The 72,089-nt window shown below is 38.5% G+C and overlaps 2 protein-coding genes across 2 annotated transcripts; both read left to right on the top strand.

The window, feature by feature from the left end:
* The first annotated feature begins 18,116 nt into the window (after positions 1 to 18,116).
* EPYC (epiphycan) lies at positions 18,117 to 50,281 on the top strand. Its single transcript, XM_004583091.4, has 7 exons — positions 18,117 to 18,206; positions 20,497 to 20,674; positions 41,695 to 41,866; positions 45,943 to 46,101; positions 47,159 to 47,361; positions 49,069 to 49,164; positions 49,669 to 50,281. Exons 2-7 carry the CDS (start codon positions 20,510 to 20,512, stop codon positions 49,837 to 49,839), a joined length of 966 nt encoding a protein of 321 aa, XP_004583148.2. The 5' UTR covers positions 18,117 to 18,206; positions 20,497 to 20,509; the 3' UTR covers positions 49,840 to 50,281.
* A 7,800-nt stretch (positions 50,282 to 58,081) lies between these two features.
* CCER1 (coiled-coil glutamate rich protein 1) lies at positions 58,082 to 59,965 on the top strand. Its single transcript, XM_004583257.3, has 2 exons — positions 58,082 to 58,227; positions 58,358 to 59,965. The coding sequence occupies exon 2, from the start codon at positions 58,617 to 58,619 to the stop codon at positions 59,814 to 59,816; it is 1,200 nt and encodes a 399-aa protein (XP_004583314.2). The 5' UTR covers positions 58,082 to 58,227; positions 58,358 to 58,616; the 3' UTR covers positions 59,817 to 59,965.
* The last annotated feature ends 12,124 nt before the right edge of the window (positions 59,966 to 72,089 follow it).

Raw genomic sequence — 72,089 nt, 5'->3', positions numbered from 1 at the left:
TGGCCACAATGGCTAGAGGTAAATCATACAAAGCCAGGAGCCTGGAGTTGCTTCTGGATCTTCTATATGGGTGAATGGCCCAAGGGAGTGAGCCATCCTCTGTTGCCTTCCTATGCCATAAACAGGGTGCTGGATCTAAAGTGGAGCAGTGAGACACAAACCAGTGCCCATATGGGATATCAATGCCACAGGTAGAAAATCAACCTGCAATGCCACTACAACAGCCCCCAAATACTAAATATTATTTGCCTAAAATATTTAATTTCCAATATTTACTGTATTTGAAACTAATTATTTTCTTAATTTTATTCAATTCTTCTTTTTAAATTTTTAAACTTTATAATTTCATGAAATAGTTCCATATGCTGTGGGATTTCCCTTCTTCCCTCCCGAAATCCTATCCCCTCACTGATTTCCCCTATAACAGTATAGTCTTTCATAAACAATCCTAAGTCTGTCATTCTGCTGTTAAGTATATCGTGACATTGCAGGTATGGACAAAGGCAGAGAGCAGTTTCATTGGGAATCCATCTTTGATCTGGAATTCGAGATGCATACTGCATGTATCTGCACATCTAGATATGATGGTCTCCATTATACAGTTACCATACACCCACTTAAATGAAAAGCCAAAAACAAAATCACCAACAGGAAGAAAACTAGAAAATTTACAACATGAAGTTAAATAACTGAAGAGATGTGTCACTGAAGAGACGAAAAAAAATAAAAAAAAAATAAAAAACCTTCTTGAAGAAAATGCTACTGATTGACTTATGAGTCAGTGAAAAAATTAATAAGAAAAAAAGTGTTTATAAAAATGAAAATAGGGCCCAGCGCGATAGCGTAATGGTTAAAGTCCTCACCTTGCACATGCCAGCATCCCATACGGGCACAGGTTCTAATCCCGGTAGCCTCGCTTTCCATCCAGCTCCCTGCCTGTGGCAGTCGAGGACGGTCCAAGGCCTTGGGACCCTGCACCTGTGTGGGAGATCCAGAAGAGCTCCTGGATCCTGGTTTCGAATTGGCTCAGCTCCAGCTGTTATTCATCAGATGGAAGATCTTGCTCTCTGCCTCTCCTCTTCTCTGTATCTCTGCCTTTCCAATAAAAATAAATAAATAAAAAAAGAAATGAAAATAAAAACAAAAATGTCAAAGTTTATGAGATGTAACAAAAACAGTATCACAACGGCTACTGATCTTGTATTTTGCATGAAGGCTGCCTTATATCAGAGAGAACATATGATATTTGTCCTTTTGGATTGTATAGTCAATTTTTCCTTATTATGTATTGCTTTTCATTGCATTGTAGGTATTGTGAATGACACAATGCAGAAATTATGTTCTACCTGGAATTCAGGATTCCCTGAAGTGGGTATCAGTTGCAACTGCAGTTGTCTCATTTTTCCAGGTGTTGTTTTAATATCAGATATAGAAATTTCCTTTTCATGTGTGTAGCTCCGTGATTACCAGGTTTGGGGCTCTCCCCTCTACTACAGTATGCTTTATGAGATTTTCCTCCTTGCTTTTTGCAGGCCATTACAATTTTCCCCTACAAGTCTTCACGATACATCTCATTTTAGTGACTTCATTGGGATGGAATGTGTAATCTAACATGTTCAACATATGCATCTCATGTGCCCATTTTGGAAACAACTTCTGTGTTACATATGTACTGTTGGGAGTTGGGGTGGTACGATCCTTAAGAGCCATGTCCAAGAGGTTTCTCCAAAGCCTGATTACTCTGTTCTCAGAGGAAAAGTGAAAAGAAATACCACTTAACACATACAAAAAGAAGGGAATCAAATGCTGTACCTCCTAATTCAAGGCTGAAAATAAGTTAGAGCATTTGTATTGGTTGTCCTTAAAATCTGGCATGGACACATTTTTCCAAGTAGGAGATTATGAGTGATCCCACACTGTGAAAGTAGACACGGGACAATCCTGCCAAAAAGATGACACTGAAATGATTCCCCTTAGATGTGGCTTTGGGCTCAGCAGGCATCACGGCTGTCATATCCAGTTAAGTAACTACAGTTTTAAATGAGGGAAATCTGTTGATTGTATTTTAATCAGCTTGAAGATTGCCCTTATTTTTTAACTTGCTATCTAATATGTTTATCAGTGTATTAATTAATCCTAAAATGACAGTATTATAAAATATTGGCATTTTATGGACATCTCCATCTGATGAGAAATGAATGATATTCAGGCAGCCTGGATAGTTAAAAAGAAAGTTATAACCAACTTATTTTTCTCTTCAGGATCTAGATAAAGACCTAGATTAATTATCACTTAGTGAATAAAACTAAACTATTCCAGAGTTAGCAATTCTACTGAACCAAAAGATGAAAATGAAAAAAAAATGATTACATGGTCTTGGGAAGGGGTAGGATAAATTTCATACATAACAGTGTTGATTTAGGTGTTACTATTATGAATAAACGTCAGTATGTATTTAAATTATGAATGCCCTTGTACTTTTAGAGTTGGAATTAAAATCTGTCAATATGAACATTTAAAATGAATCAGTTAGGATTTGGGGGCATAGTGCAGAGCACCATGGCACAGTATGAGAATGCATGCAGCAATTAAATAAGGAGAAAGCATAATGTTTAATTGTCTGGTTTTAATATAAAGCTGGGTATCAACTGGTACAATTGTTTTTCACTCTTTATATATTTTAGTATGATTGAATGCCTAGCCATATAAATAATAATTTTTATTCAGAAAACAAAATATGAAACAGAATAAAATATTTTTCTTTGTATCTCTAAACCTAGGAAAGGCTCAACTTTGAAATCTAAATTCTACATCAACTATTCAATAATCCCAAATCTTTTTCTGTATGATTAAAAGCAAATTCTCTTTCCTCAAGAAGAATTCTTCATGCATTCCTGAAAATAAGATACAGGCTGATCCATCATAAACACTTGTGTAAACACCGTTTGTTTTTCAAGTTCATGAAGAGTTCATTGTACTTCTAGTCTTTCTCCACATGTTTGAAATGTTCCACAGTCTCTAGCTTCACTGAGCAACAGCAGCAGGGGAAACAAACTGCTACTACAAACCTCTTTTACGGTGTTTTTCAACTTTGTTGTGTTCATTTCAACTCTTTGGAAGCAGCCTTTTGGAAGTGCTATTTGGATTCTTAGTTATAATATGTCTTCAGTTATAATATTTGCAAACCAATCATCTGAGTTTTCCAAATTCTTCCCCCCCCCCACCCAAGGAAAAACAAAGTGATTAGCAGCTACACCACAAGTCTCCTGCTTTATCAGGAAACTGGAGTCAAGAGCGCAGCCTTTGGGGCCCATGCAATGACATGAACTTGAAGCCTAAAGCTTTGATAACAACTCCTGCTGGTTAAATTAGAAACACTTCTATGCAGCTTTACAAAGGCAGATTTAATTTTCTTAAACGTGATTCACACATGCAAATAACAACCCTTATGATTTCATAGAAATTAAAAGATATATAGGGCTGGAGCTGGCGTGGTGGCAAGGTGGGCCAATCTTCCTCTGGTGCTTCTGACATCCCATATGGGCACCTTCTGATCCAGCTCTCTGCTTATGGCTTAGGGAAGCGGTGGAAGATGATTCAATACATGGGAACTTGCACCCACTTGGGAGACCTGGAGGAGGTCTTGGCTGCTGGCTTCAGGTTGGCTCAGCTCCTGCATTTGTGAACGTTTGGGGAGTGAAATTGTAGATGGAAGATCTTTCTCTCTTTTTGTGTCTCTTTCACTCTCTGTAAACCTGCCTCCTAAATAAAAGCAAATAAATATTTTTTAAAGACATATATAGGGCTAAATTTGTGAAGGAATCAACTTTGACAGCATACATTTTTAAGTAATGCAATGGGCTAATATGGATATGAAAGGAAACAGCCAAAATGGTCTGGCGATGATGGAAGCTTGAAAAATACTACACTGATTTATAAGCTTAAACAAGATATAAGTAGGTCACAAGAATCTGGGCCATAAAATTAATTTTAAAAATATAACCTTTATTTAATATTCAAATTGCTCCAATCTCCTGTAAGTCCATAAAGCATTTTCCTATGGCTCTTTGGGAATTTTGTTGTAGCAAAGGTTATTTTGCTGTTCAGCTACTGTCCTGCCTCAGGAAAATAGATACAGCTTGGCCTCTGTCCCGGCATCCTGCAACTGGTAACCTGAAATTGGTTATGCAGGAGCAAATAGACTGATGCTGTGTTCTAACAAGCTTAGTACCTTCTAAAAGAATGGCATGCTTCGGAAACTTGAGCAGAGATGACCTGTGTTTTAAATCCATTCCTAATTTTTTTTGTTTCTTCCTTGCTCCTTCTTTAAGCACAGGTTCTCTTTCTCCTGATGGAATCTGCTCAAACTTTTTTTAAAGTTGTGTTTTTTACCTTCTTCCACTCTAACTCTCCTTTCCCTGCCAGAAGATAAATTATTCATCCAGTAGTCACACTTGGGATAATGATTTGGATTATCCAAAAGGCTGACCAAACACACTGGTCAACAGTAATGTGATATTTAACTGCATACTTTCTGATGTTCCTTAAATATGAAATCCCCTTAGAAGACACATCAGGAAGCGGAATTGTAGCCATGATGGATTTTCCATTCCTCTTGGATATGAAGGTAAATAATCCAGAAATAACATTAATTCTAAGACAACTCATTATGCAATACAGAATAATAACTATATATCCCAAAATTATTACTTACAGATACTTGTTATGATTAAGAATGTATACCACATGGTTTTACATGCAGAGCACCATTTAAATATGGGAAGGTATTTACAATATTTTGACCAAATATGGAATAAAATGCTAAGTTCCCTTTGGTGCAAAATCATTTTGGATATCTAAGTGTAATTGTTCCATAACATGAATTCTTCACTAACTTCTCAAAGATTTTTAGCTAATTCTCATTTTCATCTCCTGAGGACGTTATTGTGCCTCTTTCGCAGGAACATAACCTAGGGCAAAGAAATATTATGTGAATTTTTCAAGGTTACAGAACAAATGTTGAATTCAGGAAAGTTCTAACTTCAAAGCAGAAGTTGTTCACCCTGTTTTCCAGATGAAATGAATATAGCTGAAAGGGAGGGTGATGTGAATTTTGTGTCACATTGGCCTGGTGACCATGTCCAGCACTTTTATCAAGTAGTAATATGAAAGTTTCTGGGAAGATATTTTTGAAATGCAGCTATCATCTCAAATAGTTTGGCTTTACATAAAGGAGATTTCAGTTGAAGGTCTTAACAGGGAACAGGGAACCCTGCCAGAGAAGAAATTAAGCCTCAAGATTTCTAACAGAAACCCTGTGTGAACTCCCAACTTACTACCACCCCGAGAATTTCAAACTTACCGGCCAATATTTATAAGGCTATTTCTTAAAGCTAACATGTATACAAATGTTCTAAGGCTTATGCTTCTCTGCACAACCCTGAATAATATTAGGGACACCCACAGCTTCTCCAACTTAAATTATGTACCTAGATAAATCTTAAGGTGGGATGCTGATCACAAATCTGCTCAAAATACACTTTTCTGTAACAGAACCAGCAGGAGCTTTTATGTTACATAATGAGTAATCCTGGCCATTGTTAAAACCAAGATAATTCTTTATGTACACATTTTAAGAAATACTAGACTTTGCTATGTTTTGAAACTATACACATTTTTAAAATGTCAGGCAACATGGAGGATAACACCTCGGGCTTCAAACGATTAATAACCACCCCTGGCCTATTGCCATCACCCCCAGGCTATCCACTGTGCCTGCATGATTTTAATCTACTTGATTAAAATCCATTTGCCTTGAAGAAAGCCTTACTTTATTTAAATATCTCATGAGAAATATTTGAGTATTGTATATTTTACTCTCCTACATGAACTTTAAATTCCCTGCCATTGGACAGATTCCAAGGTTCTATAAGCAATCTATGTACTGAATAGTCTAGGTGTGAAAAAATTTACTCTTTCTTTCCAATTTGGGTTCTGAACTAATTAGAGATGGGTTAAGATACAGAATTCTCTATTAAGTTGAATTTCAAATACATAATTAATAATTTATTGGTATAAATATGTTCCAAATATTATTTGGACGTATTGGCAACAAAAATATTGTTGGGGTCAGGTTTGGTCTCATGTGAAGATGTCCCCAAGCCATATTGTTATGCTTGGATTCGATACCTGACTCAGTTACTAAATTCAGCACCCTACTAACGTAGACCTGGGGACAAACCAGTGATAGCTTAAGTAACTGAGTCCCTGTGGGGGACCTCCACTGAGTTCCTAACTACTGCTTTCAGCCTAGCATGGGACTTCCTCTTTGCAGAAATTTATGAAGTAATTCGGGGAAAAGCATGACCAAAGCCAGAGGTCTGTTCTCCCACATGGGTGCAGGAGCCCAAGCACTTGGGCCATACTTTGCTGCTGTCACAGGCACATTAGCAGGGAGTTGGATTGGAAGTGGAACAGCCATGACATGGCATGCCATGTTCAAACACTGCCCAAAACCCTGGACATAAAATTTTTTAGACAGCTAATGCCTGAAAACTTATTTTAAGTGAATAAATGTATGAGATATTTTTACTTAAAAATTTTAAAGAACCACTTATTTGACAGGTAGAATAACAGAGAGAGAGAAAGAGAGAGAGAGAGAGAGATCTTACTATTCATTCCCAAAGGGATCACAATGCTTGGATCTGGTCCAAGTCAGAATCAGCAGCCAGGAACTCTATACTGATTCTTCTGTGTGGAGGGCAGGGGTTCAAGCATTTGGTCTATCTTCCACTGCCTTTCCAGGAGAATTACCCAAGAGTTGGAGCAAAAACAACGCATCCAGGTCTTGACCTGGCATTCAGATAAGGGCTGCCAGCATCACACACAGAATCTTAACCTGCCAATGCTGGGTCCAAATAGTAAAACAAAATTAGAGGTAACTTATAAAACTGTACTGAATCCCATCTCAAGCTACAAAGAGCAGAATAAGCTTAATAATAGGAGTGTATGAGTTGGATGATATTTTGAGATCTGAATCAAAGTTAGAGCAAAAAGCATATTCACCAACACCAGCTGTGAAAGCCAAGATGAAAAACATGTCATTTTGTAAAAAGGTATATGAATAAACTTATTTAATTCAGAACAAGTAATTTTACCAAGTTAGGAATCAGCAAGAAACGCTGGTCCAGACTTGATATTAATCATAACAGAGAAAACAAATGTCAGAGACATAAAACTCAGGTGTAAAGTGTGAAGATTGCTACCATTGACACATATATGAAGACTTTGATGGTCAGAAGTCAGAGAAGATTCTGTAGCAAGAACAGCACGAATGTGTTGTGTCACTGTGTCACAGAGTGTCCTACCCCAGCAAAAGCCTCTTTGGATTTTGAATGTTTTCATTAATGAAAAGTATTTGCTAAACAGATAAAATTTATTGAATCTGTGTGTGATGTGCAGTGTGTTGATCCTTGCAGTCTAATGTAGAATGCACCCATAACTGAAGTAATATCAGCAGTGATAGAACGCTTAGGAAGAATTCTTTGCTTTAAAGGCTTGGTCCATCCTTAATCCATATTCTATATTTATATTATTGTGTATTGTATTATAGATGTCATAAATAAAATACTATATTCCATGTTTATATTCTTGCCACACTTTTGTAATTCCATAACTGTAGCTGCTGGAATCCCAGTCCAGGTCGGACAGGGCGCTGGTAGAATAGTTTCACTTAGAGGGCAGGAGTCTGTTAGTTATTTCTAGGCAGAATGGGTGGATTAGGAAAATAATACAGTTGGCCAGAGTAAAAATGATGTTGCTGAAAAAAGATACCTGAATAGCAATATGACACGATGATACATATTATATTTGAAAAAAATCTCAGTGAATTAAACAGAAATACAAACTCAAAGTTTATACCAGAAATATTTTATTAAAATTATAAACAACAATTAATTTGAAGGTAAAATGCATCTTTGCCTTCTTGAAATACTGGTACGGAAAGGCCAGGTCATCATTTGATCATTTCAAGGTCCAGTAAACATCTTATTAGACTCCAGAGAGGAAAATGAAGTGACCTAACAGTGAAATATAATTAAGTTGGCCTCAGACTTTTCCACTGCAATCTTGAAGCCAGAAGACAACAAAGAATGTCTCAATATTGTAAGAAAAAAATAAATGAGCCCAAGAATATCCTGCCAGACAACTTGTCCTTAGAGTAGAAAATTTAGAAAAGTTTTTAAACATTCAAGGACACAGACAATGTAAGAAGTATAAGACTTTTTGAGAAAAATGCTTTGGAAATACAGAAAGTTAGTCTCATCAAAATTGCACATGTAAAGAACATGCCTGCTATCATTAAAGAACAGATAATTCATGTTAACGATCTTTAGGTGTGTTTCTGCCATCAAGCATTAACAAAATGGTATCAAATAATGAAATATAGAGTGTGCTAGACCTAGATTCTTATCATTTCAGCTTTGAGATTTTTTAGTTGTATGCTCAGGAGGAAATTATTAATAAATCATTTATGAGATTATTTTCAAGATTATATGTTCTTTAACATGTAAATAAAATTGGGGATTACTTGGAACTACTGCAAACATTTAATAAAGAAGAAAACAAAGTGAATATAGATATAGAAAAAAACATTAATTTCTGCAGTTATAACTCTAGGAAAAATGGGGTGATTTATAAATGCAAATAAATGTCTAAGCCTGAAATATTTAAAAAATGTTTTGTCTTCTCAATATTCTTCATAATTATTAAGTAGATAGTAGACAATTTTTGTGTTGTGAGTGGGAAATCACCCCTGGATCTCTGCCTGCTTGGTCTATGTGGGAATTCATAGGCACATGGCACACCATGTCCCTGGAGGAAACCATGACAATGGTCTTGGCTATCTGAAACCTCAACCTGGCCTGTTCATGGGTCACACAGGCAAGAATGATGGGCTGCACTTCAATCTCTCTGTCCTTGGACAAGTTGTGCTGGTTCTTCCTTGATAAGGAACTCTTGAGAAGTTGATGCAGCCCCCTGTTGCCTGCCAGCCACACAGGATGTGTGCGACCTTTAGCTGATGTACAGCCACATGTGGTGAACTTGACCTGCAACATTCCTGTCAGCTATGCGTGTTGTACGTAGTCTGTTACATGATTGGAGAGTCCTAAGAGATAGACACTCTTTCTAGCCAATTACAGTGTCTATGTTGGGTGGCAGGATTATTGGGAGCCATCCTTCTGCTCTTCCTTAACCCTTTCTTAGTCTGTATAAGTTTGTGCTTGCTTTACAATAAATGGACATGCTCGATCAGACTGTCTCCAGTGGTCTGTGTTGAAGAATACCATCGCCACACTCGCTAGGTGATTTCAGGAGCCTGCTGGACAGGAAGCCCCCATGAGTAGTGAAGCAACTACCTCACCTTTACCAATTGCTTCAACTAATTTTTTTAACATATTAAATATATTACAGTAAATATTTTAAAGTGTGTCAAATCTTATTACTTACATGTAGTTATGTGTATCATCTCTTTATTTGTAACATTTCAGAGAAATATTTGAAAAGATAAGCATCTGCGTGATTATCACTTTTCAAAAACAATTGTAGACCTTGAATTTTTATAATGATGATGTATGGCTTTTACCAAAGCAATCATCTTCTAAAAAAACCCATCACAAGAAAAGCAAATAAAAAGTGGCATAGCCAAATATAACAAAATGAGTACTAATAGAGGGTAATTTGATTATCATTTTAGTCATTATTGATTAGCCCCAATTGATTTAAAAATGAACTGGAAGGGTCCAGTGAAAATGGCTCAGTGGCTAAAATTCTGTCTGTACCAGGATCTCATATGGGTGCTGGTTCATGTTGCTGCTCTTCCACTTCCCATCCAGCTCACTGCTTGCAACCTAGGAAAGCAGTAGAGGATGATCCAAAGCCTTGGGACCCTGAGCTCATATGGGAGACCCAGAAGAAACTCTTGGCTCCTGGCTACAGAACGGCTCTGCTCCAGCTCTTGTAGACACTTGGGGAGTGAACTAATGGATGGAAGATCGTGCTCTCTTTCTCTCCTTCTCTCTGTAAATCTACCTTTCCAATAAAAAATAAATATATCTTTTTTAAAAAGAACTGGAAAACATAGTGTATCATAGATACACACGAAAACGGTTAGTTAAGTACAGGAACCTGTTAATCAATTTTATTGTTGGTATTTCTCATTACTCGTTAGTTTGGAAGACAGGGAAGAATTAGAAATGCACCGAAAGAGGCTTCAGCTCAGTCAAAACAGGCTCCAGGAAGGCCAAGTGCTAAGGCTCAGAGACTTCCGTTTCTCATCAAGGGTTCGCTCTTTATTTGCTAGTCCCTACATGGAGCCACTCGGTATTCCACTTGCCCTAAAGTCTTAGTCATTTGTTTATTAAAACAAACACATCATTTTGTCATAGAGAAAGCATTCTGGTGGGGGAAATAAACCAATAATGCAGGCAATGATGTGAGATCATTTTAAGTGTTATGAAGAAGTTGAGCCTGTTTTAAATGGAGTGTTCAGAAAAGATAACATTTGAGTTGAACTTTGAATGAGGTGAGTATTCAGCCAATTCAGGCTCTAAAATTTCCCCATGTTGATTTTTTTTTTCCTTTTGAGTTATGAATTTGTGGTTTGGTCAGGACAAATGGCAAAAGGGGAAATACATTTTGGACTTTCATAAAGAAGACTATTTCTCTTCATTTTTAGTCTGAAAATATGTAAGATAAAGAGCAGGCGTAGTCTCCATTTCAGGTCCACCTGAAAACAAACAAACTGTGGGAAAAGAGAAATTGTCACACTTCTCTTGTCAGTTACATGGTCTGATATTTGCTTAACATAGTTTGATTTGGGGGACTGTGTTTGTGAAGACAAGGCATCCTACAGGGAATCAAAGCAGCCTCAGATTCTCAGCAAAAGTCCTTGCCATGGATCATGTATATGATCCATGAGTTTTAGTTCTGGAAAGCAGTTTGAAAAGTGTCACTGGATAGTTATCTAGTGGTCAGTCAGGACAGAAAGTAGTGCCAATTAACTGACTGAATGATTGATAGATTCAAAAAAACAATGAGCTTGAATTATGGGCCAAGCACTTAAAAAATAAACATGTATTTTTATCTGAGAGGTGGAATTACAGTGAGAGAGAAGAGACATAGATCTTCCCATCTGCTGGTTCACTCCTCAAATGGTCACAATGACAAGAAATGAGTTGATCTGAAGCCAGGAATCACAAGCTTCTTTCAGGTCTTGCACATGGGTGCAGGGGCCCAAGGATTGGAATTATTCTCCAAGGTCATTGACAGGAAGCTGGATCAGAAGCGGAGCATCTGAGATTCGAACTGTCATCCATATTGGATGCTGGAATTGCAGGTGGAGGATTAAAGTGCACCCCATACAAACCCCCGGAATTTTACTTTTTGACACTTTTTGGCACTTATTCTTACCAGTGAAGACTATACAATGTGGAATTTACATTGACATAGGATCAGAGGGATTCTATATAAGAACAGAAAAAATATAAGATTGTGCAAATACTAAGGAAAAGCAAAAGGGCTGAGTTAGTACAGTGTTTCGAGAAGGAAGGAGGTCTCTTAATGTGAAAGAATTCAGGGAAAACATTTTTTAAGATGGCATTTACATGCTGAAACTTTTAAAAGAGAGGTAGACATTCTAAAACACAGGAAGTAATGACTAAGTATGGTACTCTGAGGTGAAAATGATTTGCTCAAAGTCCATGATAGAAGGGTTGGGCATATCCCTAAGCAGAGTGATTGAGGCAGTAGTGGTGAATTCATTGTGGAGAGGCAGGCAAGGGCTAAGCTCAAAGAGAGCTCTTCTGGGCATAGTTGTGAGGTTTTAATTTTACTCAAAGAGAAATATGAAATCTCTGACATTTTATAGCAAAACTGTGCCACTTTATGTACTTGTATTTTTATTCCTTCTGTTATTTGCAGAATGGATGGTAAAAGCACAAAAAGATGAAGCCAACAGGAGACTTCAGGTGAGAGATCATGGTGAAATGAACTGCATTTAGGATAGAATGGGCCTCTTTGGTCAGATTAGATGAACCATAAATTAAAACACTTTCCTTTGTTCTAGCAGAACCCTTGATATTGGAGGAGCTATATGAAAAGATTTATTTAATTCTCTTTTTGGAGGCTAGAAGCCCAAGCCCAAGATCAGGTGTTTGCACCAGTGAGGGTCTTGTGCTACAATATAACTTAGTATAAAAGTAGAAAGGCCAACAGATGAATGCAAAATTCATAGACTTTGCTACATAACACAAGAGGCAGCCTTGCTATATAACCTGTTCTTGTACTAACGAATCTTGCCCCCTGAAAACTGTGTTAAGCCTCCTGAAAATCTGGATCATCTCTTAGAGTTCCTACACTTTCTTAATACCATTGCAATGGATGTGAAGTTGTCAGCACATAAGATTTTACTGAACATGTTCTAATTACACTAGAGGAGAAACATTAGGGAAAGAGAAGCAAGCAATGCTACCTGTAAGTTCTGATCTTATGCCAACTGGAGATCTGATACTATTTCAATGCTGCAATGATCAGCAGGAGAACAACACTTAAAGTAGAATCCACAGCTGTCATTTCAGACAGTGTTACTTTCCAATGGGACTTATGGGCAAAAGTGTAAAGTTTCTTTTTAAAGATTTATCTGCTTTTTTTGTAAAGTCAGATGTAAAAAGAGGAGAGACAGAAAGGAAAATCTTCCATCCATTGATTCAATCTCCAAGTGACTGTAATGGCCAGAGCTAAGCTGACCTGAAGCCAGGAGCCTGAAGTCTGTTCTGGGTCTCCCATGTGGGTGCAGGGTCCCAAGGCTTTGGGCCATCCTCAACTGCCTTCCCAGGTCACAAGCAGGGAGCTGGATGGGAAGCAGGGCTGCCAGGATTAGAACCGGCACCCACATGGGATCCCAGTGCATGCAAGGTAAGAACTTTAAAAGTTAGGCAACTGCGCCGAACCCAAAAGTATAAAGTTTTAAGCAGTCTGTAACATACAGGAGTCTGTAGGTCAGAATGAAATAGGGGGTGAGAGAATGCAAATCTGAACTATTCTAACCAAAATGGATGATGGTGCCACAGTGTTGTCATTAAGATCATGGGCTGGTGTGAGGGGCTGCTTCATCTTTGTAGTCACTCTCCCTGGACCTTAAATATTTTTTTTTCTAGCGAAGCAGATAACAAAGTGCCAGGCTTACGGTAAATAATAAAAAAGTTGGGTGATTTAGCATTTTTTGCTGTAATTATAGTTTAGAAGCAAATGATGTCACACAAGGGAAATGTCACAAAAAATTAATTTTCAACTGACACTTAAACCATTCCAAAATTTAGATCCTTGACAAAGAAACCAATAAAGCATAGACAATGAGTAATAAGAAAAACCAACTCAAATCCAAGCTGTAGTTCTGCAATATATTAAAACAAAATTAGAACACCAAGCATGCAGAGCTCAAACTGCTATGGGATGAAGAGTGAATGGTAACAGAGAGAACAAAAACTTTTAAAGCACATTATTATCTGGAACAGCAGAAGGAAAAAACGACTATGAAACGCTATCTTTTGATCAAGATAATTAAAGCAGCCAAAATGATGGATTTGTGACTATTTTAAATCTGTAGTTACATTGGAAAGTTAGATATACAGAGATGAGGAGAGACAGAGAGGAAGATCTTCCATCTGATGATTCACTCCCTAAGTGGCCACAATGGCCAAAACTGTGCCAATCTGAAGCCAGGAGCCTCTTCCCAGTCCATGTGGGTACTGGATCCCAAGGCTTTGGGCTGCCCCTGACTGCTTTTCCAGGCCACAAGCAGGGAGCTGGATGGGAATTAAAGCTGCCAGAATTAGAACCGGCACCCATATGGGATCCCTGCATGTTCAAGGCGAGGACTTCAGCCTCTAGGCTACCACACCAAGGTCCTAGATAGTTTTTTATTCCAGTTATTTTAAAAATAATTTGATTTTGATTTTACTTGATTTCTTTAGATACAGCATACATTCTTTAAGTTGCTTCTCTTTCTCATTTCCTATAGGTTTTCATTTTATTTCATTCAGGATAACTGCCCTTCCTTCTATTCATAGTATGTATTTATCTTCAGATTTAGTAGAGAATTCATTTAGTGAGAAACTGAACAAGAGATAACTGAATAAACCCAGAAGTTGAATAGACGGACGGAATAACATTTCAGACCTTATTTGGGGAATAAACTTTTAACTTGCTGCACAGAGAAGGCAAACAGAAGATTCATGTAAATGTAGGAGGATTTGATGGTGGCAAATGGTCTGTTTTTCAGTTGACTCCTATAGCTTCAGTGAAAATGAATGTAAAGTGTTTGTGGGCAGAGGGCATGTTATAAAATAAGCACCTTGGGGACCGGCGGCATGGTCTAGTGGCTAAAGTCCTCCCCTTGAGCACCCATGGATCCCATACGAGTGCCGGTTCTAATCCCGGCAGGTCCACTTCCCATCCAGCTCCCTGCTTGTGGCCTGGGAAAGCAGTCGAGGACGGCCCAAAGCTTTGGGACCCTGCACCTGCGTGGGAAACCTGGAGGAGGTTCATGGTTCCCGGCTTCGGATCTGCGCGCACCGGCCATTGCGGCTCACTTGGGGAGTGAATCATGAGACGGAAGATCTTCCTCTCTGTCTCTCCTCCTATCTGTATATCTAACTTTGTAATAAATAAATATTAAAAAAAAATAAGCACCTTGGTGTTAGAAAGTAAATCAACATCAGGAACATGATGGATTTTGCAATCGAGGAGAAATCTTATCTTCAAGAATTTCATCTGATTTTTACCAATAATACACAGGCTATTAGAATGCAGAAAGAGAGATAATTAAGAGTTATACTCAACCAAAGTTCAGGTCTTTCTAAAATGTGATAGAGGATAAATGTGATAGAAAAGAAAGGGAGCATAAGTTGCTTCAAAGGGAATAACTATGGTAATGTCCTATTAAATCTAAGGGTGATGAGGAGGTGAAGGCAAGAGTTTTATAGATAGTGAAAAAGTGATAGTCCGCGAAATGAAGATTCTATGAGGCAGTACCATTAATTAGTGGTATACATTGTTTAACTAACAGAAATGAGTGTGCTGGTGAATAGGTTTGTAGGAATGTGGCAATTTCATTACGTACGAGAAGATGCAACATTACTAAACCACACTGATAGATGATTCACATGATCACATGGCAGGGATATATGTGGACGGCGTGATGGATCCAGGAACAGAGCTGTCAACCCTAAGAGGATTGCCAAGGAGATCAATCTATTAACAATAGGGAAAGGATAATGGGAATTGACTTAAATGTCGTGAATTTCAGAATGGATACTCTATTAGAAAGCTACCCAGAAGAAATCATTTGAGAGAACATCTTTGGTTTATACTACTAAGGAAGACTGGCAAAGGGACCATACTTGATAATACGCATCAGAAATTAATTTAAATAAAATAAAGGAAAATCTTCCAAAATAAAGAGATCTGATGTAGGTTTGTAAGATGGATATCAGACATGAAAGATTGAGAGGGGGTGGAGGGAATAGATACAATTAGGGAATGCAGGTATCAGAATGCATGTGGCTTAATGATAAGAATGGCAAACGTTGACTTAAGTTTGGACTGGTTGCCCATGATGCAAAATGGGCTTCATCTGCTAGTTCTTAATAGCAAGACCGATAAACACTACAGGTAATAGTTTTATTATTTGAAACTGGGGGATTAGGATATATAAATCTTCCTATACTTCCTGATGATGTGGCCTTTTGGGTCTAGAGGCAAGAGCAGGCTACAGTAGGCTGCTGTTAGAATGACTGCCGCTCTCTGTTCGTCACTGATGCAGAACAAAGAGTAACTAACCACTAGAAGACTGTGGTTCGTTATATTATCATAAATTAAACAGAATGGTGTTCAGTCAGTTTTGCAAAGAGCTGCAGCAAAAAGGGTTTTGTAAAATGTTTTGGAGTTTAGGGGTATAAATCTATGAAGACTCAGTAATTAGATAGTGCAATTGGTCAAAACATCTGATCCTCTGAGACTCTCTGATAACCCAGGTTGGATTCTATTAAGAAAATTATCATGAGCGCTGGAGATATTTGCCAGTAATAAGAGAGGCTGGAACTGGTAATTTATCCTCCCTCACTGTTCAGTGGTGATTAGGTCCTCCTGTGATTGCTACAAACTTGAGCTCTGAAAGTTGAAAATAGATTTTGAAATGTTGAAAAGAGACCAGAGAAGACTAGAGGAAATCATTTAAGAAACTGTCAACTTTTATAAGGAAAAGGAAATGTCTATGACCTTGGAACAAGAAAGTGTTCTGGAATGATCATTTTGGGTTTGAATTCATTCTAGGATAAGTAGTTGGTTTTTAAGTTGTTATGAAATTTGGATTTCAGCTGTGTTAGTAGATGATGTTCAAAAACCTAGGGAAGATTCATTTAAACACTAATAGGATAACAAAGGGAAGTACTAAAGTATCCTTCCTGAAAATAGTACTACTGGTTGTGTTAGAGATCTTTTGGAAGCCCTCTGGAAGGAAGGGAGTGGAGAGAACTGTGCGGATTCTACTGGACAATGGGTCTCCTGACTATGTGTACACAGAAATGGATTCCATGACAGTTTGGCTTCCTTCTTCTTTGTATCAGGTGTGATGGTGGATGATCTAATGTCTGTGTCTGTTTTCTCATCTGTAAATAATGACAACCACTATGGTTAAAAGATATTGAGAGACTTAATAGTGTATGAAGCCACCTGTGGGACTTCGCTGCTAAATAGAGCCAGCATGGATACTCAGCTTCAGGCACCCTTCCATTAACAAGTCTGCAAATAGCCTGGATTTCGTATGCATCTCAGAGAAAAAGTATGATGAGGTGGGACTTCAAGAATGCTAGTTGCAAGACATCCTTCCTCTGCTTTGAGAGGCTCAACAGTCTTCATAACTTACCTACTTTGTGTTTGTTCTAGATCTGATTGGTTCTGTGAAAAACAATGTACATTAGGAGCAACTCATTTGGAAGCAGGGTTGGCCCATAGGAATGATGAATGAGAATGGCCTGAGTAAATTAATTACAGAGAACTTTTTGTGAAAGGAAAGGTTGCAGATAAAGACAGACAGGGGATGAGAAAGTACTGGAGACCAAACTTCTGCCCCCCATCTCTGTGCCAAAACCCAAATGTAGTTTGCATTTATCACAACTATTCATTTTTTATAATATAAGAAAAATTCTAGCTACAGAAATAAAAATCACATGCCCTGCTATCTGTAAAATCTACAGGAATGCGAAATGCAAGTTTTGTCTTCCTCCAAAATGTTCAATGCAAACTGAGCAATAGAAATGTAATACATATTTTTCTACATTCTAGCAATAAAACTCAGGTTTACAAACCAGCTCAATACTTACAGACTAAAACAAATCATCCATTCTGTGGGATAATTTTGTACTGTAATTTGATTTGTCTGGATCTGATAGATAAAAGAATGAAAAGGGGCCTGCTTTCCCTCCCATAATTCTCAGACTGTATTTATGCATTACTTCAAGAAATAGGTTTTTGAGAATATTTTCATGCAAAAGGTTCATTGTTCAGTGTTGTCAAAGCATTCAAAAAAAAAAAAAACCAGAAGAACTTGGATACCCTTATTTATGTATTTATTCATTTATTTTACCCAGCATTAAACAGGTAAGTCTTTGGCAACTTTACTTAGATTTTGGCGAACATTAATACAAACTGAAAAGACTAATTTAAAACACACATGATTTGATGAGATTATTACTTATTAGAATATTATAAAAGAGCCATATTTAGTAAGACTGCATCTATTAATGTATTTTGTTAACCAGTGAATATGTTACAGATATGTTAAAATCGACTATATTCACTGAAAAAATTTAAGGTGACACATTGGCATTATAATTCCATTCACATAATATCAATAGCTTTATATACTATGTATTTTGGGATTATGTTATTTACTTTTGGTGACTATAAAATAATTTGGGGTTTTTAAAGACTGAGAAATATTGCTCAAGTTTATTTTTTCCAAACAAAAAGTTGACTGTTATAAATTCCACCTCCCACAGACCAGAATTCACTACTATTGGTCAGGGGCAAATACCACTGGCTGTGCGTCCTCAGTCACTTTGTGCCATTTTACCAGGTTGGAGCCAAAGGTAAGATTTTACACTTGCTTTCTTCTTGGCTGGGAATTCTTCCCTTACTGTAACAACCTTTAAAAATTATTTGACTTACTTTAATATCTCCTGGTGAACTTTGATCTAATGTATTTGGTTTAATTTTACGACCAGCTTTATACAATTCTTTGAAAACAAAATCAAAAAAAAAACTTAGTTTAGGAATTGATATCAATAAAATGATGATAGCTTCCAATAAAAGAAAATTATGAAAGCTTCCAATAAATGCTCTAAATCAAAAGCACTATACTTTTTGCCAGTACACACAGGCACTATTGATTAATACTAATTAATCAATAAATCAATTTTGTGACAAATGAAAACATAGTGATATTTCATGCTTTTAAAAATATTCTAATGATCATATGGGACTAGACATTTATAAGGTATCTTTAGCTAAATATATTAAAGTCAAATAATATTTTCAAAATATGGAATTGATGTAAAATTGGTTCAAAGCTTTATCTAAGAAACTACATTAAGGCTAACAAAATATGTTGAGGAGAGAAACGTGTTTTTTGAAACTAAATACAGATTTCCTAATATTTTAAGGCATATGAACAATGTCTTATTGCTAACAGCTTTTCTTAAGACATAGGTCAAATAAGTAAGCTATTAAATATAGAGTATGGAGTAAGAAAAAGTGAAAAAAAGCAAGTGAATAATTTCCTTGAACAATTGAAGCTGTCAAGGATTAACAAAGAAAATATTTTGCTAGGTGACTGGTGATCACAGTTAATGCTTCACACTTGAATATAGGAAAATGATTCTTGGAAGGTTTGTAAATCAGTGTTTTATGAAACAAGGTTTATTGCTTATTTCTCAGAACAGCTCAAATGTGCAATCCTGCAAAGACTTCTGCAAAAGCAAGTGAAATACAGGCTTAGTTATTCCAGTGTGAATTTTAAAAATTATTTATGAAAAGCAGAAAGGATGAAAACAAGTTCCTTGTACTGCTTCTTATTCTCAGAGGAATTTCATATCCTTCTGCCTAAACCTGCCTCATAAAGACTTTCTTTCAAGTAACTGGAGGTCAGTTGATCTTCCAGTTAACTCAAGTTTAAAAGTACTGTTTATCATGAATCCCCTTTTATACGGGTGCAGAGGTACAAACAGCGTGTCAACTGTTCTTGAAGTGAACACCAGCAGTGAATCCAGAATACAAAAGGCTATAATTTTAAAACGTGTTTGACAAAAAGTTGTGCAATACTTTTTTTTTTTTGAAATGTCTCTCTCCGGCCTCACTCGTGTGCAATACTTATGATCACTATATAATTTTGATAGGCCAACTTGAATGTTAAAAAAAAAAACTACTTTCCCCTCAATCAATGTATGTATGTTCAAAGGAGTACATAAAACCTAAAATAATTCAGATGATCAAATTTTGATGAAATCTTTGAAAAACATGATGTTTTTTCATGGAAAATTGAGCTTATTGATTATTTAAAACAAGCAAGTGTCCAAATCCTACATGTGTTCTGGTCCTCTATTCAAGAAAATTTGCTAGTTGTCCCTTTGAAATTTCATTTGTGTTAATTATAAAATTAAACCATGCATAGCTACCACAGTTAAATAAAATGGTAAGAATTATGGGAAATTATCTTTCTGCTCCATTTTATTATGAGGATTTTGAAAAATATTCCATGAAATGCTAATATGTATATAAATATTAGATTATATTTTTATTTAGATACTTAGATGAAAGAAAGAAGCAACAATGGGAAAATCTTCATTATTTGGTTCTTAGAAAAAAGCCTTAGTTTTGAATATGTATGAAAGAGTCATAAATATTTATATAGCTACAGCATAAGTCAATTATGTCTCAATTTCCTTACCTGAAAGTGGTGTGACAGTTGAAGTCATCATCATCTTCATCATCAGGCCTGCAAACCACAGCTGATACAAAAATATTTATATTCATTTAGATGATAAAAGTCTTACAGTGAAAAGATTTGTGAATAAGGGTACCACAAATTCTTTCTGCACCCAGTTTTTCTATTTTTCCTCTATGACATAGAATCAGTTTTATTGTCAATAAACTATTCCCTTTAAAAATGTGGAGAGAATTGTGAGTTAATTTCATCATCTGGTAGCAACAGCCCTCAAAAATCATATAACCCATTTGTTATGCATACAAATTATCTACGTAAATAAACCTACCTGATTAAATTTCTTGATATTGATACTGATTTATTATTCCTATTTAATAAAAGCTATTCATGAACTTATACCAATAAAATATTTACATAGTTTAATATTTTGTGATTAGGAAAGTTTGAAAAATGAACCTTTTGGGAAGCCTTATTGCGGGATTTGTCATCCTGCGTGTGGCAGCAACGGCCCCAACTCCAGAGTCCATCAATTATGACTCAGAAACTTACGATGCTACCTTGGAAGACCTGGACAAAGTATACAACTATGAAAACATACCCATTGATCAAGCCGAGGTAAATTATTCCACCTCCTGTTGGGGATACTGAGCACTTTGGGTAAGGGATCATTGACATTTGAGATTCTCTTCAAAACAGTGTTTTACCCTAAAAATGTCATAGTAAATTCTCTAGAAGATGGCCAATCTTTTGAAGCTTAATATTGGAAGTGTTTTTGCTTTCTTGCAGATCACTCTATTTATTCCAAATCTAATCAAAAAAATTTTATGAAAGAGTTTCTGTCAAGTTAGAATAGAGAAAATTTGGACAGATAATCCATGAGGAATAAGTTTTTTCTTTGTGTGTGTATATATTTTTTAATAATGTGAGAGGATGAGGACAGTTTGGGCAAAAGAAAAACCTGTGACATTAAAATAAATTGTGAGGAAGTAAAAAGAGGACAGAGAAATTACAACGGTTTGGAACTTCACTGAACATCAAGAGGGAATGTGCTTCTCTAAATGATTGATTGTTTTTCTGGCACTAATGTGGGCATTGGCAAGGTTGCAGCACATTACATAAATCTGATATGACATGTTCCTAATTAAATGCTAGACCTTTTACATAACTAAAGGATACAGGGTAATTTTTATGAGTCAGAAAACAACCAGACCTTGAAATGCTAGAGTATAGTTAATGTACAACATTGAGAAAATCCAATTAACTATAAATAAACAGCAAAGTATATTTTATCACCTTTAATGGATTATAAAATATTCTGGGAAATCTTTTAAGCATAAATATTCTTCAGATAACTATTTAAGAAACTCAGGGGTAGAAAATATTTAGAAAAAAACAGTAAATTTAACTTGTATGGAAATTAAGTATATCATAATTAAGAAGATACCAATTTTCAGTACCATTTGCTGAAATTTTATTCATTTCAATAAGCAGCATTGCCTGTTGTCTTATAAAATACAAGAGTTAGGACCTAGCGTGGTAACCTAGCAGTTAAAGTCCTCGCCTTGAACATGCCAGCATCCCATATGCCTGCCAGTTCTAATCCCAGCAGCCCCGCTTCCCATCCAGCTCCCTGCTTGTGGCCTGGGAGAGCAGTCAAAGATGGCCCAAAGCCCCGCATGGGAGACCCAGAGGAGGCTTCGGGCTCCTGGTTTCAGAGTGGCACAGTTCCGGTGGTTGCAGCCTCATTGGGAGTGAATCATCAGATGGAAATTCTTCCTCTCTGTCTCTCCTCCTCTCTGTATATCTGACTTTCCCATAAAAATAAATAAATATTATGTTAAAAATTCAAGAGGTAGATTTTCATAAAACAACAGTTTACTTAACTCTTGTCCCTTCCTTTTCTCTCCTCTACCTTTCTTCCTCTCTCTCTTTTAATCACCCTACCTTCTCTCTGCTGCTACTCATCTCTCTCTCTCTCTCTCTCCCTCTTTGAAGTTTCAGGCTCAACAGCAGATCACTTGCTTTCTTTATTTTAGTTGTGCTTTTATTTTCTACATTTTCTTAATAGTCACTGTTTTATTCATTGACAGTATCACTTCTGTTAAAGTACTAGTGTATCAAAAAAGATCGTAATAAGAAAGTCAATGGTTAACTCTTCTGCCTTGCATATGTACTCTAAGGGCATGTGCAGTTAAATATCAAATTAAATTAAATATTTTTGTTCAAACCTCATTTCTCAAAAAAGTGTTCCATGGGATCCAAGAACCCTGATGACTATTGTAAGTCTTCCATTTTTGGTAGAGTTTGAGATTGGGTTCAAAAGTTCTATTTCCTTCAGAAGACCCAAGCACAATAGAAGGGCTACGGCTCCCCAGACAAAATTTTAGAGTAAATATTTACCTTTAATTTTAAAAAATAATTGTTTATTTGTTAAAAGCAGTGTGACAAAACGAGACAGACAGAGAGAGTAAGGAGCTCTTCTAGGAAACTCATCCAGGGGCCCAACATTGAAGGCATCTTTTGCTGCTTTCCCAGGTGTTTCGAGAGCAGCTGGATCAGGAGCAACCAGTTCTCAATCTAGCATTCCCATATGAGAAAACAGAGCCACCAGCATTCACTCACTCCCATTCATCACAGTACTTGTTCACAGATCTCATTGAACCCATTCTTCGGTCCAGAAATCTCTTGGCATTCTCCATATTCTGAAGGCTTTCAGAGCATCAGGAAGATGAAGTTAATAACCATTTCCCTAAAAACATGGTTTAATACACAAATTTTCCCTGATATTTACATGTTCAGCAATAGCATCTTTCCTGCAAGGTTTTATATGCACGTATAAATAGGTCATTATATCCTTTTATGGTCTATTCCTTTCCCCATGCATTCTTAGTTTTAAGTACAGTTTTTCTAAACAATTGCAGTTCCAGCCATGCTCAGAATCCTGAATTGCCCTAGAGATACACTAGCAATCCCTGTGTCATGATTCAACAATCATTTGTGATGAACCACATCAGAAAACCACTCTACAGATAGGCAGATAGACGTAAGTGTGGCTTTCCAAAGACATGCACAGTAAAGGAAAAATGTTTTATGTCTTTACATAATTTATTTATTTATGAATGAATAAATAAGCTCAGAGATTTCTCCTCCCTCTCCTCAATATTATAATACTATAATCCTTAAAAAACAGTCACAAGTCATCATCCTGCTATTTAAGTGCATCCTGATATTGTAGGCATAGACAATGCTAAAAAGCCCAGCATCCTATTATCAAGATACATGCAACAGTTTCATTGGGAGTCCATCTTTGATTCAGAAGTAGAGATGCATAATGCTGTATATCTTCACTTCTCGATATGATAGCCTCTATTTTACAGTTCCTCTAGATGAATATATGTACATGCATAAATATCTGAGTATCTGCTGATGTTGTATTTTACATAAAAGGTTGCTTTGTATCAGAGAGAACATATGATATTTGTCCTTTGGGGACTGGCTTATTTCACTGAGCATAAAAGTTCTAGTTGGAACCATTTATTGCAAATGGTAAGATTTCATTTCTTTTGAATGGCTGAGTAGCATTCCATAGAATAAATGTTCCACAATTTCTATATTTTTTACTTTTTTTTTAAAAGATTTATTCATTTTATTACAGCCAGATATACACAGAGGAGGAGAGACAGAGAGGAAGATCTTCCGTTCGATGATTCACTCCCCAAGTGAGCCGCAACGGGCAGATGCGCGCCGATCCGAAGCCGGGAACCTGGAACCTCTTCCAGGTCTCCCACGCGGGTGCAGGGTCCCAATGCATTGGGCCGTCCTCAACTGCTTTCCCAGGCCACAAGCAGGGAGCTGGATGGGAAGTGGAGCTGCCGGGATTAGAACCGGTGCCCATATGGGATCCCCGGGGCTTTCAAGGCGAGGACTTTAGCCGCTAGGCCACACCGCCGGGCCCAATATATTTTTTACTTTTTAAAACATACTCTTTACATTAAAGGCAATGATGGAGAAAGAGTGTGTGTGTGAGAGACAAGCCAAAACCAGGAGCCAGGAAATCCCTATCTGGGCCTCCCATGTAGGTGTCAAGGACCCATGCATCTGAGCCCTTTCTTGCTGCTTTCCAGGTGTATTAACAGGGATCTGGATTAAAAGTGGAGCAGCAAGGCCTCAAACTGATGCTTCATTATGGGATATTGGTATTGCAGGTAATGTTCTAAAAATACAACATTTCATTTACTCATTATTTTAAAGAAATTTACTAATGTATTAGGGTCACAGAAAAAAACACTACAGCCCAATTAGTATCAATTCTCATGCTGAACAAGGAACACAGGCCCATGAGACAAGGAATGCAAAGGTGTTTGGAAACAGAAAAACCTGCAACCATCAACAACAATGCATACCTCAGGCCTGTAGACACAGGACCCATGAATTTCTTTTTTTTTCTAAAGATTTATTTATTTTTCTTACAAAGTTAGTTATACAGAGAGGAGGAGAGACAGAGAGGAAAATCTTTGTCCAATGATTCACTCCCAAAGTGAGCACAATAGCCGGAGCTGTGCTGATCCGGAGTCAGGAGCCCGAAGCCTTCTCTGGGTCTCCCATGCAGGTACAGAGTCCCAAGGCTTTGGGCCATCTTTGACTGCTCTCTCAGGTCACAAGCATGGAGCTGGATGGGAAGCAGGGCTGCTGGAATTAGAACTGGCGCCCATATGGAATGCTGGTGTGTTCAAGGCGAGGACTTTAGCTGCCACGCCACCGCGCCGGGCCCAAAGATTCATGAATTTCACATTAGGATACAAGTCTGATGATCACCTTAATTTTGGCTATGTGAAACTACACAAGAGTGTTCCTAAAACGTCATGAAAAATGGGACTAAAGAGGAAGCTTATTTTGCAAGGAAGTTTGAAATTCATGCAGAGTTTTTTATTTATCTACAACAAAATACCTGAGGCCGACTAACTTTACAGAGAGAAGTCTCATTAACAGTTCTGGAGATTGAAGAATGTAGGGCCAGTGCTCCCCTTTGTTCTGATGTGGATAGCGTGGTGGGTGGCATCACAACTTGAGAGCACAGGTGAGAAGAACAAATCACATGTAGACAGAAAGAAAGGGAAATTATTCAGAGATTGGGCTTAATATACAACTTTCTTTCTTGAGAAATCAGGGGTTTCATGAGTGCTACTTTAATCCATTATAACTGCAGCTTCCCCCAAAGAACTCTAGATCCCCCACTAAGTCGCACCTCTGAAAAGTTCTCTGTCATCTCCCAACCCTGTTAGCCTGGGAATCGAGCTTCTAACACATGAGTGTTTGGAGACAAAGCACACCCAAACCACAGACTCTGGGTGGAGAAATCAGGTAGGCAAGCGCTGAACTAACTCAGAAACTGTGAACTGAAAGAGGCTCTAGTTTTAAGCTTCTAAATTGATGACAATTTGTTGTGCAGCAATAGAAAGCTAATCAAACATGTAATACATTTTTTTCTGAATCAAATTTGAATCATAATGATCCAATTCTTGAATTGTTAAATCCAATCATTTGCAGAGCCAATGAAATAAACCACCCCCAAAGTCCACTGGGAAAAATCTCAATTCGGTTGTTTTGATTTGTAGTGGTGGTGACATATTAATATCTTCTTTTGTGGTTGAAAATAGTCATTAAAGCTTTTCTCTGTTTGAAAAATAACATGCAATAGTAATAGTAACCAATGATTTATATTTTTGATGATATTGAACATCCACAAGTCACAGGATTCTTTGTTAGGAATGCATTTTAGAACCAACAGTTCTATTGTTACAGATGTTACCCACTGCATATATTTGCTGGTATGATGTAAAATGGTCAATGGTCATAGTTGGTTTTGTTTGTTTGTTTGTTTTACATTTTTTTATTGGAAAGGCAGATTTACAGAGAGAAGAAGAGACAGAGAAAGATCTTCCATCTGTTGGTTTACTCCCCAGGTGGCTGCAATGGCTGGAGGTGAGCTGACCCGAAGCCAGGAGTCAGGAACTTCCTCCAGGTCTCCCAGATGGGTGCAGGATCCCAAAGCTTTGGGCCATCCTCTACTGCCTTCCCAGGTCACAAACAGGGAGCTGGTTGGGAAGCGGGGCCACTGGGATGTGAACTAGTGACCATATGAGATCCTACTGCAAGCAAAGTGAAGTCTTTAGCCACCGGGTTACCACACCAGGCCCAATGGTCATACATTTAAGGATTTCACTTCACATCAATCATGTTACTAAGAATTGGCTATAGCACATATAATCAACCTACAGACTTTTTGAACTCTGATAAACAGTAGTTAACTCTCATTAAAAAGTGTAAATAGTATACTTCATTTATTTCTTACAACCAAATATTCCCATCGAAAGGATGAAAATGTTGAGGCAGAGTTGAAGAACTCTACTAGGATTAAGCAGTGCGATATGTAGTGATAGTGATGCTAACTTTTCTTCTCAGAAAATAATTTTAGGCCCGCAGGCGTGGCCTAGTGGCTAAAGTCCTTGCCTTGAATGTGCCGGGATCCCATATGGGCGCCGGTTCTAATCCCGGCAGCTCCACTTCCCATCCAACTCCCTGCTTGTGGCCTGGGAAAGCAGTCTAGGACGGCCCGATGATTCTCTCCCCAAGTGGCCACAACAGCTGGTGCTGAGCCAATCTGAAGCCAGGAGACAGCAGCTTCTTTTAAGTCTCCCATGTGGGCATAAAGACCCAAGGCTTTGGGTCGTCCTTGACTGCTTTTCCCAGGCCATAAGCAGGGAGCTGGATGGGAGGCAAAGCTGCCAAGACACAAACTTGCACCCATATGGGATCCCGAGACAGGCAAGGCAAGGATTTTAGCCACTAGGCTACCGTGCTGGACCCTGGAGCCTAACTTTGTTAAACTTTTCTGGGTTGTATAGAGCATAGATCTGCTACCTTAGTTTTCATGTCACTCTGATTTCTCACATCGACTTTGGTGAAATATTCAAAGTGTATCATATCCGTTCTGGCAAAATACATGCAAATAACAAAACAGTAAGAGTATCAGTAAATATTTGCTCTATGAAATTTCTTGAAGAATGTTTTTCCTTGTGAATGTCCATTATTCATACTTTTTTCCTCTTCCATGAAGAGAACATGTTGCTAGATTGTTTAAATAATGCTTAAGAAAAAAACTGCCCATTGAAATGAATTAATTCAAATTGGAAGAAATGCTTTTGGAAGTGAAGAAGCTATAAATTTCCAGTGAAGGTAGTTGTATGAATTGACAGATGAGGAATGCCTTCACTTAAGCTGTCATCATTATAAAATGGCCCCTTGGAAACTAATTTCAGAGTATATATGGGTGTCCCACAATATCAGAAATTTCTTCAGAAGAATTAAACCAATCCTGCACAATTTGGAGAAACTTAAGTTCACCTTTGAAAATGATATAAAAAAATCTTTTCCAAGTTTTTTAACTATAACAAAATTATATAAAACATTGTTTATGCTAAAGGACCATTTGGCTTAAAAACTACTTCTTTTCTGAACCCAGAGTATTTAAAGTACTAGTATTTCTACTGTATATTTACTCTGGTGACAAAAGGTAAACAACATTTTGTCTTTTATATTTGGAATTATATATTACTTTGGCTAAAATATAAAATATACAGACTGTGTTGAGGCTTAAAACATACGGTTTGCATATTAAATACTTATCCTGGAAGAAGAGCCTTTACCTCTGTGAACCTGAATTAAACACTCATTTCTAGATATTGGCAAAATCAAAGGCTAACCTTCCCCTTCACTGAAGATGTGCTGGGCAGATTTAGAGAAGGATTTTGCTAATCAGCTTCCCAGGAGGTCATCCGTTCATTTTCTACATGATTATTTTAATAGTGTGAACCCGTTTGAATTTCATTTGAAATATTTTAAAACCTCACAAAATGAGGAGGCAAAAAATATATCCTCTTGAAGGCTCACTGATAACCTTCACTAGTGCATTCCATTTCTTTGCATCATGCATTACTTACACACCACATACACGAGCAGACAACAAACTAGACAAACCGGGCAACCCAGACAACAACCCTGGAAGGAAGCCGTCCTCATTCCCATTTCATAAAGAGCTACTGAGCATCAGAATTTTGCCCAAGGTTACTCAGCTGGTAAGTGTCAGAGTAAAATCCAAAGCAGTAGTTTTAATGCCAAAGCAAACAGAGTTCAGCATTCAAAGACTCCATTATTTCTCTGCTGCTTCTCTTTCATCTTTAATTCTTTTAGCTCTCTCCAATCATGAGATTTCTTCTCTCTGAAATTAAGTAATTTGATTATTAGGAATCTGCCAAACAACAATTTTCAAGGGATTTCATTTAATGCATTATCCAGACATCTCCTTTAGCTGTCGAAGTATTTAAGGGAGCAAGAGGAAAGGTGATCCTCTGAACTGAGGGCAGCGTTGTCAGAAATATGGGGCTTGCACAGTCCTTGCCAAAAATACTTCTCCATCGTCCATTTTCAAGATAAAATGGAAAATAAAATACAGTTTTCATTGCCAGGTGTCCACAGTCGCATTATTTTGGATAATTAATATGGTCACTTAAATAAATATGAGCACCAGACTCAGGTTTCAAGCAGAATTCCATTATGCTTAGCGAATCTACACACCAGTGTGTTAAACCCATAAGAATATATCCTCAGTGTCCCAGTCGGAACAGCTCAGGGCCTTCTGACACATTTGTAAATCAGTTGTTGACATCACGGTAACAAGAAGAAATGGCTTCAAGATTTATTTATTTGACCATGTGGAATGATTTGAGAGTAAGATAAATTCAGAATTCCATTTAGCTGAATAAAACAGTTTTGTCTTTTCTTGAGGAGAATTCAAAAACTTGTGAATCTCAACTACTTCAATTTTTAAAAATTAAAAAAAACCAGACCTATAATTTTAAAATTGTTCACCAAAGCTGTACCTTGACTAATGAGGAACTGATTGACACAGAGGGTATTTTATGCTAAACAGCGAAGTGAGGGTATTTGCTTCCGCAACTGACTTCGCCCAGGCATGTGATTCACGAACATGCACAGACCAAAGACTGGCAGGAGAAACCACTGGCTTTGGTGTGTTCACTTATTCACCCATAGCAGCACTTGGGGACAGTTCAACACAGCGCTGAGTTAACCCAGGTTCTCGGGCCTGTTACACTAACTATTCCACCTTGGTAAGTCAAGAAGCTCCTCCAAACTTCAGCTCCCTCTTTTAGATGCTTTTTAAAGATGTAACAACATAAACCTGTAATCTGTGTAATGTGGAGGGTAAGACTAAGTAAATATGAGTACCTTTTTAACCATTGATTCATTCATTCAATCAGCGCCAGTTAAGCTCATTTGCTGGTGACAATAGACATAAACTGGAAGAACTCATATTAGATGCTATACCATATTGTTCCAGTGTAGGCATTAGGTCCCATTTCCAATTTTTCATGGAGATCAGGTGTTATAATGGGTATATTAAACAAAGTCCCTCCTTGTACTTTAACACTCTTAATCTAATACTCTTTTAAATGGAAAAAAAATGTATGAAACAGAGGAAATGAAAAAAAAAACATAAAAGGGTCTTCAAAAAGTTCATGGAAAATGAAAAATGCACATTATCTTTCATTTCTTTTCTCCAGGCACTTTTTGCAGCACCTTCATTGATGGAATGTTACATACAAAGTCTATAGTTACCTGTGAGGATTTAATTTCTATGAGTGCTGTCACACAGTATTAACATCAAGAAATTACATGTCTGATTCTGTTATTCCGAGTTATGAAGCATTGTAGTGATGTGTTTATCTACCCATTTTTGTGAACCAAGCTGCATTTAAGGACAGAAAGAGAAATGTGTGTGTGTGTGTACACATATTCAGTAGTTTTAGCTCAAACAATGTGTTGTATATTTCCCATAATCTCATTTTATTATATGTAATACTGCAGCAAGATTTGAAAATACATGAGGAAATAAAACTTAAAAGCTGAGAACATTTAACAAAGCTGGGTTCCAGTTACCGATACTGAAATACATATATTTGTGTTGTGTAAAATAATTAAGCACATAATGTGTAACATTGAAATTTATCTGGCCAGTGTCAGGGTTTTAAGAGAGTCCTATATACATTCCTTCTATGTCCTCAGTAATTTTGGGATCATCTGTAGGATAGAAATGGGACAGAGGAAAGTGGAACTCACCATAGTCCTTTGAATACTAATACACTCTATGGTTAAAAAAAAGTAATTTCAGTGTGAAACCTCTGTCCCATTAGTCACTGGCAATGCAGTTCAGCCACAGACCCCAGCACAAAGCCCACCTTTCAATCTAAGTACATGGAGGAGCCAAACAGAATCACACTAAAAAGGAAAATGAACCAACCAGGATCAGTACTCAGATTCATTATTTCTTCTCCCTTAAGGGTAAAGAAAGGTGCCATTCTTTAAGTTTAAAAATTAACTGAAATGTGGGCCTCCGATCAGTTTTCAGGAAGGCCATGCCAACCGTCATTCCTAATTATGTAGATCTTTCTCTCTTGGAGTTTTTAAACTTGATGAAAGAGCACAAGTCAGTTATCTGAAAGGCCTTCCTGTACTTCCTGTTAACATTTCTTCCTCACCCCATGTTCCCCCTCAAATTATATCATGCTACAATATCTGATCAACTTTATAAAAGGCTCTGCAGGAACATCAAGTACAAGCAAATACATGCCCACAGTTCAGGTCCAGGAACGTAGAGACAGCACACATTTGTATACATATGTAACTTCTCCACTGTTATGACATTTTTGAGAAAAAAATTAAAGACCATGCTTCTAGAAAATTAAAGGCTTGATCTGTTTAAACCCAATTGGATTAAAGCACAAATTCTTGCCTTTTGATGTAACAACCCAAAGAGTACATACAGTACAACATTCCCCTCCTCGATTCCTCTTGCTTCATCTCAGTTGGATGAATTCTTAGTGACTGGGTCAAGCTAACCTCTTCCAGTAACTATAGTCTGAGTAGGCTTTTAGATTTGTAGTTCCTTCAGAAGCACACAATTTGCAGTTTAGTACCAAGCCTCCTGTGTACTTCACTAGAGTTTGAATCATTAATCACACACACAATATTATCACATTCTGGCCCTATTTCAACTTTTTCTATATTTTTTAAGATTTATTTACTTGAAAGAGTAACAGAGAGAGACAGAGACAGAGATGACAGAGACAGACAGATATTCCATTGCAAATTTATCTCCCCAAATTGTCACCATGACCAGAGTTGAGCCAGGTTGAACCCTGAAACCAGGAGCTTCATCCAGGTTCACCACCCATTATTTTTATGGAACAATCTTGATCCTAAATCCGCACAATACTCACTCTAGGCACAGGCATGCCCTCAGAGACGAACGCGTGGGATATGAGCGAGAAGAGATATCTTCAGATGTCTGAGGAAAGTCAAACAATGTGAAACTTCTTCATTTAGCCTTGTGCACTTTTGTCACTTTGCATCTCTTGTCTTTCACCCAAGATCTATTCACTCAAGCACAGTTTGGAGGAATTGCCCACCAGGATTTAAACGGTGATATTAAATTGTGGCAGCATTACAGTAGCTCTCCTCAAAGTTGATTCCTCAATTGGTGACATCAGCATCATCTGGGAGCTGGCCAGGAATGAATATATTCATGCCCCTCTCCAGACCTAAGGTCCAGGGGACCAGTGGTCAGCGATTTGCAGTGCCAAGATCACACAGACAAGTCCATGGCATGGGAAGCAATGAACAAGAGAAAAAGAAAAAAATCACCCTTGTGTATCTCTCAGATTAGCACTTGGGATCTTCGTGGGTTTGAGCCATCGGCTGCCCCACAGTTTCATTCCCTTTCTTTTTGAATATTCCACGTCTTTGAATTCCTATTTTCAGCCAGATGTTGCACTGTGTGTTCTATCAGGTGATAGACTCCCCTATGGTTTCCAGCCAGGGGAACCCTCCAGGTTGGATTTGGGTGCTGATTGGCTGTGCCCATGCTGCCTGCTGGCAGTTCAAGAAGTCCACCACCCAGAGCATTTCCTCCATTCTTCATGGGTTTTAGCCAAGAACAAATCTCAGAAGATTCCAGAACTGAAAATTATACTCTTGTTTCTGATTCCTATGTCATGGAGGCTCACCGCAAGCAATTCCTGCGCTACATTTTTAAGACTTTGCTCAGCATTCTAATGCACTGTGACCCTATTAGCAGTTCTGTTTCTTAACATCCAATTCTCAGAAGAAGTCAATTCTCTACATCACTGAGTTTCTTTCCTTGCTTCAGACACATAATTGGAGCATCTCTGGAACTTCTATAATTTCCAGTGCCCAAAGCCACATCCTAGACACTAAAAAAATACTCTGCGGGTAAGACCCAGGTTCTGTGCTTGACTTCCTTCAATTATTCTTTCAGCTTTAATCAGCTGCCATTGTTTTTACTTGATGTGCTTCTCGCTTCACTATTCTGCATGCTAGATAGAACTTTTCTTACTGTTATTTCCTTTCCTTCCGTCTAGTGTGTAATTTTTGCTTCTCTGACAGAATCCTCCAGATTTTTCTTCCGGCATCTTCCATGATGACAAATACATAATCCTTAAACAGTGAATGCACTAAAAAATAATGTGGCTCAGAATCTATAAGTCTCTGTATTTCTGAGTTGAATATTTCTGTGTTCTTTTCAGACCATTTTCTAAACTGGAGTTGGAGTTTGTTACTGTCCTTACCCTCCATTATTATCCCTGATACTCACTAAACCTTCCTTCAATCTACAGCTTTTATTTATTTAATTTTTTTTTGTATCCTTGAATGTCTAGGGAAAGTTCTGGTAAACACTTCTCTCTGCTTCTCTATGATTTTTCTATGAAAATAGATTTTCACTATGTTTGTCAAGCTTCACATGCACAGGTACTGCAATAGCTGAAGAACGATTGCTTGGTGGTGATTGTAGAATCACTGGCTAGTGATGTCAGTGAGACCAATAGGAGGTGCAGACAAGTGGTCCATGAAGGGTAATCACAGCGCTCTTCAAGGCCTCTGTAACCATTAAATTTATACTTTGAGGGATTAAATGTCATGAGCAAATGTACACTATAAAGGCTATTCCCTGAAAACTTAAAAGGGCAAACAAAATTTATCTCTAACATATTGAAATTAAATTACATGTTGTGGCAAGTGGGTTCTTTGGGAAGTCTTGATATGAATATGGATTATAAATGAAAATAAATAGCTAATATCCAAGTCACTTAAAATAAAACTTCACTAAAACTATAGTGAATCTACAACATATGGTCGTAGAGGGGAATAAAAACATTCCTGGTGGCTACAGTTATCATGTCTAATAAACTCTTAAGCAGCTGCCTTCTGTGATTGGAAGGGTGATTTCTATACCCTAATGACTGCCAAACTTTAACAATAATCAGTGAGTAAAGAGTTTGGTCTGATTTCAGATGGTCTTTCTTCTGCCTCATGCATTATAGAGTTGGTTTATGTAGAATTCCTTGTTCTGATTCTATCATCAATATTCTTTGGTTACAATTAAATTTTTAAGAGGGATTAACTGCAGAGAATGTATTTGTAGTAATGAGGAGTCAGGTTGGCATTAAGCCTTAATGTAGTCTTTTAAATTTATTTGAAGTAATTCTGCCCCAAAAGAAAATATTAGTGTGTAAGATTTTGCCATTAATACTAAATATTACAGAAAAAATATAATAATAATCCCTTTCAAAGACAATTGGTTGTTAAATTAGTCTTCCCTGGGACAGGCTCTGGAATTCTAAGTTTTTTCCCTATTCTAAATGTCAATAGTTACATCACAGACATTATCTTCTTCTCTAAGAGCAAATATTAATTTTATGCAAAGAAGTTACACAAGTTTAAAGGCATGGCATATTATACTTTGTGACTAGATGAAGGAATAATTTTTCATGTGTGTTAGGACCAGGAAGATAGAAACTTAAAAAAAGAATCTGAATTATCCCATTCAAAATAATATGCTAGGGTTGAGAATGTTCCAAACACTTTGTTTTTTAGTCCAACTTTTTCAACTACTGTGACTTACTTGCTTCCCCTAATCCCTTTTTCATAGGATTACTGAATGCAGCCTGCATGAAGTTATCTGAATTGTCTTTTGTCACTCTTACTCAGGGAACAAGGACACCAACGGGAAAGGAAACATGAGCTGTTTGCTGTTAGATAGTGTTTCTACAGTTTTTGCCAAAGTTCTCTACCAGTATTATTTGGAGACATTCAATTAGAACTAGATAATGCACGTTGAGATAAGGAAAATATTGGAAACCTTATAAATTTCTGTAGCCTAAGGAGATAATGCTGAGTGAAGTCTTGTGATAACACTGAAGTCCAAAACCCTCTGTCAACTAAAACTGGAATATTGCCATTTTCTGAAAACAAACAAACAAAAAAAAACAAAAGAAAATAAGAAAAACACATGTGAACAAAAAAAAAAAAAAAAGAAAGAAAGAAAGAAAAAAAAAAAAAGGCTGAGGTCCCAGAGACAAAATACTAGAGGGTATAAATAAATAAAACCTTTAACTCAACTCCCATTCATTTCACATCAAAATTTTACCTATACAGCACACTTTGTTTTTTTGTTTGTTTCCAGGACTAGTTAATTTGTTACATTTAATATATCTTCAGGCAGAGTAGTTGGCACTGTAGAAATTCAGGCTGCAGCATTCATTTGGAACATCAGATGAACAGGGCCTCTAGGAGCTATCTGCGGCGGTTATCTGAGATTATAATTCTTTCAGTATAGATTACACTCCTCTAACATTCTTGGCTTAACCATATATTCAGAGCCAGTTTCATCAAAGCATACCTCCTTATTTTCCTTTTTTGGAAAATTTTGCATTTTCAACGAAAGTGGAGTGTCTGAGCTACAAGTAATTCCATTTCACAGTTGCGTTTGCAAGTACCTTTAACCATGTTGCCATGTTTACTTACTTTAATATACAAAATAAGCATTTTGTTTGTGAGAAGTTGACATTGTAAGCTTATACTAACAGTATTTATCAAGAAGCCTATTACTTACTAGGCATACTGGATTAGAAGCCAAAAATACAATGGACAAAAAAAGAAAGAAAACTATTCTCGCAGGGAAGGTAATAGTAATCCGTTATTCACATATAGAACATAAAAATGTGGGGAAAATATTGTGGTGCAGTTAAGTAGGTTAAGCCTTGGTTTGTCATGTCCACAGCTCATGTTAGAGCGGCTGTCCCAGTGTCTCTGTTTTGGTCAGTAGATTATGGCTCCAGGGCTTGGAACTCTGACACCTATGTAGGAGACTTATGTCTCCAAGGTCCTGGATATGGTCATTTGGGAAGTCCAATCTAATTTTCTCTTCTCTTCTCTTCCATCGTTTCCTCCCCACTCCCTGTCCTTCCCCTTCCACTCCCTTTCTCTCTCCCTCTCTTCCAGGACCTCTCTCTCACTCCCTGTGTTTACAAACACATAAATCAATCTTATAAAACAGTATTTGTTTTGTCATTGTATAAAAAAACACCAAACATTTTGGGAACTTAAAACAGTTCAAAATTCTATACTCCAACTGCTGCTGTCCTGCAGTGCTGCTTTGCTCTGTATTGGTTCATGCATCTGCATTCAGCTTCCAGGAAAGCTCAGATCTGGCTGGACTTACGTCGGCCTCATCAGAGATGCCTTCTGCTTTTCCACTGTGTGCCCTTTCATCTTCTAATAAGCTGGCCAACGCTTTTTTTTTTCTGCGATGACTAGACAGGGCTTTGAGACAGCCTAGGAAATTGGCAATGTTCCGGAGGAATAATCTCAAAATTGTCATGACATTACCACATTTTGCTGAATAAAACAAATTATGAACTCAAAGCATGAGAAATTAGGCTCTACTTTGTGATTGTAAGAATTGACAAGTCATCTTGCAACAGGTCATGCTTGCAAAGAAAGAAATAACTCTGTATCAGTTAAAAAAAAGAAATCTGCCACCAATGTAATGGTTAATTTGCCAACAAGAAACATGCAATTCTCTGACAGCCACCAGACATACATCGCTAAACAGGATGACATGAGAAATTTCTTTAACGTAGCAGCACTTGAATTGCATACATTAATGATAAACAGTTAATTAGAAAAGTTGGGAAGGGGAGGGAACTCCAAATGGAAGGAATACTGCATGCCAATATCCTACAGAAGGAGCACTGAGATTACTAGAAGTTAAAGATGGCCAGGTAGCTTAACTATACAGCAAGAGTCTCTTTGGGATGGTATGGGGGATGAGTACACTCTTAAGGACCAGATTCCACAGGGTCTTGTGAGTGAAAGATTTTGAGCTTACTCTAGTAATAACAGCAAGCAATTTATGATAGTTACTGCACATCTGGAACTATTCTAAATGTTTTACATACATTAGATTCTCAATCCAAATATAGCTGTACTATCTACACCAGGATTTCCAAAATAGAGGAACGTGCTATCAAGGATGCAGAGTAACTCATCAAAGGTGTCAAAGTGAGACTAGTTTCAAAACATTTGATTTGAATCTTCCCCTTAACCAATGTGTTATAGTAGCTCTAGAGGATTTTACCAGAAGTCATATGATTAGTTTTTGTATTCTAAAAGTTTATTCTTGCTACATATATGCTAAAGGGTATCCTAATTTTGTATAAACTAATGTGGTATTCCGGACAAAAGATGTTAGTAATATAGATTATAATGATCACAGGTAGGGAGAAAAACATGAATAGTATCGACAGGAGAAAATGGCATTGACAGAAATATCAACAAGTTAAATGAACAGGTGATCATAACTTAAGCATAATGCTTGGCATATTCGATCTGGTTGATTGCTTGATTAGAAAACTGGCAAATTATCCATCATTTACAAATTCACCAATTTACTCAGTGATCTCTTCATTTATTCATGATGATAGGCATCAGCTGGAGATAACTTTAACCCTTTCATGGCAGCTTTCAATCACACAGATACTACATTTTCAATGGAAATGTAGCTGTAGTATAAGTATTAAGATTAAAAACATACAAAAGGATTAAACAAACACATCTTGCTGTATTAGGGAAACACAGCGCTGAAATGCAGATGATGGTTTATGATCATTGCTAACCGGTTTGAGGGTTATCAACATGTTCAATAAGACAACTCTACTGAAATGAATGGTACACAAAAGCAACAAATCTGATCGCTGATATTGCTGAACCCGCTAGCTCAGTTTTTCCTACTGCACTATTTTTTCCTATTTCTTGTGGAAATTAAGATGAGTAAGTTCATTAGGTTTCACTCTATAGACAGCATGGCATATGGATCACACAGACATGCATCTTGCTCTTAAAAAATGAATTTGTTCAAAACCATTTAATTTACAAGATCTATTTACCTATTAATTTGCAAGGCTCAGTGGCAGAGAAAAAGAAGACACATAGAGATACCTGTCATCCAACATTTGAATGCCCAAACGCTTGCAACAGCAAGGCATGGGCCGGGCTGAAGTCAGCCAATAGCCAGGAATTCCATCCTGGTTTGCCACTTACATGGCAGAAGACCACCTATTGTCTCCCACTGTGCATCAACAAAGAGCTTGATCAGAAGCAGAGCCATCAGCACACTTACAGAAGCTGGAATCAGAAATAGTGGCTCAACTGCTGCACCAATAACACCAGCTTCAATAAAAATATTTCTTGCCAAATGTAATCAGGTCTTAAAATAGTACAGAGGGGCCTGGTGCAATAGCCTAGCGACTAAAGTTCTTGCCCTGTGTGGGGATCCCATAGGACGCCACCGGTTCTAATCCCAGCAGCCCTGCTTCCCATCCATTTCCCTGCTTGTGGCCTGGGAAGGCAGTTGAGGATAACCCAAAGCCTTGGGATCTTGCACCAATGTGGGAGACCTGGAAGAAGTTCCTGGTTCCTGGTTTAGGACTGGCTTAGCTCCAGCTTTGGTGGCCACATAGGGAGTGGACCAGTGAATGGAAGAGCTTTCTCTCTATATCTCTAGGCAAAATCTGACTTTCCAATAAAAATAAAGTAAAATATTTAGAAAAAAACAGTACACAGATTTTACTTTGATCAACTCTGCAGATAATTGAAAAAAAAATTCAGCATGTTCTAACAACAAAACAAATACTGCTGGTAAAAGTCTCAGTACCATTTGAATCAAGAAATGTTATTGGACTTATTTGCTACTGAGTGTCTTTATTTTTCCAGGCAGTAGAAACTTCTGAGACACTTGTGGGTTTATGTCAGCACTTCTGACTGAGGTGTGGGTGTAATTCTCCATTGAGGTGCTGGTCGCTTATATGGAATCAAGGCTACTCAGGCGCCTAAGAGTGAACAGACCTGAGCATCTTCTTTCCTGAAAATTCTCTAAGAGCTCACCTTTTCAGGGCGCTTTCCTTTGGCTAAGCATTTGTCATCTCTGATACAAGTCAATAAATGACTGTACCTCCACGCAGAGTATGCCACAACAGATATTTCCTACAGATCTCAAGTCAGGTAGAGAAAACAGGAACAGAAAATTGGCTGCAAATCAATCAACTGAAAGTTGTTATCTATCGGGACCCAGCAAAAGTCTACATGTGTAGAGATGACTAAGATCAAAGTTGCATGTAATGATGTTGCTATACTCTAGAACAATAGTGTAAATAAATTTAAGGGCATTTCAATAGGACAAAAGCCAAAGTAAAATAATGAGGCAAAGACAAAAGAGGAATTTGAAGAATTGAGTGTCACCAACTCAGTAAAAGGAGGAAAGATGTTTTCTGTCCATTTGCATTTATATTCAAATTAACGTTTCTGTTGCATAAGCATAAAATTCTGCCACACATCTTAATATTGTAGAAGGAAAATCGTTAAAGGATGGGCAAAGAGCCAAATTGTTTCTACTTAATAGTAAGTTAAAATGTATCTACAACACAAAAGATTCTCCTCAAACAGTACTTTGAGGTTACAGTTCTACAGTTTTACCCAAATGAAAGGGATTACTTTTCCTTTGTTTTTTAAAGTTGTGCATTCTCATCTTATTCACCAGCTTGAACAAACTGGTCTCTGATAAACACAAAAGCTGTTTTGCCTCATTATATTGGATGACAAATGAGATCTTACAGCTTCACATCAAATCAGTGGAAAAACAATTATCCGTACAAAAATATGTGCAAACATTTTCCTGCAAAGTTAAAAACTCAAGGCAATGGATCTGGAATGTGTTTCTCCCTTTAGGCTGCACCATTCCTGAAACATCTGTCTTAATTTCCGCCCTTGCTGGAGCCTCCTTTTAGTCTCTGTGCAAATCCATCCCTTCTGAATCTGTCTTATTCTGACTCTACTGATGGAAACCACATGTGCCTCTTAAAAGAAATGCACACAGTCATCTCAGCTGGAGATTTCTGGCCACGCTTTAAACTGCCTTCACGTATGGATTCTAAACTATCAAATGCAGCATATTCTGATTTCATGCTTTAAATAATTTAAAGTTAGCATTGGCACATCCTTTGAAGCTTTTCAACAAGATATCTAAAGCAAAGAGAGGTGAATTGGAATCAGATTTTTTTTAATGTTCTGTTTAATTACTGTTTAATTATCTTATTGCTCACCCATCCATGCTGCAGCTTGCAGGACTGGTGCCAAGGCACAATAAGCCGAGCATCCACCTTCAGCACCAGCATCTCATATGGTTGAGGGATTGGGTTACAGCTACTCCACTTCCCACCCAGCTCTGTGCTTATGCTTTGAGAAAGCAGCAGACAACTGAAATCCTTGAGCCCCTGCAGCCACGTGGGATAGCCAGAGGAAGCTCTATCTTCCTGGCTTCGAACTGGCTCATCTCAGATCATTGTGGCCATTTCGGAAGTGAACCAGTGAATGAAAGGTCTCTCTCTTTCTCTCGCTCTCTCTCTCTCTCCTCATATCTGTAAATCTTCCCTTCAAATAAAAAAACAATAAACATAATTCTGAAAAGATACAAACAGAAAAGACACGATTCAATTTACCATTTTATAGGCTTGAGTACACAAAAGACTAATGGAACCAATATCATACAAAATAAAGTTCAGAAACAGCAAAGGAGGTATAATTAAGAAATGTAAATTGTTTGATGTAGTTTGACAGAAAGGAATAACCTTCCCTCTCAATTCCCCTGTGAAAACAAGAGAAAAAGAAAAAAGAAAGTTGAAACATTTGTCCCACCCATTCCTGACCCTCCCTCCCATAGTTGGGAGCCCACATGGGCATGCATCCCTCCAAACTGTGCAGGCAATATTGAAAAGAAATGTTAAAACTTTTTAAAAAGAAATGTAAATTGACAAAAGTAAGTTTAGGGCTTTTTTAAAAGGATACTTTTCATTCACAAAAAAGTGTATTCAATCATTTAGAAGGACATTCAGTAATAGGCATATCTGTAAAATTTTCTACTTATCTACAACATCCCAAAAAATCTGTTTTAATTACACATCTTATAGGAAAAAAAGAATAGTTTGTGCAATTTATCATTAAGCAATTTATGTGTTTCCTTGCCTTTTCATGGGAACAAATATTGGAAAAAAGTGGGAAGGAGCAGAGAACATATGTGGGATACATTGGGTTTTCAAAAGGTCGATGAGAATGTATATTACGATAAACTGGAATGGCTCTAAGGTATGTTTCATACCAACTTAAACATATCTTAATTTTGCTTTTTATCTGTAAACTCTCTGAAGCATCTTGACATACAGAGGGATGAAAACACTGACCAGGACACGTGGGGTATCATCTCAATCATTTTGAGCACATTTCCAGGCCAAGCTTACAAGACATGACATGAACATTTACTAAGTAATCAAAACCATTAGACTGTGACAAGGGAAAGCTGCTCAAAATGAAGATTTATTTTAAATGCAAACAAAATCTTTTAAAACAAATCACTAGTTAAAATACACAAGCAAAAAAAAGCAAGTATAATCTTTGATAAATAATGCCTCCTATTGTCAGTCTCTCTGAAAGGTCAATGTTAACATGTCCAAATGTTGTTTATATACTTGTTATTGTAATAACATGAAACATCTATGAGAAATTGCATATCATAATCAAATAATATAGTTTTGATGCCACTATCCTATTTTGTTTTAGTAAAAAGGATCCTTTTTAGTAAAACTCCATCAAGAATGTGTGAGCTCTATAACAGAACAGAAAAATCCACATTGGTTTCCGTTCCATTATTATCTGAAAGAGGAGTAAATCAGGGCTAAAGGATCAGGAGGATTCATGGGTTTTACTCAGCATACTTCTGGACTGAGTCTTCCACAGCAATAATTTATTTTTATAATTCCACATGTTACTAGAAAACAGTGATATTAAAAAAAAACTGAGAAATGGACAGACATGTAAGACATTAAAAGATAAAGAAGACCCTCAAAACACACTGGAAGCAAATTCTAAGACTCGGGAAATAAAATTAACTAAAAAAATAGCGATTTTTTAGATTCCTGTGTTCTTCAGGCCAACCACACCTTGCTGAATTTCAGAACCCGAGTGCCCTCTTGTGACAAAGATGGAAACATTTTCCATTTTCAGGAAGTTACACAGATGTCAGAGGGGGATAGAGAAGGTTGGCTGATAAAATCCTGCTTTTCCCTTTGTTTCGTTTTCCCTATTTTCAGATTGAAATAGTGACAGCTATGCCTTCAGGAAACAGCGAGCTCCTCACTCCGCCCCCACAGCCAGAAGAGGTTCAAGAAGAGGAGGAAGAAGAGTCCACACCGAGGCTGATTGATGGGTCTTCCCCACAGGAGCCTGAATACACCGGGGTTCTGGGCCCCCACACCAATGAAGGTCGGGCACATCATAGCGGCAGAATGGTTGAGTCCACTTTGTCATCTATCCAAGCTGCCAAATGCCAGCTCCACAGGGAACCTGGATGGCCAAGGGAGAAATGTTGAAGAGGCTAGCTTTCACTTGGGGATCACACTAGTAAATATGAGGAATGTTAGTTGTCACCAATATGCTACCATTGATAGAGGAGTGTATCCATTTTGTAAACCCTCCTCAAGATTTTTTCAGTGAACAATAGCATGTAGCTAAGAGATCTCAAACGTATTCATCCTGACAACTGAAATTTTATATCTGTTTAAAACTCATTTCTTCCTATTTTCCCCCAGTCCCTGGCAGCTGAAATCTACTCTTCACTTCTATGAGTTTTTAACTTTTCACCAAAAGGAACATTCAAAAAAATCCCTTTATCAAGTGTTTTCTCTATTTTAGCCACTCAAAATATTTGATGTACATTCATTCCTTGGAGAGTCACAACAACACTGTATACCAGGCACTGTTTTAGCCATTTGGTGAATAGCAAGACAAAAACGTAACTCGGCATGCATGTGTCTGAGGTCACGTAGGTGGTAGATGCTGGCCCGAATGCAGCACTGACCACCAAGTCCTAAGCCATCGTCATAAACAATGCAGCCCAGTCTTCCTACATAGGTAATCCTCTAAAAGCAGTGCACTCTACAAGGATGGTCAGAATGTCACACACATAATAAGAGGGAATGTAAATGCCCAGTAGAAAGCACCAGAAATTAGGAACTTACTATCCTTAGCACTTTCAATAATTTTAATAGTAATAATTAATGATTCCTTTGAATAACTTGGCACCCATAACTGCATTTGGAGTCTCTCAGGTGAGCCAGGAACAATATAGATAGATATATCATGCTCACTCTTGTTCAAAGTTGTGTTTAAGCGTGGCTCAATATGGTCAATGTTGGAACAACAGATACAATTCAGAACTTTTTGTTTCTGTGTTGAAGTCAAATATGAATATGAAGCTTTACATATTGGTTTCCAGAAAAGCAGCATAAATTCAAGGAAGTTAAATAATTTGAAAATAGTAAGAAGATTAAAATTAAAATGTCTTACTTTATTAATATAAATATCTAGAAACAATATTTTAAAGGCAGAGAATGTAGGCACAGACTGTGAGTGGAAAAACTAGAATTGAATTATAACCAGCATGAATATATATATATATAAATTATATATGTATAAATGTAGATAAATTATCTAAGTAAGTACCACTAAATGAGCAAGGCCATAAATTTCAAAAAAGTTTAATGCATTAGCTCTTAAATTTTAAATTTTAAATACAAGTAGAAAATATTAATTTATAATGATTACAGAAATAACTATTAAATATTTTACAGAACCTGCTTTTAAAACAATTCCTGGATTTTAAATTATTAACTTTTATTCCTGAAATGATTATTATAATGATAATATATAACTTAGTAAGTGAACTATCGGTTCTTGAGCACAAACTACAAATTGGCCTTCTAATTATGGTGACCAAATGTTCCATTTTGACTGTGACTTTCGATGTGCAAACCAGGAAAGTCTCGGGTAAACAGGTATGAATTAATCATTGACAAGTGCAGACATTTGTTTCTACCTCTCTTTACTTTCTGCTTTTACCTGACATCTCATAACTTTTCTCTTCTCCCTGAGAGTCACGAGCTCATGAGATGGCCTAGCCCCTCTTCCACAGAGGAAATGCAACCTTTCAGTCTCAGATCCTTGATGAATGGTTCCGCAGAGCATCCACCTACTTCTGCATCCATGTACCCTAACTGCCTCTCCTCCAATACAACAGGAAGCTGGCTGCTCTACCGCATGCGGCATGGAAACCCTTGCCACTGAGCTTTGACTCCTACTTCAGATTCCCTCTTAGGATCTCTGTAATAGTCAATCTCTTCTCCCCTGCATCTTTCATTCTAATGTCTCCCACTTCAATCCCCACTCCCCATTACAGAAGACACCAATATGGCTTCTTATTCCCCTGCTCTTCACAGATAACCCAGGAGCACTGTCTCTTTTTGCTGTAAGGACTCCCTTACCTCCAACTTTCTCAGTAATTAGCTTGAATCTGGCTTTTAGATGCCACCAGTACACAATTCTTCTGGGTTCACTGATCACCACCGTACTATAATCACTCAGCAGAATGATTTCAGTCATTAACATACCTTAGGCTGTTCATTATTTTCTTCCACTTAAAACTCTTTCCTCTTGGTCTCTGCAATACTTTCCTCCTTTCCATCCAGTCATTAATCTCTACACAACCATGAAACAGAATGAAGAAAAGACAAGTGTGTGTGTGAGAGACAGAGAGAGAGAGAGAGAGAGAGAGAGAGAGAGAGAGACAGAGAGAGGCAGAGAGAGAGAGAGAGAGAGAAGATCAATCTGTTCGGAAAGAACCCAGACTCACAAACATCTCTGGATCTATCATCTTCCCTACCATTTTCACCCTAGCCAAGCCACCATCTTCTTTCCTCTAGGTAGATTACTACTCATCTCCACTCTGGCCACTTACCCTCCTTCATTCTGCACAAAACCAGCAAGCTCAGTGATGTCCTTACGTACAAACTGGATCATGCAACACCACACCCACCCATAGGGTAAGGAATAAAACCTGCAGTCCAGGCTATACAGTCCCTGCCTGCTACAGCCCAAGCATTCCAACACTCTCTGAGTCAGGCATGCAGTTCTTCATTCGTTCCCTTCACAGTGCAGCGACTTGGCACATACTTTTTTCCTTCACCTGTCATACTGTTTGCTTGCTCGCTGTATACTCAACTCACTCTCTTACTGCAGATTGCAGCTCTGTCATCACCTCTTTAAGAGACCCCTCCCATTACTCCCAGACAGGGTCAAACTCTCCCATGCTATATGCATATGACATTCATCACAGACATAATTTTGTTCAGTTCCAAGATTGACATTCATCTCATACACTATATTATAAAGTAGATTTTGATTGTTTTGTGCTCTATGCTGCTCCACCAGTTAGTATAATCTCATCTACATAGTAAGGGTTTAGTAACAAATATTGAGTGAATGAATATTAACTATTATTACCATTCTTCTTGAAGCAATCAGATTTTTGTTTATTGGAAAAGTAGATGTACAGAGGGAAAGAGATAGAGAAAGATCTTCTGTTCCCTGCTTCACTTCCCAAGTGGCTGCAAAGGAGCCAATCCAGAGCCAAGACCCAGGGGCTTCTTCCAGGTCTCCCATGGAGGTACAGTGTCCCAAGGCCTTGGATTATCCTCTACTGCTTTCCAAGGCCACAAGTAGAAAACTGGATGGGAAGTGGCGTAGCCAGGATACGAACCAGAGCCCATAAGAGTTCCGGGTAGCTGCAAGGGGATGATTTATTCACTAGGCTATCACACTGGGCCCATTGAAGCAATTGTATTTTAATACCACATTTAAACACTGAACCAAAGAGCTGATGGAAGTATTATATGTAAACTTCTATTTATTATTTTAGGATTTTTCCCATTTATTTGAAAAGCAGAGTTAGAGAGATGGCAAGATAGAGAGATGGTGCTCTTCAGTATGCTGGCTCAATTCCCAAAGGCAGCAACAGCCGGGGCTGGGCAAAATCAAAGCCAGGAGCCAGGCACTCCTTCCATGTCCACCACGTGGGCAGGGACTCAAGGACTTGGGCTATTCTCTACTGCTTTCCCTGGCACCTTAGCAGAGAGCTAGGTTGAGACTAGAGCAGCCATGACTTGAAGCAGCATGAAAGTGGGATGCCAGCATTGTAGGCGACACTTTTACCCATCACATCGTGAATACTTATATCTTGAAAATAGAATTTCTAATAAGCATAAAAGTAATAGCAATGTTGTATACATTCAATAATTTAAATTTACTTCTTAAACATTAAAGGGAAAGCTTCAATTGCTATATTTGACTTTCTTGTTCCATGTACAGAAAACTATAAGAAAATGTGAAATTTCATGGGATAATATGTGTGAGATTCTAATCTTCTTCACCAAGCATTTATAACAACATCATGTCTAATAAATTATTTGCTATTTACATTTGATTTTTTTACTTTTGTTTTTTAGACTTTCCAACGTGCCTTCTGTGCACCTGTATAAGTACTACTGTATACTGTGATGATCATGAACTTGATGCTATTCCTCCACTGCCCAAGAACACTGCTTATTTCTACTCTCGTTTTAACAGAATTAAAAAGATCAACAAAAATGACTTTGCAAGCCTAAGTATGAATGACAATGCTAATGCCTCTCTGGGTTTTACAGACATCACTAAATACTTTTACCGTAGGGTGGTAGTGCTGAGTCTGCAAGTTAAAAGCTAAAACACGGTTCATCAAACAATTATTTTTACTTAAATCCTTCAGAGTTTAAAAGTGATGGCAAAAACAACCGATGATCATTATGAAATTGTTGCCGATACTTTCAAGTAAATATATACATCATAAATAGCCATATTTAGAACTTCTTATCATGTTACAAAATTAAAACTAGGTGCCATGTCACACATATGTAAGTGTTTGGCTTTTCCTAACAAGCTTCAATGAAAAATAGTTGTTTTATCAGTGAAAATATAAATCCTCACTTTATACTTGCTGCTAATTTAGGATTTTTGCCAGTGGTCTTCATAAGACTTTCTTACCCTTAAAGATTTTGTTTTGAATGCTTATGTATTTGAGTGTTAAAAAATATCAGTCTCCCAATACCTAGGAAAATATTTCACTAGAAAAAAATCTATTTACATATTTTCATTGTATTTGAAAGGGATAGAAAGAGCATGAGACTAACCACACATTATTTTCACATTCACAACAATCAAGACTTGATCTCGCCAGATTCGGGATTAGAACTCAGTCTAGAATCCACTTGAGTGTCAGGGACTGTACTGCTGGAGCACACATCTGCATCCTCCCAGGACGACACTAGCAAGAATTTGGAACCGTAAGAATTGTGGCACACCCATGCCCTCGAGTATGGGATCCCAAGCAATGTATAAATTGCTGTGCTGAACCCTTTGCCCTTGGGAGGGTATTTTAAACAGTGAAGTCCAAAGTTTATGAAGAATACTAAGAAAAGACTGTATTTTAAATATAATGTGCCAATATCTTTGCTGAAGTTACATTTTTATGAAGGCATAAACATGAATAGTATTTAAGGAAAATAAAATTTATAAAACAAGGAACTACGTATTGTTAATTATATTCATATTTATATTTGCTACATGTGGGAAAAATTACATTGTTTCAGTAAAACATATTCAAGACTAAATACTTTTTTCTTCTAGATGATTTGAAAAGGATTGATTTGACATCAAATTTAATATCAGAGATTGATGAAGATGCATTTAGAAAGCTGCCTCAACTTCGAGAGCTTGTCCTGCGTGACAACAAAATAAGGCAGCTTCCAGAATTGCCAACAACTTTGACATTTATTGATATTAGCAACAACAGGCTTGGAAGGAAAGGAATAAAGCAAGAAGCATTTAAAGTAAGTTTTAATTTTGAGAAAACAACCTGTCACCCTCCTCTCCACTTGCTGTCAATGACGATTATTTGTTATTTCTAGAAGAGGATTTAATTTTTGGAAAGATTTATTTGAAAGCTAGAGTTACACAGAGAAAGGAACAGAGCCTGAGAGATCTTTAATCTGCTGGTCATTCCCAAAGGGCCTTGTTGGCCAGGGCTGGGCCAAGTAAAAGACAGGGAGGAGATTTAAAGAGAATGTTCACTTCCCAAACCAGCTTTGGAACTTCATCTCTACCGTTTGGGAGGAGTGTTTTGTTCTGGTACATTCTGAGGGTACTCAAGCACCATAAAAATGTTAGAACTGGGATAAGAAGCAGGCAGTAACCTGCAGTACATGCCCACACAGAGTAATCCAAGTGCTGTAAGCCAGAAAAGAGATTTTAAAGACTTACTTATTTTTTATTGAGAAGGCAGATTTACAAGAGAGGAAGATTTTCCATCCACTGGCTCACTCTGTAAATGACTTCAAAGGCTGGAGTAGAGCCAATCCAAAGCCAAGATCCAGGAGCTTCTTCTGAGGCTCCCACATGGGTGCAGGGTCTCAAGGAATTGGGCCACCGTCCTCTATTTTCTAAGGCCACAGACAGGGAACTGGGAAGGAAGTGGAGCAGTTGGGACACAAATTGGTGCCATATAGCATCTGATACATGCAAGTCAAGGATTTAGTCACTAAGCCATCGCTGGGGCTAAGCTATAGCTGGCACTTGTAGGCAGAGACTTGACCAATTGAGTCATCAAGCTGGCCCCAGGAGAAGAGCTTTACATGATTTAAAGGAAAACAAATAGAGTAAGAGTGGAGTCTGAAGGGCAGAAGGCTTCTAAACAACGTTTGGAAGAGTTGAGTTAACTGAGCAATGTTGCTTTCTAAGTGAAGAGCCAGCTTAGGGCTCCAAACAGTAGCAGAAGAGTCGGAGAACAGTAAGAATCAAATCTCATTCACTCTCACTCCATTCAAGCTGATCAACAGGTTCCATGACACATCATTTTAAATGAGTCTTGGCGAGACACAGCATTCTTCTCAGGGGGGTCACAGAGCTGGTATGGTCTTGTTCTTGTTACCTTTTGATGATTGTAAAAGCCTGCCCTCTCCTCTAGGCCTCCTGTGAGATCACCAGTGGAGAATAAAGGAGTTGGGTGCCTCCTTGTAGCTGGGCAACTCATTTTCCCCGCTCAGCCTCTGCTACCATGGGCAGTACCGAGTCACAATCTACTCTGGACAGTTTCACTGAAATAGGTCACTAGTCATTTCAATGTTTTCTGTCTTGCTCATGGCCACTTTTCTGGATTCATGGGCTTTTCTTGGAGAGGAATTCTCATTTTCCAACACTTCTAAAAGAGAAAATTTGGGCTATGTCTTGTCAAAATCCTTCAAGCAACCACCACAGGATGTCTATCATGAATAGTGGCCTTTTTCAAATTTGAGAAAATGAGACCAAACAAGAATCTTCCTAGAGATTGAAGAACATATCTAATGAAAACATATTTGCTTATGGTCAATTTTTCCATAACTTATTTGTGCTTTCTAGTAAAATGGAAAACTAATATGCTTCAACTGCATAAAACAAGACCTGGACCATCTTATTTTGAAAACATTTGCAAGCAGAAGAATTGACAATATAATCATTTACTACTAATGGGTATTAAATCGTTGCATGTGGTATGTTCACAGGATATGTACGATCTCCATCATCTCTACCTTACTGATAACAACTTGGACCACATCCCTCTGCCACTCCCAGAAAGCCTTCGAGCCCTTCACCTCCAGGTAGGCTTCTACCAGTAAGAAGTGCCTAAAGCACCAAGTTAATAAATGGGAGGAAGTCAGGATATGCATTTCATGCTAATTCCTCAGGAGTTAAAACTTGATGTTTTATTTACTTAGTGCCTTATCCTCATGGCTCTTTCTATGTATTGCATTGCTTAGTCCATTCTCAGTAAAATTTCTATTGCTTCATGCATCTTTCCACAGTCGTCATCTTTTCTGGATAGTATTTATCTGCTGGAAATAAATGACTTTTTTTTCTTTAAGTCTGTTTTGCCCCCCCTGAGATTTCCCTTAAGTTATAAGCATTATTAGGACAATATTATGTCTCTTTTGTTGACTGGTTCATTGAACTGCCTAGGAAATACCTGGCATATAAAAATCACCTAAGATAGTCTCAGGAGAAGGAAAAAGAGAATAATACTGAGGGTGGAACAAAATGTCCTATGCTGTCAATAAAAAATAGATATGTTACACCTTGTATTACAACATATGCTCTTTTTTTAGAATAACAACATTCTGGAGATGCATGAAGATACTTTCTGCAATGTTAAAAACTTGACTTACATCCGTAAGGCCCTGGAGGACATTCGATTAGATGGAAATCCCATTAACCTCAGCAAGACTCCTCAAGCATACATGTGTCTACCTCGTTTGCCTATTGGCAGTCTTGTCTAATTTCAGATCATGGCTAGCATCTTGGCAACTAGTATAACAAAAGCAATCGTTACTGCTTCCTTTGAAACAAAAAGCACTCCATTTTCAAATTATGTTATGAAAGACAGGATTACATAAAATACAACAAAAAGTACTGGGATATGAAAACAAAATAATGTAATAAAACACCAGATGAGTATGCAGAAAACCAAGCAAAACAGAAAATATTGTACAGATACTCTTATCCATCACATAAAACTTACAAGTTTTGAATGTTCATCTTCTACATAATTTCAAATTACGTGCATAACATTAAAAGGTTTTAAATAAGCTCCTTAGGTACCTTGCCAAGATTTAGATGTTCTAATTACACTTTTCTGTTCCTTTTTAAACTAAGGCATGTTTTGTCCCTAATTCATTAAAGAGCATGAAGAAAAGAATAAATGTATTTGAAAATTACAATAGTCATATGGGAAACAATTAATATAACTAATATACAAATAACCACATCCAACAATAATGCAGTTAGCCCTCAGTGTTTAAATGGTACTATTTTATCCATTTAAAGAACTTCTCATTCATTTTACATCTTTGCTAAACTGCATAGTTACCTGTTACATTTCTGTGCCTAAGAAAAAAAATAGAGAAAAACAGAAAAATAGAAGATACAAAAACCAGGTTTGGATAGAAGTTAGGAATTACCTTCCAAAAAGAGTCATTTTACAAGCACATGGGTACAATCTGAAACACAACAAGAAATGTGATACTATGAGTTCAACTCCCTAGACACAATGCTTTCTTGAATATTTTGATGACATTTTTTATAAACAAAAGACTTGCATAAAAACAATTTCTCATTTCTTACACCTACAAGAACAAGAGTTCTTCAAAGTGCTTGTGAAAAATGAAATGAAAATAGGTTTGTTCTGATGCGAGAAACTTTTGAAATCCATACCTATGAGGACTCTTCAGAAAGTTCATGGAAAATGGGATTCAAAATTTTTTGCACCAAAATAAACTTATCTTTTAATTTCATTTTTGGTTTGCTTTTGAAAATATACTCATGTATGTGCTGCATATGTACACTTACCAAAGACAGTCATAATCTCGAGTCTTTCTTGTGTCACTGAAACATTTCTAGTGATATGCCCATAGCAACAGTCATGATTCTAAAGCAGCCTCTCCATCAGAAATACGCAAAGAATAATCTTACATGACCAGGTATGATGGGTGAGACAACATCTATAGATAAATTATACAACCATGATTCTGGTGAAGGAGATTTTAAATTTTAAGGAATGTTACTAAAGATGCTATACCCCCTTACAGTTTTACCAAAAAAGTTGGAATGTACATAGTCTGCTACAATCTAAAATGTTTAATATAAGACTTTTAATTATGGTTAAACTATTCATATAAACAAAGGACCATTGGTAACATATACAACATTTAAAATTCCATTTATGAGGCCTGCATGGTGACATAATAAACTAATCCTCTCACTGTGGCACTAGCATCCTGTATTGATGCCAGTCTGTGTACCAACCACTCCTTTTCTGATCCAGCTCCCTCTATGGCCTGGGAAAGTGGCAAAGCATGGCTCAAAACCTTGTGCCCTTGCACCCACGTGGCATACCAAGAAGAAGCTCCTGGCTTCTGGCTTCAAACTGGCTCAGCTTTGGCTATTAAGGCAAATTAAGAGAGGGGAACCAGTAGATTGAAGAACTCTCTCTCTCTTTCTCTTTTCTTCTATTTAAATCTGCCTTAAAAATTCTACATACATATTTGCTCAACCATGCTTCTCAGAATATATTTTTTAAATTTTCTATTAATGTAGACAGAAGTTTTCATGTGGTTCATAGATACAATTTTAAGAATTCATGATACTTCTCTTCCTCCCACTTGTCTCTTCCCTTCCTTCCTTCCTTTTTTTACTTCCTTCCTTTTTCTTTCCTTCTTTCCTAATCCTCATCCCTTCCCTTCCTTCCCCCTCTCTTCTCTCATTTATATCTTCTTGTTTCTTCTCAGAATGTCCATAGAGTTAGTATAACAACTTTATACCATGTTATTTAAATAATTTAAGTGCCACAGCACATCATTTTTATAATATAGAAGCTAAAATATCAGTGACAATAAGTATTCTTCAGTGGACAATGTCAGAGAATCCGTTTTATGCCTAGAGTTTAACATTGAAGTACTTTTAAATGTTGCATGTTAAAAGTAATTGTGTGTATATTATATACATACATATACCCAAACTGTTGTAATAGGAGCCAATTATTAAATATGTACCATGTGCGAGGTGATCTAGTGAGGTAGTCAGCATGTATTCATTTATATCCAAAGATGGATCTGAAAACTATTCCAAGCCACAGGTAATACAAAAGAGTTAAATAGCCTGGACTAGGTCAAGGCTGACTCCGAGCCCCATTGTGTGTCTTACTTAGATACCACAAACATGTCTTTTTCCTTTTTTTTTTTTTGTGCAGACTGGACAAAATGTAAAGATCAGAATCACCTTTGTGTGCAATGGTGACTTTTGCATAGGTAGGGTTTAGTGTGGTCCCCTTGAGCCCATGTTTGAGAAGATCTGGAGAAAAATAAAGTTCCTCAGGGCCAAAGAGAATAGGTAAATGCTTGCTAGTGACAGGCATGGAAAAAATAAACACAGTACTGATGTCCTTAGATAAAGTATAAACCAATGAAAAATTTTAATTTCTTTTAAAATATAAAAGAGAACAAACAATAATAATTTTAATAACCAGGCAGTGCTGGCACTGTGCAGTAGTGGATAAAAGCCATCAGCATCCCATGTATATGGATGCTGAATCAAAACCCTGTCGCTCCAGTGCTGATCCAGCTCCGGGTTGATGCGCCTGGAAAAGCAGGGGAAGATGGCCCAAGTGCTCGGCTCTCTGCACCTACAGGGAAGATGCAGAACAAGCTCCAGCTGTTGTGGCAAATTATGGGCTGGTGAACCAGTAGACGGAAGACTCATTCTCTCCTTCTCTCTCTCTCTCCCTCTGTCTCTCTCTCTCCCTCTGTCTCTCTCTCTCTCTCTCACTGATTGTAACTTTGACTTTCAAATGCATAAATAAATCTTTTAAAAAATAATAAATACGCAATGACCACCCCAACATGAATGATATTCTGATCGATAAATAAAATCTTTAAAAGTTTACCTCTCTTAGAAGTAAGGGCCTATGGCAATCATAGCGAGGCTCCCTCTGCAGAACATTATGGACAGTATCAGATCCTTACATACACCTGGTCCTGAACACCCTGTTGTTACACAGCTGGGAGAACTTCCAGCCAAAAAGATAGTGAAATGAAAAGGACAGCACTCTGCCACTGTTCGTACTCCTGGAAGTGTGCACAGGTATGACTGCCTCTCCATAAGGCTGTTTCCCAGATGTAGCTCACCATGGTTTGTAGGTGCTTGCTCCAGTCCTGGAAATGTGGTAACAGTATTTCATCAATCACTCTAACTGCAATTTAAATGGCCATTTGAATTGTCTCACATTCTCAATTAAAAGTTCCAATTCTAAAGCTGACCCTGATTAAACACTATATATAAATGAAATTAAAAATATGTTATCCTTATTCAATGGCTACACATTCATTTTCTCTAAACACTACAAGTTGCCAACAACAACAGCAGCACTTCTCTCTACTGCACTAGAACATACTGTACTTGAAAACTGCTCACAAACCTCCAGGCCAAAGACTCCTGCTTAATCATAACTGAGCACATGTTTTTCAGACTTTTGAGTCCAATACGCTGATTTTCTGAAAATGCGAAGTTCCTATGAATCGAGTATTTTTGAAAAACAATGGCAAATAATATCTGCACTTACTATTCTAAGTGTAATATTGCTACTTCTCTTTAAAGCTCACTTCTTTTTCCATCTGAAGAAATCGTGTAGTTATAACAAAGTTACTGTTCTTACACAGTGCTCTTAAAATAATTTAAAGATTTGTTAGTGAACAAATACCACAAAGGCATCTGATGTACAAGCCTTTTCACAAATTTATAATGTAAGCCTAAAACTTTCCAACATGTAGAAAGAAAGCAGAATGATTTTCAATGTCTTGATCTTATCTTTGAAAAGCAAGGATGACTTAACTTTTTTTTTTTTAATAGAAAGTCAGATATACAGAGAGAAGGAGAGACAGATGGAAGATCTTCCGTCCGTTGACTCACTCCCCAAGTGACCGCAACGGTCAGAGCTGTGCCAATCCAAAGCCAGGAGTCAGGAGTCTCTTCTGGGTCTCCCACACAGGTGCAAAGTCCAAAGGCTTTGCATCATCCTCTACTGCTTTTCCAGACCACCAAACAGGGGGAGCTAGATGGGAAGTGGAGCTGCCAGGATTAGAACCGGCATCTGTATGGGATCCAGGCAGGTTCAAGGCGAGGACTTTGGCCACTAGGCTACCGCACCATGCCTGGATTACTTACTTTGTCTTTGCCTTTGTGATTCACAAAATGATGATGACCATTTACTTTTACATTCCGTATCTGGATGTATTTATAGTGGAAAAAGGCAAGTTTTCAACATGGTTTAACAGGAGCTCTGCTATTAGTTTTCTATCCCAGAGTACTGCATCAATTATATGGATGATTCGAAAAATATTTGCTCAATTTCACTTTTCTGACTCACTATATCAAGCATATCCAACTTTGCTTTGAAAAATTCTTATTTACAAGTTTAATTACCTAACATTTGCTTTTGGAAAGTCAACTGAAAATGCTGTAAGTCTAATAAAAAGATCAAATCACACTACATCCAAATAAAAGCTATTCAGTATTGGGAACATAACATATTTTAAAACAAAATTCATGAAAAAAAGAACTAAAACTCAGATGTTCACGTCTCATGGCTTCTTTTGTAACAGGACGTTAGCTGACTGAATGTTGAATGAGCTGCTACCGCCATCTAGTGTTAGACTGCACTCCTTTCATATCACACAAATGCAGATAATGCATTTCCAACGTAAGAATACAATGCCCTGCGTCACTTGATTCTATCAACACATTCCTAGGATATTCGTTGAGATTTCAAAACGCCAACATGTCACTAAAGTCTTCCAAATAATGTTGTAACCAGTGATCATTGAAAATACTACTTCTGATGAATGTATTTCATATATGTGGTGAACGAACGTTCTATTGACCTCTGGTGATTTGGCAGCTCCACTTACTCAAACGTTCGTGTTTTCCCACACCTCTACCTTGCACGCTGGTGGAAGCTGGTGTTTGCACATGGTGAAGTTTACCGGGGGTACGTAGGTCCAATCTATAATCATGTGTGTGCAGCGATATCCATGTGTATGTATGTGTGTTTTTATAGGCTATACTTGTATAAGAGGATGTACTTACTAGAGGAGGTTCTCTTTGCCACTTAATGAAACAAGCAGTCATGCTGAGAAAGTCCATGGAAAGGAACTTAACCCTAGGTTCCTAGGTTTTTGGAATGTACTCTTAGTGTTGAAGTTGCCTCCAGGCAACAGACAGCAAAAAGTCAGGACTCTCGGTCATACAGCACCCCCTCCCACAACACACACAAACAAATTCCATTAATAGTTTAATGATGCTGGGAACAAATATTCCTAAACCGAGCCCTCAGCAGAAAACCAAAACCAAGTTATTTAATATGCTATGCAGCCCCAGAAGACTAATAAAAGGCAGTGCAATCCAATAAATGTGCCTCATTTCAATATCAAATCAGAATATTTCCTATTTCAGTGTACTATATTTAAAGAATATAAGTTGATAAAAATGTATTCGAGCCAGCTCTATGGCATAGCAAATTAAAGTTTCTACCTTCAGCATCACATCGCATATGGGCACTGGTTCAATCCCGCTACTCCATTCTGATACGGCAACCTGCAGGTGTGCTGGGAAGGTAGCAGAGAATGGCCCAAGTGGCAGGTCCCCTGCACCCATGTGGGAGACCTGAAAGAAACTCCAGGTTCCTGGTTTTATCCTGATCCAGCTCCAGTGATTATGGCCATCTGAGTAATGCACCAACGGCTAGAAGATAACTCTCTCTATCTCCCTCTCTCAGTAACTCTGCTTTTCAAAGAAAACAAAATACAGTGAATAATTTTTTAGTGGCTGTTTGCCCTAATCTGCCACAATCCATGTAAGAGTGGCTGGATTGAGGTTCTGGCTTTGTACCCAATTCTTCCCTTTGTTCCAGTATGAACTCCTGCAGGCAGCAGGTGGGAGTTCAAGCATTTCAGTCCCTGCCACTCATGTGGGAGACCTGGAGTATATTCCAGATTCCACTTCAGGCCTGGCTCAGCCCTAATCATGGGGCCTTTGGAACCTGAGCCGGCAGATGGGAATCCTCTCTATTGTTCTCTGTTTTTTTGTTCACCAAATTTAAACAAACAAACAAACAAAAGGTCTTAAAATTTCTTAACTCATTTTCTTTTAGATTTAACATGTTCTGTTGACAAATCTTCTTGAGTAGTTTTACCAGTCCTCAAAATATTTTTAACATTATTCCAACTTTTGAAAAATCCAGATACCACAAATCATAAAATTGCTGCTTGTCTTAAGAATACCAAATTGACTTTTGGAAGACTTTATACCAAAAACATATTTATTACTGTAGGAAAGGTGTACAAAGTTAACTTTATTTTTAAAAAACAATATGCTATTCCTTATGATCTGTACGATGAGTCAATCTTTTTTTTAAGCAACACGAATCTACTTGGGATTCTATTACATCAATAAACTCAAACCCCAAAGCTCTCAAATGAAGACTGCTGTCACATAAAACATGCACGTCCAGAGAAAATGAAGCTGAGATGACCACCTGTCCATTTTGAGCTAAGCAGCAGGGGATGGTGCATACCTTGTCAGAAGGCTTTCGGGGACAGCATGGTGGATTTTGAGTCAGATAGGCTTCCTTTGGGAGCTCACACAACAAATGAAACCAAATGAAGCCCGTGGAATCCACACGTCCTCTGGCAATGGTTGGGGTTCTGACCCATGCACTCCGACTGTCCCTGGTGCCTAACAATCTTTGGTCTCAGGTGCCTAACAATCTTTGCAAGTCTCAGGGCTTTTTTGCACATTTTGCCTTTCCCATTTTTCACACAGGCTTGTCAGAAACAGTGGTTCCCAGCGGGTAGTGTTTCATTTCGCACAGTTCCACTCACCACAGGAAAGTAATACAGGGAACTATACAGGGATTTTTTTTTTTTTAGGTTTAAGCCTGGTAGCCCTTCCTTGATACGGTAAGACAAAGCTATTAAGTTAGCAATGCTTATTTTGCATCATGTTCAGGGCTGGTGAAGTTTACATCATCTTAAAACAAGGTAAATGCTAGAATGGTGATGGTCAGTTACTAAATCTTACTGGGGATTTGCAATCAGTGAAATGCCTTGCTTAATCCTTAACGCAACTCTATGGGGTAAGTGCTGTGTTAACGCTGTGGATCAAGGACCTGGCCTGGATGATGGGTTGAAGTGGAATCACATTTACCACAATCAAGCCCCACTGTGTTCAACCGTGACACTTCACAGCCTTTTGATGCATGTGCTGTATGGAGTCAAGGGTTAAAAGTTAATGACATGGATGGACTATTCTCAAAGAAAAAAGTTCATGGAATTCGTCCAGGTAATAAACGCTTGTCAAACAGCGGAAAGATGCGTAGTCTATTACAAGGAGCAAAGCGGACTTTCCCATATGTGTATCATTTGCTTGGCCCATGAACACTATTTAAAGTGAGTTGGTAGTACTATCCCTCAAAGGCATTGATCCAGCCACCTTGGGAAAGCTAACTCCTCACTGAGCTATTGTGAAGAAGGTGGAAACAGCCTACAGTGCCGGGCAGTGGGTGCTGTGAGCCTCACACTGCGTTAGCAAGTTCACGTCGTCAGTGACAGTGGGGGCTTCATGCATGAGCAAGCCCGATTCCCAGGGCTCATCGTTGTGGACACTGGCCCTAGAGTAAGTGATAGAGTCCGGTTTTCTGGCCATGGCAGATTTTCTTTAACCTACTGGGCCTTCCAAAGAGGCAGAATACAGCCTTTGGGGTATACAAATCCCTTTGCACAAGTCAGCAACACCTAAAGCCCAGCTCGCCAAAGAAGGTTCCGAGCAACTGCCTCAAACACTTGACAAACCCCACCTGGGCCCCTCTGCTTCAACCCCCTCAAAACCTTCGTCATAAGCCCCCAGCGAACTCTCACGGGAGACCTCGTTCTGGCCGGAACAGGCCTCCACGCCCAGGGAGAACGATCTCAACGCTGATTGGCCGTCCCCTGGGCAACCAAGGACGCGGTGGGCACGTGAGCCCCTCGGCCGGTATTTAAAGGCTGCAGCTGCCAGTGCCGCCTCAGTCCGGCCAGGACGGCTACGGGGAAGCACCTGGGTTGAGAGGGAACCACAAGGTAGCGCAACTCCTGCCTCCCCGTCCCCACGCCGGTCCTCTGCTGAGGCGGGTGTCTGTGGGACCCGGGAGCGGGGTCTGTTTGCGTGTCGCCAACCAGTATCTTCCTTCCCTCCCTATCCCCACAAAAGTGACCCAGCGTTAGACCCCACCCAATCCACCTGGGCAAGACAACTGCGGTGCAAAGGACAAGAGATCACTGCGGAAAAGCGAGCTCACGGAGGACAGGGGCAGAGAGAGAGAGAGGCCTGCGGAGAAGGCAAGGTTCCCCAAAGCAGGTACCTGGTGCCGTGCCGTCACGCAGACCCAGGAGGTTCTCCGGACTGTCTCATCTGGCTTAACTTCAGGACACCACCTGTTTGCTGATCTAGGACCCAGGCCCTCGACAACATGGAGGACCCTCCTAACCTGGGCGACAGCTACGGTTGGGCCTCCTCTGCCTCTGTACCCGACTGGTCACCCTGCCCTCGAAGGCGCAGAGGTGACCCTGTGCACAAGCGGCGGCAGCGCTATAGTCCCAAGGACAAGCATGAACCCCCTAGGAGACAGCCCAAAAACCATTATGGTCGGGGCTCTTGGTTCCAACCGCCCCGAATGCCCTCTTGGGCCATGGACTGCCACTGGGGGCTCTGGGGAGGTCCCTGGCACCCCCATCTGGCCCCAGTTCCCAAGCCCCGGAGACAGGTGCAAATGATTCGGGTGTGCACACTGCCCCCACTCTGCCTCTGCTGCTGTGCCTGCTGGTTCGGGCCCTGGAATCAGGAGTGGATGGTGGGACCCCCTGGCAGGAAGAAACGCTGGGGCCGCAGGAGCCACGGGTTGCGCCGCCAGTCTGGCCGCTCCTTCCAACGGAACCGGCCCACCGACAACAAGCTGCTTCGCCCTGCAAACCTGCGCCCGCGCCGATGGCGTGTACCCGGCATGCAGGCGCCACCTAACACGACCCAGTTCATCATGAACCAGATCTACGAAGACATGCGGCAGCAAGAGCAGCTGGAGCGCCAGCAGCAGGCCCAAGCCGAAGGCCAGGCCACCCTGGAGGGCTCCTCTGAACACCTAATGCCCTTCAGCGGCAGTGAGGAAGACTCGCAAAACCTGTGGGGCTTTGTGCCTGATCCTCTCCTTCTCAGTCCCGCCCCCGCAGAGGAAAACCAATCTCTAATCCCGCAGCAGGTGGAGGAAGCGAAAGAGAAAAATGAAGAGGAGTATGACAAGGTGGTGTATGATGAAAAAGAGGAGAGCCAGGAGGAGGAGGAAGATGAAGTGGAGGAAGAGGCAGAGGATGAAGGCGACCAGGAGAGGCAGGAGGTGGAGGAGGATGAAGAGGAGCAGGTGGTCCAAGAGGCTGATTATGTGGAGGAGACGAAGGAGGAAGGGGAGGAGGATGCAGAAAAGGTGGGGCTAGGGCGGCCGCAGGTTGTGCCTAGAGAGGAAGAAACCCCCTTGTCTCTAGAAATGCCTTTATCAATCCTAGTTGGGGCTGAAGAAGAGAATGAGAGCTTGATAAACTATACTTATTTCAGCCCGGAGCAGCTATATCCCCAGTTGCCACAGGAAGCTGTGTTCATGGTACCGGACATTAACTGTTAGACATCAGCAAAGGGGTTCAGGAACGGGATGGAACCAATTCGAGGCTAAAGTAGAATAACAACTCAATAAAAATTGATGAAAAACCACTGTGAAAAAAAAATACATATGTAAACCCCTGCTTTGGCCATTAAAAAAAAAGTTTAAACATTGACGCGTTTGTGTATGACTATGGGTGGGAGTTGGAGAACTTTCAGATATAATTTTACTGGAAATAATTAAAAGCCGGATATTTTATTAATATGTTCATTTGAAATTTTCCCTTTTATATTTATTTTTTTAACTCTCCCTATGTTGAAAAGGTTTTTTTTTTTTTTTTTTTGTAACAAGTTTACATCACTTGTCTGAGGAGCTTGGAATCAAATGTTTTGACTGTTACATGTTTCAGAAGTATATATCACAGCTATTAATTCTCTTAACAGTGCTCTTAAGGTGAAGTGAAGCCATTTGCAAGCTATTTATTTTTCTAAAATATTTTTCCTTGGATTCACTACCTTCAGAGTTTACTTTTGCGGGTTGTGCTATGGTAGCCCCGTCGACTCTCTCGTGGCATTACTCACGTGTATTCCTTGTTCCACAGTGCTGTGGATCTTCCGCAGAAGATCATGAAGGTACTTCTGTGGGACTGGCTATCTGCCATGGCCTCAACAACCCATAGTCCATGCATGGAGAGGATTCCCCATGGTCAGAAGTCAACTTGCACAGCTAGTTAAAATCCAAGGTAACTGCAAACAGTGGAACATGGTGGAGGTTTTCCACCCTTGTTCCCAGATATATTCCTTGCCATAAGTTCAGAGGAATCAGGGAAATCATTTTTACAGAATGGATTTTTACAAAAGCATTACTATCCTTTGGGAAACATTTCCCAGTGTGTCTTCCCTTTAAAATGAGAATGAAACCAAGATGTGTAAGTGTCAGTCGGTAGGAAACTAGCTCCTGACGATGTCTAAATAACTGAAAGACATCATTCAAAATAATAGCTTTGCTTAAATATTTGTTTTTTTTTTTTTAAGATTTTATTATTATTGGAAAGCCGGATATACAGAGAGGAGGAGAGACAGAGAGGAAGATCTTCCATCCGATGTTTCACTCCCCAAGTGAGCCGCAACGGGCCGGTACGCGCCGATCTGATGCCGGGACCAGGAACTTCTTCCAGGTCTCCCACGCGGGTGCAGGGTCCCAAGGCTTTGGGCCGTCCTCGACTGCTTCCCAGGCCACAAGCAGGGAGCTGGATGGGAAGTGGAGCTGCCGGGATTAGAACCGGCTCCCACATGGGATCGCGGGGCTTCCAAGGCGAGGACTTTAGCTGCTAGGCCACGCCGCCAGGCCCTTGCTTAAATATTTGTAGAAGATAATAATATAAATTCCTTCCTGGACTCTTACTAAAAGGTCCCATCCATAGCACTGTCCCACAATATATCTAGATGAGTAACTTGGATCTGTCTTCTCAAGCATTACATCTTTTTCCATATGATAGTTCTAATTTGAACCACATATTGTGTATTGAAGACTATATATTATTTGAATATTTTATGCATTTGTCCCACTGAATTCAAGTTTTTGATAAGATATGCTGAAGCTGTCAAAGTATTCAGCTAAAGTAATCTTTTTCATTTTGTGTATCAGAATTCTATTCAACATTTCAGTGGTCAACAAGATAAACAGAAAAAGTTAAACACATGGTAATTTTTAATGACAGTAAGCCTTCTAAATGATATCAACGAATAACCAGACATTGAAGCACCCACACACATAAAAATTAAGATTTCTGAATAACCCATAAAAGGAGATGAAGATCAGCCATCTATATTTGTTTCATTGATGTTCCCAGGTGTATCTGAAGAGGGAAACCAGGAATCCTCCTCCTCCTGGTACTAGTCAATGTATCCTTAAATATTACATATCATTGTCTGTAAATACTTAAGACACACAAAACAATCTCTAGATCAAACTCAGTAAAGAAACCCATTCATCAAATACTGAGTTTCTTCAGAAGTATCCTTCAGTTTCTTCTTTTGAAGATTCTTACTCCTAAATTAGAAAATGAAACATATTAAATTGGCCTCCACATACAACTGCCATGATTGAGGCAATGTAATGAATATAAATGTTATCAATGCTTTAGAAGTTCACATTCTAAAGCATGAGCCATTATTCAGCATTGGTTACTGAATTATTAGGTCCAAGCACCATGAACAGTGATACGTAATGTTGAATAAGTAATCACTGTTCTTGTATTGATTGTCATTTTACCAGAAATGACAAATGAAGACTTAGAAAAATTGGTCAGGCATTTTAAAGAGAGTGTTCCTTTATGTAAGAATGCACAATTCACAGAAGAGTCTGAGATTCAGGCTATGAACATACTGTGAGCAAAGGGAGCTCTGAGTTCAAGGGTTGAAAGCAGGGAGGGTCTGCATGACTGTGAGGAACTCTGCATGGAGCCAGTGTGTCGAAGTGAGGTGGCCAATGGAAATGGAGATAGATGGGCAGAGGTCATCAATCGGTTCACGTGCTAGCTATATCCTCTAAAATGGACATCAGCAAAAATGGAGGACGTCATTAATGGTTTGCTAGGTGTCATTTTTTTTTTTTTTTTTTTTTTTTACAATCAGGTATCGTCATGGTCTCTTTACTAATTTGGAAAGCTAATATAAAACGATGAAGTTGTGTTGGGATTTGCAGAAAATGGTACTCTCTACACTGACAATCAGTACCACTTTTCAGAGACCTTCACACTCACCATCATGTGATGGAGGGATATGAAGATTTACTGCTCAGAATGCTTGAAGCACCAGTCCCAGTATTCTCAGCTGTCAGAGAGAAGCTCTGCACAACTTACTCAGTATAAATTGATACATTAGAGTTTAAAAGGTTATTAAAGATCACAATGAACCCAATCTCGAAGGTATTCAGTGTACTCACACCAAAAACCAAACAAACAAACAAACAAAAAAACCAAAAAAACCAACCTTTTGTCCGAGGAGAGTGTTTGGCTCAGTTGAGCTCCTGAGTGGGATGCCCACACCTATTGGCAGAGTGTCTGGATTCTACCCCAGCTCTACTTGCTATTGCATATTTCTACCAATGTGGGCCTTGGAGACACCAGGTGATGGCACAAGTAGTTAACCACCAGCCTGGTGGGAGCCTGGATCAGACTGCCAGCTCCTGACTTCAGTCTGATGGCATCTTGGCTGTTACAGATTTTAGGGAGTGAGACAAAGAACGGAAATCTCACTCCCTTTCTGGAGCTATCTCTGGGCCTCTGCTTTTCAATAAATGAAAAAAAAAAAATACAATATTTTTTAAAAGCACAATTCCCCCAAATAAGCATATTATTCTTAAAGACATTTCAAAGGTCCATTGGGATGCATAAAGTGATAGAAACACCCTTGAGGACATTTTCTTCAAGGATGAAGCTATTTTGTCAATTGTCAGAAAACAAGCATTGATATCTCAAAATGCTTTGAAAGAACACTCCTGCAAATATCTTTGCTGTCTATCCTGATGTAGCTTTCCTTTTTCCCTAGTGAATAACTGTATTTTGCCATTACTTTACTCCCACCATAGCTTAGATTGTTTTTCTATGAAAATATTAGCCTTTGAAAGATAGTAAATGCACTTGACATTTAGAGAGTAGCACCGAGCTCTGAGTATGATTTTATAAAATTTTATAACATCTGTATATAAAGAAGACCACATTTCTAACAAATATGTTTGGTAAAACGCAAAAGATAAAATAATACATCAACTCTAATGATTGGAGACAATAAGACTAAGTACATAATAAAATGATACACGCTCTACTGCTTATAAGCAGATTCATACTGATGTACCCTTAATGCTTCTAAATAAATCTGGCTTAGAAGTCCTGTGTGTTTATAGCAAAATGAGAATATTACGCCATAGCTGTTTCAGTCCTGGCTGCCCCCCCTTTTGTTTCTGTTTTGTCTTAGTTAATTAATGGAACAAAAATAAAAGCGAGCTTAGCTGATAGAATCAAGGAACTGGATCTGGACATAATCATAGGTCTTGGATGTGCCATGATCTGCTGGCTTGTGACCTGTACTGGTAGCCACTTGCCTTGGATCTCCATTTCCCCCAAAATAGTGACTTATTGTGTACACCAGGTGCTCAATATATAAGAGAAATCGTAATACAGACTTTAAGTTTTTGTAGTATACACTAAGTTATGACTAATCGTTATACACTGTATTTTGCATTCAAAATAGTGAGAACACTTAAATTCTGAATAGTTGATCTGTACTGATTGGCTAACAAGGTCCAGGGAATCTCACTGTAATTTCAGATACTCTAGTTGTTACCGTGGAACTAACCATGAGAAAGCTTTTCCCTGACATGAATTTTAGTTTCTAACGAAACAGGGTGCAAATGCAGTGGAGTATGGCCATGACAGCAAGAGCATGGTCCGTGGCCTGGCAGGGTCATCACCATTTAAGAGCTTGTTAGGATGGCTGTGCGAGGCTTCTCCCATAGTCCCAAAGCCAACTGCAATACACTTTGTAAAAGATCCCTCAGTGACTTGCATGCATATTAAATATTTAGAAGCTGTGTGGGAGTGGCCATTCAGAGTGACCAGGTTGGATTCTTAACTGTGCCTCCTGATTCCAGCTTCCTGTTAATGCAGATCCTGGGAGGCACTGGTAATAACTCAAGTGGGATTTTGCTGCTCACGTGGGAGACTTGAATTACATTGTGCTTCCAGTGTTGGGTCATCCTGGGCCTGGGCATCTGGAGAATTCACCAGGGCATGAGAACTCTGATGACCTGTCTACCTCTGCCTCTCAATTATGTATTATTTATTTATTTATAATGTTTAAAAATGTTTTGAGGTTTAAGGGTTTCTTCTACTGCAGTATCTCACAGAAATGGCTGGTTTTTTTTTATGTCTGAATAATTTCATTTACTTCTTGTGTGGCCTCAGGAATATGTGAAATTTCACTTTTCATTTTTCACCTTTATGTTAATCTGCCTCATTGGATTCAATAAGATGATGAAAATTGGAGGTATTCATCAAGTGTGCAGAAAGGTGTCAAATAATATGTACTCAATACACACACAGATGATACCACTGATGTGTTATGTGGTGTCTAAAAGTTACTTGTTCATCATTGGAACAACTATAAATGTAAAAATCTCTCAAGATAATTAATAGTTCATTAACTCTGTCACAGTTTTTCAGATTCATTGCTTTGAACTGTACATATCATTGTCAGATTCTGAGAACCAATTAATTCTCGAGAGCTAAAAATAACACTTTGTATCTTCTATCTCTCTCACTTCCCACCTTACTCCATGTGAATGTTTCCTTTCTCTGAATATGAATGAAGAGCCTAACTGATTCCAAGAGTACCCATACAAGCAATGAATATTACAGTCCATCATTTTGAACCCAAAATGCCTGCATCTCTAATATTTGAAAAGACTACTTCTCTTAGTTTATTTAATAGTTTATGTAAGTCATTTGATAAAAATACTAAACATTGCTTAGATTTTATATGTGTGTATCCATGTCCATATATTTGGTTGGAAACCATACTTTAGTGGGATAAATTGGTCTGTGTTGTCTATTTTCCATCTGTAATTAAAGTAAAAAACTACTTTGGAAAATTGTTGCTAAGCATTTATAGAGAATTTTACAGGTGTTTCAGAAAATTGAATGTCAGTCATAATATCACTACTTAAAAAAAAAAAAGAAATCTTTTATCTACTCATTTAGAAGCAGACAAAAAGAACATTGCCATATGGAACTGCCTTGCCTTGGTTCACTCCCCAGTGTGTACATGGCCATCATTGGCTGTGCCCAGAGCTGGAATCAGCAAAGACAATCCAAGTCACTCATGGTTGGCAGCCAACTATGTTAGTAGGAAACTGGAACTGGGGGTAGAGTCAGGACTCCAACCCTGGTTCTCTGATGTTGAGGCAGGCATCAAAGGTTGCTGCTTAATGGCTAAGACCAAATGTCCACCACATGACCACTTTAGTAAAGTATATATTTTATGTTATACCTAAGTAAATAATATAGATAATAATTAGATGTAGATATATGAACATACAAGAGTTAAGTGCCAGGCCCGGTGGCGTGGCCTAGCAGCTAAAGTCCTCGCCTTGAATGCGCCAGGATCCCATATGGGCGCCGGTTCTAATCCCAGCAGCTCCACTTCCCATCCAGTTCCCTGCTTGTGGCCTGGGAAAGCAGTCAACAACAGCCCAAAGCCTTGGGACCCTGCACCCGTGTGGGAAACCTGGAAGAAGTTCCTGGATCCTGGCTTCGGATTGGCATAGCACTGGCCATTGCGCACACTTGGGGAATGAGTCATTGGATGGAAGATCTTCCTCTCTATCTCTCCTCCTCTCTGTATATCTGACTTCCCAATAAAAATAAATAAATCTTAAAAAAAAAGAGTTAAGTGCCTGCCATAATTCACCAATGCAAAATGTAATCTGAACATTAAAAAAGAAGAAAACATTTGAGCATATGCAAGATGATTAATATATATTATCACATTTAAACACAAGAACCTTGCAAACCAATGCTTTTTTTTTCACCTTTTATAGATTAAGGACCCTGACATTCAAAGGGAATTGCTTTTGGAATTGGGTTCTAGATTTCTATTTCAGTGTTATAGGTCCACCACATCATTGAAAATTTCTTCCTATTAACTAATTTGAAACAATCTTTCTAAAATTTCCCTTCCATATGTTTGACCTGAGTTTCAAATGGGCTACAATGTATTAACCTCTTCAAAATGAGAGTGATAACAGAAGCATGTGAGGAAGAAATTAATATTCCTGCCTCGGTTTTAGTTCCTGGCACACACTATATTGAGAGTTTGGTGGACAAATTGGATTCACTCTAATCCAAACTCCAGCCTGAGACAACTCATCCTGGAGTAAGAATAGTTTTTATATGGTCGTGTGAACTTAAAAGAGCTTGGGGTGGGGGGGAAGGGGCAGAGGGGAAGCAGTGTGGTGGCACTGCATGTTAGTCCTCTATTGCAAGCACTAGCTTCCTTTATGGGTCCAGTTCATGTTCTTCCAGCTGCTCCACTTCTGATCCAGCTCTCTGCTTATGGCCTGGGAAGGCAACAACAGATGGCGCAGGGTCTTAGGACCCTGTACGCACTTGGGAGGCTGGGAAAAATCTCCTGAATCTCAGCTTTGGATTGGATGGACTGGATCAGCTCTGGCCATGGCAGCCATCTGATGAGTGAAGACATGGATGGATGACCTCTTTCTCAAATAAAAATAAAGAGAGAAGACAGATTTATTTGGAAGCTGGTGCAGTGGCATTAAAACTCCCATATAGATGATGGTTTGAGTCCCAGCTGCTCCACTTCCAATCCAACTCCCTGTTAATGTGTCTGGAAATGTAACAGAAGATGGTTCAAGTTCTTGGGTCCCTGCAGCCATGTGGGTAGTCCACGGCCCCGACATTGGACTGCCCGGCTCCAGCTGTGGCAGCCATCTGCGGAATAAATCAGTGGGTGCAACTTCTCTCTGTCTCTCCTTCCTTTTTTGTAAATCTGTCTTTCAAATACAAATAAATATACCTTTTTAAAAAGAGATTTATTTGGAGGGATTCAGATATTGAAAGACATCTTAGAAAATGTTGCACAGGGATGTCATATAGCTAACTTGCTGCTACATTGTAAAAATATTGTGGGAGACAGGGAAGGGGATACTTGAGACAAATTTACTCCTCAAACAAACTAGATACAAATATTTTACTAGCAATGTCTAAACTGAAGCACACTTTCTCCTCAGAATACATTCAGTAAAGATGATTATAACAAGTGTGAAACTTAACTTTCAGATGTCAACTATTTTGGAAAATGCACTTATATACAAATAGATGTATAAATACAGGCAAATAGATTCCTTCTCAGAGTAAAATGTTGTATACAGAAAGACTTTTAAGAGTTGATACTATTGGGCCCGGTGGCGTGGCCTAGCAGCTAAAGTCCTCGCCTTGAACGCGCCAGCATCCCATATGGGCACTGGTTCTAATCCTGGCAGCTCCACTTCCCATCCAGCTCCCTGTTTGTGGCCTGGGAAAGCAGTCAGGAACAGCCCAAATCCTTGGGACCCTGCACCTACATGGGATACCTGGAAGAAGTTCCTGGATCCTGGCTTTGGATCGGCATAGCACCACCCTTTGCAGCTGCTTGGGAAGTGAACCTGCAGGTGGAAGATCTTCCTGTCTGTCTCTCCTCCTCTCTCTCTCTCCCTATATGTGTATATATATATATATATATATATATATATATATATATATATATATATATATATAATTTTGCAATAAAAATAAATAAATCTAAATCTACTTGAATAATGCACAAGTATAAGATGGACCTACCATGGTTTATAAAATCATAAACACTAACTCCTAATGCATTGTGTTTTTCAGACCCAATTCACGCTTTAAAACTTGGTAGACACATTTACCTACTTCAGATGGCATAATATTCCTATGCCAGGGCTGAGCCAAACTAAAGCCAGGCTGTGTGTTACTCCTCCAGGTCTCCCACGTAGGTTCAGGCGCCCAGGCAGTTGGACTATCTTCCGCTGCTTCCTCAAGCACATTAGCAAGAAGACAGCTTGGAGTGGAATAGCTGGGACTCAAACCGACTCTCATTTGAGCTACCAGCTCTGCAGCCTAACTGGCTAAGCCATAACATCAGCCCCTGAGTAAGATTTTAACATAAAAGAACAGAGAATTTTATTTCTCTTCAAAATTTTTGGATTGACATTAACTGGCATTTATAGCTGCTGTTTAAACTGCTAATAGTGGCATTTTCAGAAGCTTTCATGTCATGTTTGAATTTTTTTATGATTGATAGTTCTGTTTTTGAACATTGTCTTCTTGGAATATATTTAGATTCTTAAGAATGTCACTTATAGTAATTTGAGAGTCTTAACCCATTAATTTACCATTTCTCACAAAATCACTCTTAAACATTTTGTATGGTGCTTACCATTACATAGTAATACCAGAAAAATAATTTTAATACTATTCATAAATAATTCTAGATTTTTATTGTTAGTTAATTGTACCATTTTTAGAGCTAGGAGATTGATAATATTACAGAATGGCAACTTAAGATCGGGAGTATGTATTTCTTCACATGGCGAACTTTTCAACGTTAATGAATATTAAAAAAGCAGAATATTAATGTTTTCTCCTGCAAAAGGTTTTTATGAATTCCGCATTGTTTCCGCAAATATTTCGACAGAAAACAAAGTTGATAGCTTTCCTTTCCTCCCATTCCTTGCTTTGGTTCTGTGACTATCAATATGGAGCTGCCCCCTAGCGGCAAAGGTGAAAGTCGATGAGGAATTACTGATCATTGACAGACACTTTTAGAGACACAAAGTACATACATAAGAACACATAAAAAGTGTATTTTAACAGGGCTGTTTCAAACCACCATAGTGATACGTTTACATTATTTGAGAATGTGGCCAAATGGCTTGATGTTTAGTGATTAGCATTTTTTGGTCTATAGACTAAGCCATAAATGTAAAGTATGAAAGTCTATAAATGAATCTAGGAGTACACAGACCCACAAGAATCCCTGGATGTCTGTGGATTATTTTTAATATAGCTCTAACAATCTTACACTGTTAATCATGCTTCCTGTATGCCATGAATTAACATTAGCAATCTTCACAGACATCATAGTTGTTTTGCTTCTAACACTGACATAAAATACAATTAGCAAATTTGTAATTTACACACTCACATTTTAAATCGAAAATGCTAAGCTAAATAATCGTACAATTTCAGTCCTGAGAAATACAAATGGGAATATGTGTTCACTGGCCTAATTTTACAAAGAAGGTTTGTAATAATCAGTAACCTCCCGGACCTTGGGCATCATTTAATCTACTAATGATCACAGGCCACTAATTAGAGGACTTCTTCTTAGGGGGAAACATAACTGTTTGTTTCCCAGTCTGTTATTCAGAAGATTTTTAGTATTTTTATTTCGGCCCTAGTTCCAACTCTTTGCAGCTGCCTAACTGTGTCTATGGAGAGCACACGTCTAAGGACTGGTCCTGCCCCAGCCTGGAAGGCACTCGGTGTATCTGCAACTTTCCTAATAATGCATGGAAGCCGCCAGCTGCTCCACAATGCCCACAGGAAGGAAGAATTGTTCCCCTGTTCAACTCTTCCTAAACATGTGGTTGACACTTGTTTCTTCTTTTTTTTTCTAATTATTTCTGTATTTATAGCTGTTTCTGCTAAGAATCATTCTCATTTCATTCCCTAATTTTGACACTTCTTTCCTAACAAAGAATTGCAAAGCAAGGATTTGACGGTGTTCTTATTTCCCATGCAGTGTTGCAAATGGGAAACCCTCAGTAACTAATGTCAGTACTAAGATGTCTAAACAGAAACTAACTACGAAATGAGTGATGGTGGATGCAGAATTCCCGTGCAGGAGCAGGATGGCATTCCTCTTCCCGCAGGGAAAGCACCGCAGCAGGAGAGCATAGAGATCGGGTTACCCTAGCTGCACAACTGACCTATATTATGGTCAGAGGGGTCTTTATAGGAACTGAACACGATGTTTTTACAATGTAGCAGTGAGGTCTTGAATCCTACTTAAAGTGAAAAGCCACAAAATGATGGTAAGCAGGAACCACTTTGAAAAAATCTCAGAGAAATTTTCCTCCTCTGCACTACACCTGCATATACATTGAAAAGTATCAGGATTCTAAAATTGGAAGTACCTCAATGAGAAATTTAAAATACACGATTCATTTTTACTCTATGCTTCATTTCTGCTGAGCTTTTACTCCAGCTATGCCAGGGCGCATGCTAAGCATGCACGCCTGTAATCAGGAAGATCAAGACAGAAAGCTGTCGAGCGGCTACCCCAGTCTCACAGCTGAGACGACAGGGATGGAAAAGCACACGCTTTGCTTCTGTTTGAGGACAACATCGTTTCAGCTCAGATTCTTCAAGGGCATGACCTTCATTCAATATGCAAAGCCAAACTTTATAGTGCGTATTATGATGCAGAAAAGAAAAATGCTGAGTCCCAGTAATTTGTTTTGTGATGCATTATTTATGGAATGGTGAGATGACGCAAAGAAAATGAAGCAGAATATAAGACTGTCCTAGAATATTCACATCATTAGAGCAATTTTCTGGCCCTTCCACCCCTGTCTTCCAAGATAAATGTACAGTGCTTACGCTGATTGTAGAATTCTTAATTCTGTAAATTAGGAATTAGCTGCCACATAAGTGGATTGAAATAGGAAATTGTTATCTACTAATGAGAGAAGACGCGATCATTGCCATACGGCAGTCACAGTTTTTGTTTTGTTGTTGTTGTTTCTTTGTGTTTTAGCTACTACAAGGAAGGAAGTTAAATGAAGATTGTATAATTAAGAATTCAAAGAGTGGAAGATGAGGAAGGTTTACCAGGAGGGAAATATCAGAGTAGCCAAAAATCTAGATAGAAATATGGATTAGATTTCTATTTTTTTTACAGAATTCAGCCCAGAACACTACTAACTAGAATATTAAAACATCTGTGTCACCCCAGTTAGGAGATGACCCAACCATACGTATAGGAAAATGACAAGTTTAAATTTTGGTGTGCCTTTAAACCCTACTTAATAATCCCTACTGGTAAGAGACATGCTCTGCTTTCTAAAATATTCTACCTGAACTATACCTTCTGTCATCAGAGAGTTGGCAATTCATCATGCCCAATGACTACATTCACATCGGTGGGTTTATTTAGAATTGTTGACTGGGACTTATAGGGAACAGAGAAAGTTGACATTTCATGAGGTTTCAAGCATGGTGATGCATTGCTAAGACAAGTTTGAGGGAAGAAGCTGGCACAGGGACAAGGCAAAGCCAGTAGCATTCTTATGAAATACTTGAGGGACACGCAGTATTTTTCAGAATGCAGGAAGTTACAGAAATTAGTGTCCAGGCTTATCAGCCATGGTAACACGGAAGCTGTAGAAAACGTTTTGACTCATGATGCATCTACTTTCTAAATCAAAGTAATCAATGCTGTTGAATTTAGGATAATTTAGTAATGCTATAGGGAGATTACCAAATAATATAAAGGATTTTGCTAGGCAGTTCTCAAATCTCCAGTTCACCTATTCAGGTACTTAAACTCATCTTGATTCATCTTGTAACATTTTCCATCTCATAAAGGAATGTGTGAATTGATGGAGCAGGGACACAGGCCTCAGCCGTTCTGCTTCTGCAATCCTTAC

This window comes from Ochotona princeps, chromosome 15, assembly GCF_030435755.1.
Source record: "Ochotona princeps isolate mOchPri1 chromosome 15, mOchPri1.hap1, whole genome shotgun sequence".
In the NCBI taxonomy this organism is placed as follows: Eukaryota; Metazoa; Chordata; class Mammalia; order Lagomorpha; family Ochotonidae; genus Ochotona; species Ochotona princeps.
The sequence above is the reverse complement of the archived record's forward strand: the minus strand, read 5'-3'. Positions and strand labels throughout refer to the sequence as shown.

Bases quoted from the DNA above. Each gene is read 5' to 3' on its own strand.
- EPYC (XM_004583091.4), top strand. From the start codon at position 20,510: ATGAACCTTTTGGGAAGCCTTATTGCGGGATTTGTCATCCTGCGTGTG. The intron at 20,675-41,694 runs GTAAATTATTCC...CCCTATTTTCAG, and splicing joins TACCCATTGATCAAGCCGAG to ATTGAAATAGTGACAGCTAT. The intron at 49,165-49,668 runs GTAGGCTTCTAC...CTCTTTTTTTAG, and splicing joins TTCGAGCCCTTCACCTCCAG to AATAACAACATTCTGGAGAT.
- CCER1 (XM_004583257.3), top strand. From the start codon at position 58,617: ATGGAGGACCCTCCTAACCTGGGCGACAGCTACGGTTGGGCCTCCTCT.